General features: G+C 40.4%; 3 non-coding genes across 3 annotated transcripts; 2 read left to right on the top strand and 1 right to left on the bottom strand.

The window, feature by feature from the left end:
* Positions 1-4,444: 4,444 nt before the first annotated feature.
* On the top strand, positions 4,445-4,516 carry Trnag-ucc. Its single transcript has one exon. It is a non-coding gene; the product is annotated as a tRNA-Gly (tRNA).
* A 37,512-nt stretch (positions 4,517-42,028) lies between these two features.
* Trnas-gcu lies at positions 42,029-42,110 on the top strand. Its single transcript has one exon. It is a non-coding gene; the product is annotated as a tRNA-Ser (tRNA).
* Positions 42,111-55,653: 13,543 nt separating this feature from the next.
* On the bottom strand, positions 55,654-55,735 carry Trnas-gcu. Its single transcript has one exon. It is a non-coding gene; the product is annotated as a tRNA-Ser (tRNA).
* Between the last annotated feature and the right edge of the window lie 16,354 nt (positions 55,736-72,089).

Raw genomic sequence — 72,089 nt, 5'->3', positions numbered from 1 at the left:
TTGGATTCCGTAGAAATATTGGAACACGTCAGGCAATACTGACCTTACGACTTATCTTAGAAGAAAGATTAAGGAAAGGCACGTTTCTAGCATTTGTAGACTTAGGAAAAGCTTTTGACAATGTTAACTGGAATACTCTCTTTCAAATTCTGAAGGTGGCAGGTATAAAATACAGGGAGCGAAAGGCTATTTACAATTTGTACAGAAACTAGATGGCAGTTATATAAGAGTCGAGGGGCTTGAAAGGGAAGCAGTGGTTGGGAAGGGAGTGAGACAGGGTTATAGCCTCTCCCCGATGTTATTCAATCTGTATATTGAGCAAGCAGTAAAGGAAACAAAAGAAAAATTTGGAGTAGGTATTAAAATCCATGGAGAAGAAATAAAAACTTTGAGGTTCGCCGATGACATTGTAATTCTGTCAGAGACAGCAAAGGACTTGGAGGAGCAGTTGAACGGAATGGACAGTGTCTTGAAAGGAGGATATAAGATGAACATCAACAAAAGCAAAACCAGGATAATGGAATGTAGTCGAATTAAGTCGGGTGATGCTGAGGGAATTAGATTAGGAAATGAGACACTTAAAGTAGTAAAGGAGCATTGCTATTTGGGGAGCAAAACAACTGATGATGGTCGAAGTAGAGAGGATATAAAATGTAGACTGGCAATGGCAAGGAAAGCATTTCTGAAGAAGAGAAATTTGTTAACATCGAGTATAGGTTTAAGTGTCAGGAAGTCGTTTCTGGAAGTATTTGTATGGAGTGTAGCCATGTATGGAAGTGAAGCGTGGACGATATATAGTTTGGACAAGAAGAGAATAGAAGCTTTGGAAATGTGGTGCTACAGAAGAATGCTGAAGATTAGATGGGTAGATCACATAACTAATGAGGAGGTATTTAATAGGATTGGGGAGAAGAGAAGTTTGTGGCACAACTTGACTAGAAGAAGGGATCGGTTGGTAGTACATGTTCTGAGGCATCAAGGGATCACAAATTTAGCATTGGAGGGCAGCGTGGAGGGTAAAACTCGTAGAGGGAGACCAAGAGATGAATACACTAAGCAGATTCAGAAGGATGTGGGTTGCTGTAAGTACTGGGAGATGAAGAAGCTTGCACAGGATAGTGTAGCATGGAGAGCTGCATCAAACCAGTCTCAGGACTGAAGACAACAACAACAACAACAACATTGAGTTTCACGTTCAAATATATCCAAATGCATATAGATATCAACGTACGAAACAGTGGATGTCACTACTTGCCTTTACAGCAATATACGACTATATTGTTAAATATGTAAATCTTGGAGCGTAAGAAAGCAGTAACGTACGACTGACTGACATTTTTAGCTCTTGCAGTAAATAGTGGTGTATTGTCAGCATGGCAAAATATCGCCTAACCGAAATGAATTAGAAGAACTAAGTAATATGTCTGATAGAGGGAGGATATTTCAGAAAAAGAAAACCACAATGGTGAAGATAGCATTCACCTTGCGTCAGAATGGGAAGATTGCGCTGCAGACAATGAGATGAGTACCTATAATTTGCAACTGTTGCAGTAGTTCAGTCGAAAGATACGAACCTCAAATGGAGATTTGTTCCCTTTCCTCATCATGGAAGGGCATCTAGTGGAAACATAATGAAAGAAACGTCCAGATATGCTACGTCCAGAGTAAATTATACCAGATCTGTTTTTCTAGCAGTTATGAACAAAACGGTCTGCAGTATTATGTAGCAAATACTAATATTGAGGGCCGAAGAGCGTACGTGACAAATGGGAAGATTTAGAAGAAATTAAATTGGAAGCACATACCGGTGCGTTATTTCTTGCTGGTGTTTATATATTGTATGGTGCATCAACAAGCAGTTTATAGGATCCGAATCAGATGGATCAATTTGTCCTCTGTAGTGTTACTAAAGATTCTTTCACGTCTCTGTAGTATTACGTTATAATAAGTTTTATAGATGGATGCTAAGAGCAAACAACAAACTATCACCTATACGGATGTTACTGAAACAGTGGGAAATACTAGCTACATTGTATGATTCTGGATCAAATGTAATGTTGATGAGCAACTGGTGGGTCTTAGAGGTCGCAGTCCATTCGAACAATATATTCCAAGCAAACCCGCCAAGCATGTGATAAAGATAGGAACAGTGTGCGCCAGTGCCAGTTCGTATGCTCCGAATACAAGTGTGTACGGGAAAGCTAACTGGCGTTGTTTGCGGGCAGTCATGGATCTGACATATGAGCTAAGAAGACAGAATTTGATCATTTCTTTTACATCCGCTATGTTGGATAATGCACTTCTCAAAAGAAAAATTACAATCTTAGGTACAACTAGAAAAAACAAAACATAACTGCCTAAGTTATCATGCGAAGATGTCCACAGTTCAGAATTCTATTTCACGAAAAATACCACAGTAATATTCTACAATCCAAAGAAAAACTAGAACATGGTACTGATGAGCACAATGCATAACAATAAGGAAATGAGCAACAGAGATGATGAAAAGTCATTAATGATAGTAGACTACAGTTCCACGACTGATGCATTTGACACACTTTAACAGCTTATAGTCACATACACGTGCAAGAGACAGGCCAGTCGTTACCCTTTAACTGCATTTGCTTGACACTACTGCGTACAGTGCTTTTGGACTACGGAAAGAAATCAGTCCAGAGTGGAAAAGGAATGTTCCTAACAAAAGAATATCCCTCAAGGGACTAGGAAGACTTCTTGTTACTTCGTACATAGAAGCTAGGAAACAGTTGCCACTAAGTGCAACGTCAACTGTTATTGTGATAAGATACTAACACAGGACCAGTCCAGATCAGGCTCTGTACCAAGTTGTAGCAGGGCCAAGAAAATCTGTAAACGTTACAGATGTAAATTTTGTCCTAGTTGTGGCAATAAGACTCGTACTATGTGTTCAAAATGTGATAAAAATGTTTGTAAAGGTCACGTTCAATGTTGTTGCCCCGGCAGTAAGAAGTAACGTGTTATCAGGGTTCTGCACTCAGAAGTAATGTGTTATCAGTGTTGTGTGTCCAAACCTAACATGTCCACTATTATTTACTTGTATTTTGATGAATGATTTGCAGTGAACAAACATTTTGCTAGAGGTACAAAGACACATTATATGTAGTATGTTCTGAACAGTACTGTGTTCAAAATCGATCTATCCATTGTTATTTTCCTGTATTTTCTTGAATGTTTCGTGTTCCAACGAAGTTTGCCTATTGTTACTTTTTTGCATTTTGCTCAGTAAAATAAATATCAAAAGATCAAAAGAAATAAATATGTCGTCATTTAGTTAGAGTTTGATATTCTTTGTTAAAAATAAATTTATGCGTTATTAAAAATTTGTAAATTTGTGGTAAGGACTATGGGCCCAAACTACTGAGGTCATCGGTCCCTAGGCTTATGCACTACTTAATCTAACTTTAACTAACTTACGCAAAGGACAATACAAACACCCATGCCCGAAGGGGGACTCTAACCTCCGACGGGGGGAGCCGCGCGAACCTTGACAAGACGCCTCAGACCGCACAGCGACCCCGGGCGGCTATGCATTATTATTTTATTATATTTTGAACTATGCTATAAAGAAAAGAATACATTGACATTTGATTATATTTTTGCGAAATATTCTTTGTTTTAATAAGAGTGTCATCTATGGTTCTTTGCTTGAATTCTGATCAATATTACATTACATGTACTGGACTCAAACTAGAATTAAATTACATTGAATTTCATGCGATAATATTTCCTTAACGCAATCTCTTAGAGTTTTTAGAGTTACAGTTGCCAGAGATTATACTGTTTTTAAGGAGAGCAGTACGTTGAATCTGCGATGGTTTCCGTGAGACTTTATGATCTTCGGAAGGTTAAATTTCCTACTTGCAGTTAGTTCTAACAGCTCATTATATGCAACTATATTAGAGTGCCAACTTTCCAAGTCAGAGGTATTCAAAATTTAATTGCAGAGTAATTTGTAAATCATGTAAACTGCGCGTTGTGCACGGAATATTTGGTTGCGCTAGACGGTTAACACGGGTAAGAGGCACTGGTTAATTTGTGCATCGAATTTCACATCGTCTACAGCTAGCTGCCTCGACCTCAAAGTTCTTCACGAGGTAAACCTAACTGAACGCCGTCAAGTATCCTAAAGTTTGAGATAACGGCTGCTGAAATTGAAGGAAACCACAGAAGCACAGCTTCATCGGTCCTGGAAGCTGGGTAGTTGCTTCGTTGCAGGCATCAATCAACGTACTCAGCCGGCCGCGCGGTAACTGTACCTGCAGCTGTGAACACTTCTATCCAACGGCACGCTTCTGACGTCACTGTATGAGGGGGAGGGAGGACGCGGAGAAGGAGGGGGACCCCTCCGCGGCTCATCCTGCTATTTGTGGCGCATTCTTGCTTCTCTTCAGCCAAGTCCTGTCGTGCGATGGTGGTGTAATGGTCAGCATAGTTGCCTTCCAAGCAGTTGATCCGGGTTCGATTCCCGGCCATCGCATGTATTTTTAATTTTACCACAGTAATTGATGTTCCCAATATATTGTACACAGCATGAAACTAACACTTCCATCGAGTTATTGCTGCAGCTAACAATATACTAACTACATCTTCTTCTTGAGTACTGTTTCAGAGTTCCTAAAGTTAAAACGCTCGAGTAACGTTTTACTTTATATTTTCGACTTCATCTTCTAAATTTTCGCGATGCACTTCGGAGGCTAATCTCCATCGATAGATGAAAAGAGAGAAAAGCTGTGAAGCTATGTAATCAACATAGCGGCCATTTTCGTTGCAACTGGTGTTTTTCAGGTGAAAAGGGGATTCTGTGACATATTAAACAAACAATCAAATGAGGTAAACATTGGTGCCTTTCATTGGAGAATAATCTTATTCAATCTCGAGTTACGTCGCGTTCTGCACAGAACAAGACAAATGCTGGTAATAACATAACAAGGCTATAGCATGTACTAACTTATTATCCAGTACGTTGTAAGATGCTCTGAAAAATTATAGTATCTCTGTAGCAAATATATTTTTACAAAAAAAAGGGGGTAATTCCAGGGTTTAAACTTGCCAATAGGGTTGCAGGAGATAGGTATAAAAAAAAGTCTGGATAACTGACATCCAATGCAAGGATCTACATTTCTCCTTACCACCACTTAGAACACAGTTGATTTTAACTAACACTTCAAGTATTTTATTGAAAAAATAAGAACGTCCCCATCACCACTGCCCTGAATTTTCCCTTTGACTGATCCTCTTGTTCGTTAGCAGAATTGTGATCACTAGCTATTGCAAAATCGTAGCGTTTTTCGTCCATTTCTTGGTATACTTCACTGCCATTTTCTTGCACACACCGACTAGTAATTTCATCAAAACTAGGATCTTTAAAATTGATAGGTTCCTGCGAATAAAATTTGTATGCTGAAGAAAACAGATACGCAGTTCACGAAGTGCTTTCTAAGAAACCCCAACATGTTTCAACAACACGTGTCAGCAACAAAGATGGTAACTCAACCGACAGTAAAACGTTGTAGTTTTGTCGATTTAAGGAGGGTAGAGGTGATATGGAAGCATTCTACCAGAACTGAACTTTGAGAGCGGGTTCGAAAATTTTCACGAGGTCTCAAAGGCCGCACCTCGTAAGGATTAGTTTGAGTGACTGTGACGACATGAAACACATTCAGTAGCGAAACTAAAAGTGTGTTTAGAAAGTCATCAAAAAATATGCAGCTGGCACTGTATGACGGGATAAGTGCTAGAAATGAGAAAATCTTGTTGTCTTTTATATTTTAAATACTTCGTCTTGTTGTTCATTCATAAGAATTGTTTGATGCAGCTCTCCATTCTACCCTATCCTGAACAAGCCTTTTCATCTCTACATAAGTTTTGCAGCCTTACAGCCATTTGAACATGCTCATCGAATTCATGCCTGTCTCCATCTACATAATTTTACCCGTTACACTTCCCTTCCTATCCAAACTCACAATTTCTTTAAGCCTCCTGAATAGTCCTACCAACAGATCCCTACATTTAGTCAAGTTGTGCCGTAAATTTAATTTTTCATCAGTTCGCTTCTGTGCCTCCGCTTTAGTTATTCTATCTACCAATTAATCTTCAGCATTCTTATGTAGCACTATATTTCAAAACCTTGACTTCTTGTCTGAACTCTTTATGGTCTACATTTCAGTTCTGCACAAGGCTATGCTCTAGACAAATCCTTTTAGAAAAGATTTCCTAACCAATTTATATTCGACGTTTATAACTCTTTTTCATATTCTTCTTGATATCTGAGTATTCCGTCAATCTCAAGAAAGAGACGCTTCTGATAGTATCACGCTGTTGTATTTTCGTCGCCTGGAATACCGTTCATTTTAAATTCTTTATATTGTACGTAAACCTGCATATAATAATGAAGTGGCATCATAATTTTTCCGTGTGCGTAACACGATATTACGCCAAAATGATGCACCAGTCAGTTACCAAGGTAAGATTTGTGTGCTTCAGCAAACACTCAATTCTAATGGCGCTTCAGAATAGTGCATACATCTACGTAACACCTATATGCAGAGTAATGAAGTAGCATCCGAATTTTCCTTTCTGCGTAAAAAGACGTCTGTGCCAAGACGGAAGCGTCGGTCAATTAACAACGCAAGATTTGTTTTTGGAGTGCGTCTGCCATGAGCAATACACAATGTAATATTTTCCTTTTTATTCCACAGACATGTTTCTCTGAAGTTTCAGCATCATCAGTGGTTTTTTGTTATCTTCTATAAATTTGAGTTTTTAAAGACAGCATTTACATATTTGAAAAAAGCAGACTTATTGTAAATATATCTTGTTACCAAACGCTGTGGGTTTCCTGGATTTTACGTAATTTAATGCAGTTGTTTTGTTTCTCAGTTTGGCATCTGTAGCCGTATAGAACTTAATGTAGAACAGTTATTAACTTCGAAAATTTATGGCTGGGCAAGTTGCATATCATTAACTAAAACAACATGGAAGACTGCGTGTGTGTGTGTGTGTGTGTGTGTGTGTGTGTGTGTGTGTGTGTGTGTGTGTGTGTGTGGTAAGAAGGACAGTAAAAAATTGTGTTTTTCTTATGACGGACCCTCTGCAAAACAAATCTTGTAAGCAAACACGGACAGAAGAGCTTCAACGTCAAGATGGTTAAGACAAGATTCACAAGTTTCAGAAAACCCTGTATTCTAATGATCTACCTAGTGACAGTTTAAGGGGGAACGACAGGGTGATTGTCGAACAAACTTTTTTTTATCACGGAATTAGACTGTATATACATTGAAGAATTAATCCCCAAAATATTATGTGAGCGTTTGAATGGGAGTGTGCACGGCACGCGTTGGTCTTAGAGAACCGGTGCCGCACTCACGTACCCTTCGCCGGGTCCGTGAGATGTTTAGGGCTGATTGTGATGGTGCAAATGTTTACCAGTGTCTGGAACACACAGTAAACTTTCACTTTTCTAGTGTTGGCCCCCTGGCAGACGCTCAGTCAGCTGTTTCGAGGCTGAGCTAGCGTCAGTCGACGTCATTCAGAGTTATTGTTCCGTGCAAAGTGAAAAATCAATTTTGTTCGTTATTTTTTTATATTTAATGAACGTGGCAAATGCCCTTGAAATCAAAATCGGCGATGAAATGCGCCGATTCTGTGAAGACAGAGACGTCAGCGGCGGTGTGCTCAGTGACGAAAAGGGCTTTGAGGACGAAAATGAGGGCTAATCAGGTCAAAGTAGCAGACAGCGGACATCCACTAGCCGGATGCATAGTTATTATGGACCAAGCATCGATGACATCCCGTAATTTCAAGCTTTGTTCCTTTCTTATGTGATAAATACCATGTTCTGCGGCATGGCTGCGTCGCTCACGATTTTAAAGTTTTTTGGTCTCCCTCAAAGCAAATTGAGTTCTCTTCAGTTCAGCGTAGCCGATTTTTTTATTGATATTAAGTATCTTTCGACCAAAAAAAGCGGTCCAAAAAGCTACAATTTTGACAAAAAATTTTTGCAAATCCTTCGATGAACTAAAATTACATCTGTAAGGATCAGGGTGATATGTTAATCTCATATTTCAGATAACCACAACCGGAGTTACAGCGACAACCGTCGATCTATCTCTTTTCAGAGCTGCCTCGGGAAAATCCTAATTACGCAGTGAAGATATTAATATTTTTCAGTAAAAAACCAACAAAAACTTCAATGTATGCTTTATTCACTGCAGCAAAGCCCATTTGTCTACTACATACCAATATGGAGAAAAAAAAGATCCTGAATTTGAGCAATATTTTCTTCCGTCAGCATGTCTTTCCGCCTTAAGCGACAGCATTTCGTCCTCGTCGACCGCACAGCAAAAAATGTTACGGAACCGAGAACGCACGGTAACGTCGATAAGATAAACCCGCCAGCCCACACGCTCTTGTACGCCGTCCAGTCTAGCTGCGATTACGTTCAACTTATTGCAATCGAAATAACATTCTACGCTGCTGTCCATCATTGGCTCACGTGGAAAGAGATACAAAGCATTCCAGTCGCAAATTGAACTGTGAATTCATAACATGTCATACACAGATAGCCTCCGCTTGTCGGAAGCAAGGAATCTAAACTGTCTTGTCCTCTTCATAGCATCGTTTCCTTGGGTGTAAGGGGAAGTCCTTTGGCAACAGAAAGAGAGTAGTAATTTGGGTACTTTGAGCTTGGGGATATTAACAGCAACTTATTTATACAATGTAGCTGAAGCTGGCGACTGGGCAAGGTGGTGCAGTTGTTAGCACACTGGATTCGCATTCGGGAGGACGACGGTTCAAACCCGCGTTCGGCCATCCTGACATAAGCTATCCGTGATTCCCCTGAATCACTTCAGGCAAATGCCGGGATGGTTCCTTTGAAATGGCACGGCCGACTTCTTTCCCCATCCTTCCCTAACCCGATGGGGCCGATGACATCGCTGTTTAGTTTCCTCCCACCCAAATCAATCAAACAAGCTGACGGAATAGATTGCGGGCATGCTAATAATGATATCTTTCTGCAACTTGGCTGAATTACTCCTCGGGCATATCTGCAGTAAGTCATGGGCTAACTTTTTATTTTCATGTATTGATTAGTTACTGCAAAATATCCCAGAGATTCAGATTTTTCCGGTTAAGATTTATAGACTGCAGCACTTCAGTCACTGACACAGCTCATTTTAGAGAGAAAAAGTAAGTTCTTGGATGAGGAGTTAGTGATGACCGAATTTCCTTAAAAAATCAATCAAAAAATGTTGTCCAAGAATCAATAAACAACTTGCAAAAAAATTTGCGTTAATAGTTTCATTAGTTTCAAAGAATCGTAAAAATTATGTATATTATAGGGTGACTGAGGAGTGTGAACACTTAAGTACACGAATATGATCAGAAAGGAGGGCGAGGCGACGAATATCTGGGTAACATTAAGAAAAGGAATGGACAAGATGATGAGGCAAGTGTGAAACCTTCCCATCTCCTCTATATCTCTTTTGTTCCCTTCTACAATAAGCTATGAAACTTTTCCTTAGTATTTCTATCTCTTGCTTAATAATAACAAATGAAACCTTCCCTTTGAAATTAATTCTCTTTCTCAACCTTCGCATACAAATTTAAATGCTACTTATTAAAAGTTATTTTCTGATTATTTCGACGAAACATAGAATGTGTCGTCGTCGTGGCCCTCAGTCGTTGCCTGCAATAACCCAAAACTGTTCCTTACCTTTTTTTACTGTTACTGGATCGCCATCTGACCGCTACATCGAACTGCGACATGAATATACTTACTCTGGTTTACTATACTCTATTAACTGCTGGTGGGCTGTCATAATAAGTGGCTGTATTTATTACCAAAGCTGACATTCTTTAATAGCAAAGCTGACGTTATTCTTTAATTAATTTGACTGAAGTTACGTAATTCATAGTTACACTTTTTCTTAACAATAAAATTCTTGCAAAGTTTTACGTCGATGGCTTTTGGGATGGATTATAATCAGTAATGCAACATTGCTGGCAAAAATCAAATATATTCTGAAAACGTTTCTTCAAATATTTACTACTGGTAATGAAATGATTTTACAAACGTTCAAATGGAATTTAGTTTTTACAATAATCTTACAACTAGCATTGCGCGAACATACCTTCAGTAGTCTTGAGTTTCGCAAAGAAAATAATTCCATAATATTAGTTCCTCTTATGATAATAGTTAGCTGATGTCTCTGTACATCCGTTTATAATCTCTTGTAAATCATAGCTGGTGGCTGGCAGGCACACCGCTCCTCTCAACCTCTCGCTTCATTTCTCGCTTACTACTGACTTCCTACGAACGCAGAAGTGCGGTCTCTCCTGCCAACAATGCTTTCTGGTGCAGACAATCCCTGCTACCATTACAAAACGTATCAACGCGCGGTCCTTCCCGCTCTTTTCTTAAAATGTATCCATACGCTGTCTCTCCCGTCCTTTTTAAAATTGAATCAATGTGCGGTCTCTCTCGCCAACAATACTTTGGTGCAGACATTCCCTGCTACCACAATTATTTCCAACATGACAAATATTAATTATTCCTACTTAATCCTATTAAAAAATACAAACACCTTTCAGAAATTGTGGTTTGACAATAGACAATAGAAATATACACATCTTACAAATGAAAGATTGCAATTAAATAAAATCTTCAGGTACTATCTTAACGACTTTAAATGATAAGTATGATAGCAGAAGTACTTATGAGACAGCGGTATATTTCTCCAAAACACTTATTGGTGTCGATGGTCCAGCAATTAAATAAAATATAAGTTGAATAACAGGGAAACAGATTCCTACAGCACGTAATTAGTTATGAACAACAACACAGCTCTAAACACACTTCTATACGCACACTACGTCTTCACTGTAGAAGCGACGGAAATCTCATAAGTGTAGAAGTGGCCACTCCAAAGTATTTCTATCCGTCGCGACCACGCGCAAACCGCTCCACACTCTCCAAGTCACTCTGCCGCGACCGAGCGTCCGTCGCGCCGTCACGTCCAGCACTTCACGTGTCATGTCTCGTACTGCCCCGTGTTCTCTCTTGAAACGATGCTCCTCCGCCCTTCCATACAGTCTCACCAGTAGCGAGCGCTGTGATTGGCTAGACCACTCCCTCCGTGTCTCAAATCCAACGTACACTCACAAACGTTCAAATAACATCCGGGAATTCAGCCGGGTAACACTTTCAGCGACCGCCGATATTTCGGCGGGAGAACACGCCGCCATTTTCAAGGCAAACTGCAACGGACAGGCGGCGTACATGCAAATTTAAAACCTCGGTTCTCGGACTGAAGCAGGAAAGATAATACACACACTGAACACTAATGCCACCAAAGATGACCAAAGTCAGAGCTATCGATAGTGAGACTATGAATTCGCAGGTGAGGTAGCATTGACTCTGTCCCTCTGTTTTTTGACAAGGGAGAGAGCCGGATTCCAAACAGAGTTTAAACAGAAACCTCCATCCCTGTTAACGAGGTTGCTCGCTAATTTAATCTCAACTGCCTCTCTAATAATACTGTCCCAATAGCTGGACGTGCATTCCAATATCTCGGTGTTATTATATAACATGGGGTGACCAGTATCCAAGCAATGTTCGGCAATAGCAGATCTACTTGGCTGCTGTCATCGTGTGTGCCGCTTATGCTCAGTACATCGGTCCTCCACGGTCCTGTTAGTTTGACCAATATATGCCATGCCGCAGCTACAAGGAATACAATATACACCCGCCTTGATAAATAAACAGATACATAAACAAATTAAATAAACATATATCAAAGGAATAGAACAAAAGGTAGGCCAGTAGCCTAATGACTCTGTGCTTTCTAAAACACAGTAGATATTTAATCAGTTTCTTAATGATTAGTATATATCGGATATAAACAAAGACACAGGTGAATAAATATATTTATAAGCATGTTGCTACCGTTTTTTCTTGGAACTGTGGACTACTTATGGCCTGACGCGATCGATAGTAATCGACCACTTTGACCAATAACTCATGTACTATTCAAATTACTTGCCTGTAATTCATACCATTTTAGGTTTACACTAATAGCTTTCTAAAGACACGGCGATCGACAAAATCGGATGAAGCGTTTATATTTTGGAAATTCTTTGCCGTGTGTTACTTGTATAATTTGCCGTCAGAAACTAAACTTTAAACTAATAAAGGTATTGGAAATCTGATTACACCATCAGAGTAGTCGTGCAAATAATAGTAATGTACATCTTTCCTATTGAGGTATCATGATTCATCTGGCTACTATTAATATCCATACGAACTGTGAAATGTCTGCCATTAAGGTTTCACAAAGTCCGCCATCTTTGGCACTCCCGGCATAGACATCTCCTTCATCTACACAAAGCACCGTCCTCGTCGCAGCGGAATTCCCAGCCACGCGGCTGGACCATGCGCTGGGGCTACCCCCCCCCCCCCCCCCCCCGTCCCACGTGCTAACGTCCGGCACCACGTAGTCCCGCCAAGCGGCCAGTGCGGCCACTGCTTTCTCCAAAATATTTTCAGGGCGCGAAGACTCGCCCGTTACCTCACAGCCTCTCACGGGGAAGTTCCAATGTTTTTATTTCAACTGTTTATTCGTTATTTCTGTTCCGTATGTTCCTACAAATGTTTGCACAAAATTTCATTGTCCTACCATCACCCGTTTGTCATGGGAGCCCTCTCAGGCAGCGAAACTTTAATTGTAACCGACTTGTATTAACACTTGTAAGACGTATATATTTCTATTGTCAAACCACAATTTATGAAGATGTTTACATTTTATTAATAGGATCAAGTACGAATAATTAATATTTGTCATGTTGGAAATAATTGTGGTAGCAGGGAATGTCTGCACCAAAGTATTGAAAAGGGCGGGAGAGACTGCGTATGGATACATTTTAAGAAAAGAGCGGGAAAGACCGCGCATTGATACATTTTGTAATGGTAGCAGGGATTGTCTCCACCAGAAAGCGTTGTTGGTGGGAGAGACCGCACTTTAGCGTTCGTAGGAAGTCAGTAGTGAGCGAGATGTGAAGCGAGTCGGTAGCAGGTCTGAAGCGACAGGTTGAGAGGAGCGGTGTGCCTGCCAGCCACCAGCTATGATTTACAAGAGATTATAAACGGATGTACAGAGACATCAGCTAACTATTATCATAAGAGGAACTAATATTATTGAATTAATTTCTTGAGAAACTCAAGACTACTGAAGGTATGTTTGCGCATTGCTAGTTGTAAGATTATTGTAAAACGTAAGGCCCATTTGAACGTTTGTAAAATCATTTCATTCAGAACATAATTAATTTTTCCTAGCAATACTGCATTACTGATTATAATCCATCTCAAAAACCATCAACGTAAAACTCCAAAAAATTTTATTGTTGTCAAGAAATAGTTTAACTATGAATTACGTAACTTCAGTCAAATTAATTAAAGAATAACGTCAGCTTTGCTATTAAAGAATAACGTCAGCTTTGGTAATAAATACAGCCATTTATGACAGCCCACCAGCAGCTATAGTAAAACAGAGTAAGTATATTCATGTCGCAGTTTGACGTAGCAGTCGGATGGTGATCCAGTAACAGTAAAAAAGGTAAGGAACAGTTTTGGGGTATTGCAGGTAACGACTGAGGGCCTCGACGACGACACACTATGTTTCGTCGAAATAATCAGAAAGTAACATTTAATAAGCAGATTTAAATTTGTATGCGAAGATTGAGAAAAAGAATTAATTTGAAAGGGAAGATTTCATTTGTTATTATTAAGCAAGAGGTAGAAATCCTAAGGGGAGGTTACTGTAAAAGGGAAGGTTTCGTAACAAAAGAGATATAAGGGAGACGGGAAGGTTTCACATTTATTAATTTATATGATACTTTCATAATTCGCAACAGCCAAGTGATACAAACCTTCGATCATTCGATTCATGTGTGTATTCTTATCTTGTACTGTAGACTCAGCAGTATTTGGGCTGTAATGAGGCAACTACGTATCCCAGCCCTTAGACAACGAAACCAGCCAAAACTTTTAATATTACAACGTTGAATCGGAGGGTACGTAGTGGAGGGCCATTTCATTTCATTATCTTTTTCGAAAGCCCTCAAGGCTAACATTCGTTAATTGCGTACCATGTTTACGTTCCAGGCTACAAAAACATTGCTCCATGTGACGAAGATTTGCATCCACGACAGCCTGGAACTGCTTTAGACATTGATCTACTGCTGTCCGAAACAACGGAGGACCGTGGAATGTTCAGCTGTCGTGTCGCAGCTCGTGCACGGTTTGAAAACTGCACATTGCCTCCAGCATTCTCGGTCGTGGCAATAGTAATTTCTTCAATAATCTGTGGCGCAGATGGCCGTCGACCTCACCAAGGAGCATTTCCAAATCGCCAGTCAATTCGAACTTTCGAATAAAGTTCAATCCTCGTGCGGCTAGAGGACCTCTCTGTATTCCTTTAATGCGTCGGCCCTCGAGAAGAGCAGGGCACTGCTGCCGTTGTTTTGATAAAACAGTTTTTCGAGTAAAGCCCTGCTCACCTTATCCACACCCATGTTGAATGTCTGCAGCTGTAATGCACACTGACGCTTGTGCTTCAGCCACACGTCACCGTGCCGGTATCGGCGCCTAACGACAAGTCATGAGGCTGACACTACTAATAACGCAAATCCTAAAGCGCACAGGCTGAACATCATTGCTATAAAGTTGGGCACCCATACAGTAAACAGTTCTCCGTCTATATTGGCTCAAGTAGTGAAAATTTAATTACAAAAACCCTTTTTATCAAGGTATAATTTCAGAAGTTCTTAAACGAGCTGTAGAGGGTAGATACTGTAGGGGAAGGCAGAGACTGGAATACAAAATATAACTGAGGACGTTGGTACAAGTGCTACTCTGAAATGAAGAGATTGGCAGACGAGAGGAATATGTGCCGAGTCACATCAGTACCAGTCAAAAGACAGAAAACCAGAAGCTGATAGCCTTCTTACAACACATTACACAGTCGCAAAATTTTCAAATCTGTGTGAATCTGTAAGGGAGCAAACTGCTTAGGTCATCGGTCCCTAGATTTACACACTACTTAAACTAACTTATGCTAAGAACACCCCCACACACACACACACACACACACACACACACACACACACACACACACACACACACGCGCGCGCGCCAGAGGAGGATTCGAACTTCCGGCGGGATGTGCCGTGCAATCCGTGACATGACTCCTCAAACCGCGCAGTCACTCCACGCGGCACAAAGTCGCAGTAGGGGTATAAATTGAACAGTAATATCTACAAATGTAGTATTAACTTGGGACAAATTGATCGAATCTCAACCGCTGCAAAACTTAGAGGGGTCAGTAGGATCCATAAAGCTAAATGAATGAAAAGGGACAATAGCCAGTGAGAAGCTGAGTGCTGGACGCTGACATGCGACGATAAATTTCTGCGCTGCTTGTATGTCATTACTGCACTTCCAATAATGTCTTAGGTGCTTCATGAAAATTCCTGGCAGTGTGCATTTTGTACTTAGAACTTCTTCCATACATTCCATGATACGGGAATATTTGATAAAGTTTGTTATGCCGCGTTTTAGGAAAGTGAAATCGTAAAAAATATTGATATTTGAGGGTTATCTATGCAGATGAGTTTTAGACCACTACTCTGGAGAACTGCAAAAATTCATGTATTTAGGAAACGTAATGTATGGTAGGAAATAACAGGAAATGGATTGATACTTCTTGCATAATTGTCTAAAGAATAATTAGGGGATTATTCAATACTTTAATTCGGAGATTTTTCTTTTATTTGGCCTTCCAAAGCAACATTAACTTTTGCAGGACTGCTAAGATCTGGTAGGAAAATGGGGTGCATTCGTGTGAATGAAGTTCAGGTACTACCCTTCTCTTTAAAGGGAATGATGCGATGAAAGCTACTACCTCAGTGTGATCAGAGAACCACTGGCACTAACCAGTCCAAGACAGAAGCGATGACAATGAAACGTGACCGCTTCCAGTTTTAAGACGGATGTTGTAATCCCTTCTTACATATTTTTTTATCGATTTGCATAATAGTGTAACGCTAAAGTTCCTTACTGCAATTTGAGAGTTCTGTCAGTCTCTGCTAACACTAGAAAATATTTTGGCTTGACTCTCTTTTGTTGGTTTCATGGCCGACATGTAGTGGAGTTGAATCACGGACGCCGTTTTCTCGCCCTTGCCTCTGATCTGGTAACAGGAAGCTAGCTTGAAACTTCTTTCATCAGCGAGAGAGGGTCGTTTCCTGCTCTTTCATGTAGCAGTGCCAACCTGTTTTTCTTTCCTTTTGCTAACTCTTTACAGCCGTTAGGTAGCTTGCTCAAACACATCAACCCAGAAATTCGATGTCTGGTCCTCAAGTCTGTTGCGCACACTGGATTTTAGCTGCCTCTCCGCGTAGCGCGGGAGGAAGACGGTCTTACGTTTTAGGGAGACAGAGAAATGGCCATTTTTAAGACAGTGTTGTTTCAGTCGCAGGTGGGCGAGTGTTGTGTGCTGACAGTACCACTAACTTAGGTCATTCGCGATGCAGTCAGGGCTAGGAATCAGCCTATATTGATGATGTTAGGACCAGAACTATCTCTTATTTGCAGTGGATTGAGTGATGTTAATTTTGCGCTTGAAATTTCGATGAGAATTTCAAGAATGCAGTTTGTAAGTCTAAAGCTTGTTCGTTGGACCATGCTGCACCCGCAATCCTAAGTAAAGATATTATTGTCAACTCAGATGTAGCTTCTTCCTTGATTTCATTGCATCGGTTATGTTTATTTCATTTCTCGACCAAAAATTTTCGATTGATTCATTATACCAATTTATCACGAGGTGACAAAAGTCGTTATATACCTTCTAATATCGTGTCGGACCTTCATTTGTCTGGAGTAGTGCAGCAGCTCGACATGTCGTGGACTCAACAAGTTGTTGCAGAAATATTGAGCCATGCTGGCTCCATTACCGTCTGTAATTGCGAAAGTGTTGCCGGTGGAGGATTTTGTGAATGGATTAACATCTCGAGTACGTCCCATAAATGTTCTATGGGATTCATGTGTGGCGATCTGAATGACCAAATTATCTGCTCCAGCTGTCCCGAATGTTCTTTAAACGAATCGCGAACAGTTGCAGCCCCGTGACATAGCGCAATGTCATCTATAAAAATTCCATCGTTATTTGGGAACACGAAGTCCGCGAATGGCTGCAGTTGGTCTCCACGTAGCCGAACAAAACCATTTCCAGTCAATGATTGATTCACTTGCAGCAGAGGACGCTGTCCTTCACATGTAAACACAGTGCACACCATTATGGAGCCACCATCAGCTTCCACAGTGCCATGTTGACAACCTCGATCCATGGAGTGTGGGGTCTGCGCCACACTCGAACCGTACCATCAGCTCTTACCATCTAGTCGATCTGACCAGGCCACGATTTTCCAGTTGCGTTGGATGCAACCAATACGTTCACGAGCCCAGGAGAGGTACTGCAGGCGATGTTTTGTTTGCCAAGACACTTGCGTTTGTCATCTGCTGCCATTAACTCCAAAATTCGCCGCAGTGTCCTAACGGATACGTTCGCCGTACGTCCCACATTAATTTCCGCGTTTATTTCACGCGGTGCTGCTTGTCTGTTTTCACAGACTACTCTACACAAAGTCTGCTGCGCTCTCTCGTTAAGTGAAGGCCATCGGTCACTGTGTTGCCCGTGGTGAGAGTTGATGTCTGTAGTTTGGTATTCTTTGCACACTATTGTGATGTCGGAATGTTGAATTCCCTAATGATTTCCGAAATAGACTGCCCTATGCGCCTAGCTCCAACTACCATTTTGTTAAAGTCTTAATTTCAGTCTTTGGGCCATAACCACGTCGGAAACCTTCTCATGTGGAGCACCCAAGCACAAATGACAGTTCAGCCAATGAACTGCCATTTTACATCTTGTGTACGCACGATTCTTCTTCCATCTGTGTACGTGCATATCGCTATCCCATAACGTTTTTTATCTCTGTATATTACTGTTGTGTAAGCCAGTAACCCCACGTGCTTTCTGTTGTTGCTTCTCCATATTTCATTCCATTCATTCACGGTGAAGAGCAAGCGTGTGACGATATTTCGTAACATGTGTGCTGTACTTGCGTCAGAAGGCACTCCTGTCTCCTCACCTTGTCTCCCCCTTCTTCTCAGTTCTCCCTTTCATAGATGGTGTTCGGTACTTTCTTGCTCATCACGTGAACTATTTTCTCATCGTTAATGCATACGCAGAGGACAAGGCTCCGTCACGTTTTTATTTTCGCGGATTCAGTTCCCGCCGTTACATCCGCCTTATTACCCAATTCAGTACAGAATACCCATGCGTATTTTATACAATCGTGTGTAAAGAAGAACTCCATTCTTCAAACACTAAATTACGCAAAACATTATTTAACAACAAACACCCACTTCCTAATTATGAAGCCTACATCAGTGGTCCCCCCCATGGACCATGGACCTTGCCACTGGTGGGGAGGCTTGCGTGCCTCAGCGATACAGATGGCCGTACCGTAGGTGCAACCACAACGGAGGGGTATCTGTTGAGAGGCCAGACAAACATGTGGTTCCTGAAGAGGGGCAGCAGCCTTTTCAGTAGTTGCAGGGGCAACAGTCTGGATGATTGACTGATCTGGCCTTGTAACATTAACCAAAACAGCCTTGCTGTTGTGGTACTGCGAACGGCTGAAAGCAAGGGGAAACTACAGCCGTAATTTTTCCCGGGGGCATGCAGCTTTACTGTATGGTTAAATGATGATGGCGTCCTCTTGGGTAAAATATTCCTGAGGTAAAATAGTCCCCCATTCGGATCTCCGGGCGGGGACTACTCAAGAGGACGTCGTTATCAGGAGAAAGAAAACTGGCATTCTACGGATCGGAGCGTGGAATGTCAGATCCCTTAATCGGGCAGGCAGGTTAGAAAATTTAAAAAGGGAAATGGATAGGTTAAAGTTAGATATAGTGGGAATTAGTGAAGTTCGGTGGCAGGAGGAACAAGACTTTTGGTCAGGTGATTACAGGGTTATAAATACAAAATCAAATAGGGGTAACGCAGGAGTAGGTTTAATAATGAATAAAAAAATAGGAGTGCGGGTTAGCTACTACAAACAGCATAGTGAACGCATTATTGTGGCCAAGATAGACACAAAGCCCATGCCTACTACAGTAGTACAAGTTTATATGCCAACTACCTCTGCAGATGATGAAGAAATAGATGAAATGTATGACGAGATAAAAGAAATTATTCAGGTAGTGAAGGGAGACGAAAATTTAATAGTCATGGCTGACTGGAATTCGTCAGTAAGAAAAGGGAGAGAAGGAAACATAGTACGTGAATATGGGTTGGGGGGAAGAAATGAAAGAGGAAGCCGCCTTGTAGAATTTTGCACAGAGCATAACTTAATCATAGCTAACACTTGGTTCAAGAATCATAAAAGAAGGTTGTATACCTGGAAGAATCCTGGAGATACTAAAAGGTATCAGATAGATTATATAATGTTAAGACAGAGATTTAGGCACCAGGTTTTAAATTGTAAGACATTTCCAGGGGCAGATGTGGATTCTGACCACAATCTATTGGTTATGAACTGCAGATTGAAACTGAAGAAACTGCAAAAAGGTGGGAATCTAAGGAGGTGGGACCTGGATAAACTGAAAGAACCAGAGGTTGTAGAGTGTTTCAGGGAGAGCATAAGGGAACAATTGACAGGAATGGGGGAAAGAAATACAGTAGAAGAAGAATGGGTAGCTCTGAGAGATGAAGTAGTGAAGGCAGCAGACGATCAAGTAGGTAAAAAGGCGAGGGCTAATAGAAATCCTTGGGTAACAGAAGAAATATTGAATTTAATTGATGAAAGGAGAAAATATAAAAATGCAGTAAATGAAGCAGGCAAAAAGGAATACAAACGTCTCCAAAATGATATCGACAGGAAGTGCAAAATGGCTAAGCAGGGATGGCTAGAGGACAAATGTAAGGATGTAGAGGCTTGTCTCACTAGGGGTAAGATAGATACTGCCTACAGGAAAATTAAAGAGACCTTTGGAGAGAAGAGAACCACTTGTATGAATATCAAGAGCTCAGATGGCAACCCAGTTCTAAGCAAAGAAGGGAAGGCAGAAAGGTGGAAGGAGTATATAGAGGGTTTATACAAGGGCGATGTACTTGAGGACAATATTATGGAAATCGAAGAGGATGTAGATGAAGACGAAATGGGAGATAAGATACTGCGTGAAGAGTTTGACATAGCACTGAAAGACCTGAGTCGAAACAAGGCCCCGGGAGTAGACAACATTCCATTAGAACTACTGATGGCCTTGGGAGAGCCAGTCATGACAGAACTCTACCATCTGGTGAGCAAGATGTATGAGACAGGCGAAATACCCTCAGACTTCAAGAAGAATATAGTAATTCCAATCCCAAAGAAAGCAGGTGTTGACAGATGTGAAAATTACCAAACTATCAGTTTAATAAGTCACAGCTGCAAAATACTAACGCGAATTCTTTACAGACGAATGGAAAATCTGGTAGAAGCGGACCTCGGGGAAGAACAGTTTGGATTCCGTAGAAATGTTGGAACACGTCAGGCAATATTAACCTTACGACTTATCTTGGAAGAAAGATTAAGGAAAGGCAAACCTACGTTTCTAGCATTTGTAGACTTAGAGAAAGCTTTTGACAATGTTGATTGGAATACTCTCTTTCAAATTCCAAAGGTGGCAGGTGTAAAATACAGGGAGCGAAAGGCTATTTACAATTTGTACAGAAATCAGATGGCAGTTATAAGAGTCGAGGGGCATGAAAGGGAAGCAGTGGTTGGGAAAGGAGTGAGACAGGGTTGTAGCCTCTCCCCGATGTTATTCAATTTGTATATTGAGCAAGCAGTAAAGGAAACAAAAGAAAAATACGGAGCAGGTATTAAAATTCATGGAGAAGAAGTAAAAACTTTGAGGTTCGCCGATGACATTGTAATTCTGTCAGAGACAGCAAAGGACTTGGAAGAGCAGTTGAACGGAATGGACAGTGTCTTGAAAGGAGGATATAAGATGAACATCAACAAAAGCAAAACGAGGATAATGGAATGTAGTCAAATTAAATCGGGTGATGCTGCGGGAATTAGATTAGGAAATGAGACGCTTAAAGTAGTAAAGGAGTTTTGCTATTTAGGGAGTAAAATAACTGATGATGGTCGAAGGAGAGAGGATATAAAATGTAGACTGGCAATGGCAAGGAAATCGTTTCTGAAGAAGAGAAATTAGTTAACATCAATTATAGATTTAAGTGTCAGGAAGTCGTTTCTGAAAGTATTTGTATGGAGTGTAGCCATGTATGGAAGTGAAACATGGACGATAACTAGTTTGGACAAGAAGAGAATAGAAGTTTTCGAAATGTGGTGCTACAGAAGAATGCTGAAGATAAGGTGGGTAGATCACGTAACTAATGAGGAGGTATTGAATAGGATTGGGGAGAAGAGAAGTTTGTGGCACAACTTGACTAGAAGAAGGGATCGGTTGGTAGGACATGTTCTGAGGCATCAAGGGATCACCAATTTAGTATTGGAGGGCAGCGTGGAGGGTAAAAATCGTAGAGGGAGACCGAGAGATGAATACACTAAACAGATTCAGAAGGATGTAGGTGGCAGTAGGTACTGGGAGACGAAGAAGCTTGCACAGGATAGAGTAGCATGGAGAGCTGCATCAAACCAGTCTCAGGACTGAAGACAACAACAACAACAACAACAACAACAACAACAACAACAACAACAATCAGTGGTATGTGACGTCCCCATAAGACCAGTATATGACTATGGTCAACTCCGAGTACATACACTCAGAACACATCGCTAAATGTAAGTAGCGTAGCGATGTATGTTCTGGGCAGAAAAGTACAGACAGCAGCTTCAGCGCTTTCTGACCTGTGGTGCCGTGTCATGTTCTGATGATATCAGCATCAGCACTTCTTTATCTCCAAGACCATTCCAAGAACGATTGATGACATCCTACCACGAGCCAACGTGAGATAGGGAATGCAAATATTGCATGAACACCTCCCATTCTGAACGCCCCCGCTCTGCAGCCAAATGTGGTGAAGTATGTAAACTGCTGAAAAATTTGTCGACCATGTTTTCATTTCTGGCTTCCGAAAATTCGTTTAAGGACTGGCTCTCCAGTCACATTGGTAACTTTGATTTGGAGCTAGGCATCATTTACTGTGCAATATTGGAATGCGTTGACAGCATATTTCTGTATAAATAATTGAAAACAAACATTTGCTTATAAAATATACAGTGATAGGCCAGGACATTATGACCACTGCCCACCGCGACGTTGGATGCCACCTGGTTGCGTTGCAGGCTCGTAACGCAGTAACAAAACTATCAAAGTGGAGGAGACACGGACAAGTGTCACCGTAGCGAAGACATGGGCAGCAAATGAGGAAATGGTTCAAATGGCTCTGAGCACTATGGGACTCAACTGCTGTGGTCATAAGTCCCCTAGAACTTAGAACTACTTAAACCTAACTAACCTAAGGACAGCACACAACACCCAGCCATCACGAGGCAGAGAAAATCTCTGACCCCGCCGGGAATCGAACCCGGGAACCTGGGCGTGGGAAGCGAGAACGCTACCGCGCGACCACGAGATGCGGGCAAATGAGGAAATCCATTGAGACAAGCTACTTCGACAATGGGTAGCTTAGTATTACATGTTAACATGTGTGTAATTTACTAAGGGACCAAACTGCTTAGGTCATCGGTCCCTAGACTTACACACTACTTAAACTAACCTATGTTAAGACCAACACACACACACACACACACACACACACACACACACACACACACACACACACACACACACACACACCCGAGGGAGGGCTCGAACCTCCGGCGGGAGGGGCATGGCAGTCCGTGACATGACGCCTCAAACCGCGCGCCCACTCCGCGTGGTGATTATTATTACGCAGAGCCTGTGAACAATACCTCGAAAACGGCGAAGCTAGTCGAAAGTTCACGTGCTACTCTCGAGAGCGTCTATGGAAGAAGGTAGAAGGACAGTGTAGCTACCACAAGGCACTAAATGATGAGGCGTCCACGACTCTTCACAGAACGCGGGGTTTTTAGGCTTATCTGCTCTGTAAAGTAGGATAGATGGTAGTCAGTGGTATCTCTGCCCAAAGAGCACGATACTGATACACTCACAAATGCTTCGAAGCACGCCGTTCATCGTACATTATTGGACACGGAGCTCCGCAGAAGACCACCCCTACGTGTTCACACACTGACCCCCTCAATTACGATCGATTGCAGTAAGCACAGCGCCATCGGGATTCGATCGTCGATCAATGGAAACGTGTCGGTTCTTCGTGTGAATCACATTTTTGCCACATTAGATCGCTGGTCGTCTCCACAAATGCAGTCGCTCGATACGTCCAGCGCGTCACGGACGGCGGCTGGTGGGAGCAGTATTGTGCTATTGAGACATTCTCCTGCGCTTGGGTGAGACCTGTGGGCAGTAATCGAAGACACGCTGACAGCGGCAAACCACCTGCATCTCCTCATGCTTGATGTCTTCCACAACGGCAACGTCGTATTTCAGCAGTATAATTGTCCGTGTCTCCGAGACAGAACCGTGATACAGTAGTTTCAGGAGCATTATCATGAACTCACGTTGATGTCTCGGCGACCAAATGCGCATGACGTCAATCCTATGGAACCCATCTCGATCGCTATCGGGCGCTATCACGAGTACACAAATCAGCGGCCCGTTATTTATGCGAATTACAGGACCTGTGCGTGGACGTACCTCCACAAATCTACCAACAAACTGTCGGATCCCTGATACGCAGAATCAGTGATGTATTTACTACCGAAGACGGACATACAAAGTTTTAAGCAGGTGGTTATAATGTTTTAGTACATCGATGTAAATAAATTAGGAAGTCGTATTTGTTGAACATGAGCCTTACTTCAAATATTATCCTACAAACCCAGAAAGTACGAAATAAAGGCAAGTCTTGTTTCACATCTCAGTTCATCCTGTCATTCGGAGATAGCTGCAGTGAATAATCGAGTATAGTTCGATCTTTGTATGACACCAATAGACAGAGCCAGTGTTGACATCGTCCTTAGTTCGTTGGCTGTACCTTCAGGAACTAGTCCTCACTGTTCACAAGAAATGGGTCAATGGTAAGAAACACAGCAAAGTCGTAAATTAATTGTGTTCCACAGCTTAAATGTTGAAATACTCTAAAATGTCTTCTAAAATACGTCACTAGCGCAAAAAATGCATTGTTTACGAGTGCACGGTGCTGAACTGAGGTTAATACCAGAAAACTTACTGTAAGACTCAAATCAATTAATGTGACGTCACATTCTTCTCCAATGTAAAAAAAATAAATTATGAGTTGATTTCCATATATATATATATATATATATATATATATATATATATATATATATATATATATATCTCAGTGTCTAGTGACAACTGATAGTTTAGAAATTAGGCCTCGTTGTGTAACTGTCCTGACGAACTTTATAACTGCAGAAAAATACATGTAAAGTAAGCCGGCACATAGTGGGCAGAATGTAACAAATGAGGCCTACTCTTGATGTAAGTCACCACACACCATCCAGATATATTTTCCCACATTTTAATTGTTCTCACGCACAATTTTAGGAGGGACAAAGAAAATGCAACGTGTTATCCATAAGAAAAAAATATAAATGTTGCTGTTCGTTATCTATTATTGACAGTTACAAATGACGCAAGCCTCATGAAGGCTATGCACAATAACAGCAGTTTGCACTCATAAGGCTCCGCAAAAGTTTTATAGACTGTATTTCTCCTATAATATTGCTGAAAGTATGCCAAAAATACGTCAGCAGCACGAAAAGTGTGACGTTCATATAACGGCGGTATTCAAATACGTAAAATGTGTATTCAAAGTGAGCAGTTGCATTTCCAGAAATTATCGTTCAAGAAAATGAAAGCCTATAACCAACACACACGACAAAACTGTCTTATTAGGGAAGGAAGAAATAAGGATTTTTATCACCAGAATATCACTTGAACTGCTGAGGCTCATGGTGTTCTTGTAATGTAAATACATGAACAAAGACAATGACAGCGAGAGACGTAGCAATTCCGAAGACAAAGTTTCTGAAAATAGACAAAACTGATTACCCTATGCTGTGAAGCGCCTCAATAACTGCGAGCATAAATTAAACATTGCAGAGTCTAAACTCTGCCGTGTATCTCTCTTAAAATACACTTCATCGTTATGTAAGTAAAATAGCTGTGAAAATTCTGTCTCCTACGCCTTTCAAGGACAATGAACCATCAAAATACGCACAACACGAGGCACTGTATGACCTATCTGCATTGCTATAAATGCTGAAAAACGTCACATATTAAAGTAATGCTATTCTTTACAACGTACAGATCTGTAGGCGTGGAAATTGTGTTCAAAAATTTAGTGCGTCACAAACGGAAATGACGTAAAAGGATACAACAGAACAGGATGGATCATGCGCTTTGACCCTTTGCGGGGCTCCTTAAATGTATTAAACACTAACAGAATTTACGACGTGCTCCACTCTACTTTGAGCAAATTGCTTTTTATAAAGTATCCAGATATGTGACTGCAGGTAAAAAAATGGTTCAAATGGCTCTGAGCACTATGGGACTCAACTGCTGAGGTCATTAGTCCCCTAGAACTTAGAACTAGTTAAACCTAACTAACCTAAGGACATCACACACGTCCATGCCCGAGGCAGGATTCGAACCTGCCACCGTAGCGGTCTCGCGGTTCCAGACTGCAGCGCCAGAACCGCGCGGCCACTTCGGCCGGCGACTGCAGGTAACTTTTTACTTCTTCCTCAAGTAAACAACACAAATAACGCAAACACAACACTACATCCTACGATCGCCAGATGGAACTGCAGTAGCACAATTTACAATTTAGTTTTACGTAAGGCAAGTATAACGTAGTCATGTTCTCAAACTGTTCACTAACGCATTTCAGAGGACGATACGCAAATTACTTGATCAAGTAGTTATCCAACTACGCTGCTGCTACAGAGGCTATTATCACTTCACTGTTTTTCTGCTTTTGATGGTGTTTTCCTAGGCCTGACGGCTCACAAGTTGGATGGGGGAAGAAGTATGCCACTATAAAACTATTGCACTCTGAGCAAGTCATCGCCCGCAGATACCGAGGCTAGACTTGGCATTCCCACAGCTCACACTGCGGGGGAGGGGGGTTGTCTGACACGTATTTCTTTCTCGAAGGAAACATGAAATTTCTCGCCAGTCCCTTTCAACCAGATGCAGGGTCCCTAGGCGGTTGGGTCTTCTCTCAAGGAGTGTGACTGTTTGTTACTTTGCCTCTGAGTAACATCCAATTTAAACTTTCAGAATAACACTACCTCAACTGTTCAATCTGAATTTTTCGGCAGAGCCCACACTTTTGTGCTGTGCCGATCTGCAGTTTTCAGTGGTCAGTTTCAGAATCACGTCATGGAGTGGGAGTATTCTCCTGGCTCTAGTTGCCCGCCTCTGAGCGATTGGCTGAAATATGACAGAAAAGAGTAGGAGATTGTTTAACTCTGTTACAAATTTTCATTCTTTGGCTTTTGTAAATTACACTTCTCCGCCCCTTGTAAAGTATAAAAACCTCAGGCTATGACAGGAGAGATGATGGATGAAACGAGTCTTAATACTGCTGAGAGCATGTCTGTCCTTAGGCACTAAATACAAAAGGAGGTATGAAATCACATCTTCTAGGCGCTGCTCCCGCCAGCCTGTTTCTGTACGCACTGCACGGTTGGGAAGATGGCACGAATACACTTCGCTCCCTTCAGGAACCGAGTATTCGATCTTAAAATCACGAATCAAGCTCGTAGCTTTCAGTGTGCAATTTCGACGGTTTATTATAGTTCTCACCTATCTTCCTTTGTACTCTCTGAATCTAATTAACATCTTTGAATGTCACTGGCTGTGTCCGCGAAGTACTAACGTAACTGTATTTTATCATTTCTACTCAATCACGTCAAGGTTTCAGCTTGAGTTGCATTCCCTTCATTATTAATGACTAAGATGTCAGTGGTTAGCTTTCATGTTCAAAGTCAATAAATCTTTTTGTTTTAGTGTCCATTTATCTCCATTCATAGCTAGAAGATCTTTCCTCCCATTAATGCAGCTATGTGGGTGGTGTGGTAACTGTTTTATGCTTAGCTAGTTAACCATTCTTCATACTGTTAACATACATCGAAGTACGTGTATTGTACTGTATACTTTATTGTACTATTTACTCTTTATTCGTAGTATTGTGTAACATACATCGAAATACACGATCTTATTTGCAGGGTTTTGTGTGCAACTGAACCTGAGAGATAACAGTACTATTTACTCAATTCCATTCTAAGTACACTCTACTGTGTTGCTCGATGTCTGCGTTGATATTTTTCTTATGGCAGACGTTGGTAAAGGTATATTAACATCATTGGATTTTTTTTTTTTTTTGAAATTTGTGGTAAGTTCCTAGGGGACCAAACCGCTAAGGTCGTCGGTCCCTAGGGTTATACACTACTTAATCTAACTTTAACTTACGCGAAGGACAACACACACACACACACACACACACACACACACATTATTAACGCCATGGACATAGTGAAAATTATAATGAGTTAATAATATCGCCCATGTGAAATACCTTGTGGAATGCACATTAAATTACACCACATACAAAATTTGTTAGCCGAGTCTAGGAACTCATTTGTCATGATGCATCACTTTAGGTTTCTTATAATTGTTTTTGCCTAAACATCGAGTATAGGTTTTTCCAATAAATGAACCGCATAAATAAAGAAACTTTACATACAAATTAATCTTCATGACTTACTTCCTGTCTGTTCTGCTACTTTCTTCAGGAATTTCAGTAGCACTTTCTAGCAGATCTCCAGTAGCCATATTCCTCTTATTTGTTTGCATCCCCATTGTCCACCTTCTTTTGTACTGGCACTATGATCACATTCTTCCTTCTTTGTTCTCCTAATCTGGCAGATATCCTTGGTCGTGTTTTCCACCATTTCGCCACCTCCCCAGTTTACCATCTCAGCTGCTACTCCATTTTCTCCATTAACTGCAAGCCGCTTATGGACTGCGTGACCTCATCCCTAGCTGGTAGTCGTGGCTCTCTCTCTGTTTTATGTCTGGTCCCAATTACAACTCGTTTTCGGGCGTTCCACTGTTATGCACGTCGTCAAAGTACTCTGAATACGAGTAATCCTGGATTTCTTCCTCACACTAACTGCCTGTTTCAGTTCTTATCCCACACAGACAGTTCTCTGCACCTCTATCATGTCAGACTCTTTTTGAAATTCGTGAAAAAATGATTACTGATGTTTTTCTGAAAGTTATCATCTATCAAAACATGTTTCTGGGTCGTCCTCTATGTTCTGGTCTCTCTCATCATTTTGGCCCACAAAGAACCAATTAGTCTGAAGATTCTCTCTCCAGCTTAAGAACAATCCTAAGTGTCACCAAGTGCCACTGATTTCCCATTCCCTTACTATTGTTTCTTTCACAGTCGTTCTCTATGTCATGTACTTCACAGTGGTATGCAGAGTATGCACGTATATGGAGATGAAGATAATGTTTCGGATTAAAAAATCAGTCCATTGTGAGCGCGATGCATCCAACAGAGATTTTATTAGTATGTTTTTCTCTATGAATTCCTTTCTTTGCCATGCCAAATTATGCGTAGGAGCTACGTTTTGCGGATGAGCTTTTTAAAGTGGCAGAATATTCCTTCAATAATTACGATAGCACTTACACTCAATATGTGTATTAAGATTTCAATTCTTCGTTTGCTTTTTTTTTTCTTGGCGTCTTTAGGAACCTATCCGTATGTTCTACTGAACTACTAGCTCCTGTGCCGAGGAGTTGCTGCTTTTTTTTTTTTTTGGCTGAGATGAACGATTTTAATAACTGTCGTTTTTGTTTCTTTCTCAACACCTATTTCTCTTCAAGATGTTAATGCAACAAATATTGGCTCGCACTAACGCTCTAAGTGAATTACAGCATGGTAGTGTGGTTTGATCCTAAATGAGCTGATTTACTTGGTGGAACGTAAAGTGGAGCGTGAACTCTTTTTTCACATGCACTCGCCATTTGCAGCTTCATCAAGGCCCTTGACTGTGCACATTAAATTTCAACTATCTTCTAGCAACTGTTTTTGAAACGTATCTTCTCAATCAAAAGCCGCAGGTTAGCTTTTTCAAAGTGTTTTTTATATGCAGCTGTAAAGCTGAGCTTACAGAACTGTACAAGGTCACCAGCAATAAACCAAGCATTAATAACGGCGTCTAGATTTTACAAGTTAATCGAGCGAAATTATTTGTATGTTTTGACAAGGGAGGTTTGTGACTTTGAAAACTCAGATCGGCACGAATATATCCTGAGAATACAAATCGTTTATTCCAAAAGCATTGGTATGAGCCATTCACATTTAAGACTGCGCACCTTAAATCGAGAGACATTTTAATGATCGCCCATTAAAGCCGTAAGAAAGAAACTTTGGTAACGCGAAGAGAGAAAATGTGGATATAATTGGACCAAAACACACAGAAGACAACAAAATATTATCAACTTATTAATGTGTACTTTAGGTTATGGAAGCTCCAGATGGAAACTGCTTTCGTACGACTACGACGTGAAAACCACCACCGCCTCCACCATCACCACTCCGTGCTATATAATCAGCTTTCTGCAGTGGACTACAAGCCTATATGTCAATATGCTTGGCAAAAATCAAGTTATGACACTGGCATACCAGTATCATCATTTGAAAGTATAATTAGCATGGCGCTTGATACTAAACTGTTTGAATACAGAAGTGATTTTGAATGTGAAAAATTGGCTTTAGTCAGGTATGGATATTGTTCTGTTCCACTTCGCTTTGACCACTTTTTTAAATTCCCTCACCTACATTGAGAATAACTGTGCAAGACTATCAAGTCAATTGATCAGATATCAAAATTATTTTAGGCAGAGGGAAATATAGAAATTAGGACACAGAAAAAACACTTTTTGTCAGTGTTTTTTTTTTCTTCACGTTATGATCTAAGCACAAATTTGTGCAGTTCTGAGTGCTCGTGGTCACGCTTTCTCCCTTGGGAAATTATGCAGTTGATTAAAGTTGGAAGTTGAATATAAAAGTTAGTTGGAGATGCCGGGGATCGAACCTTTTTTTTTTTTTTTTTTTAACGTATTTAGACTTTTATTTACAAAATAACAATTTCGTTTTACAAAATACAGTTTACATTTTACTTGTAAAGACGAGACAATCCATTCTTTATTTTTATTTTTCTGTTACTGTACTGTCCAGGTAATGATTTCATTTTGTATCTTTTTTTTAATATTTTTCGAAAGTCTGTCAGTCTGAGGTTTTTTTAGTTGTTTCTTGCACCGTTTATTGTTGTAGTTTAGCAATTTAGCTTTTTTGAACCTTTGTACGCTACATTTATACGTATGGCAGAGTGAATATGGAGTAAGCATTGATTGTACGATCTAGTTATTTACAGAGAATAATTAGTATATAAGAAAACAAAGTTATTTTATGGAATTTTACTTATTACTAGTTATGGTATTATTATTGATATTATTTTTGTAGATGTTTTGATTTGAGGATGTGCTCTATTCATTTTAAAATAATGTGTTATTACTATCCTCTTTTTAAATCTTGTGTTAGAAACAAGGGGGAGGCATTTTACGTTGGGTCTTGAAAAACGAGACCTTAGTGGGACATGCACTAGGCATGAAATCAGTTTGATAGAAATATTAACGAGTGTATCAGTTGTCAGCTCTTGTTTGATGGGTAAAGTGGTATCCAAAGGGGAAACCCTCATGAAAAACTATCTTAACATATTAAACAATCCATGACAAAAGAAAAAGGACATTACTATTTTAGCGAATTTTTAAACCTATTTTTTTTTTTCGATTGAGGAAGGAGCAATTCACTAGGAAGCATTATATAGTGCAATTTTAGAGCTAGTTTACTATCGGTGGTGCGAGAGAGTGAGGAAGACTGAAAGGAGGAAACTATTCGTGGTGGCAAGACAGACATATATAAGCATGTAGATCACTAGTTTGTTGTACTGATAGGCCTGTAATAGTTTTGTGGTACTCACAGTTTCGCACACCTCTCGATTGCACACGATGGAAGGCAGAAAAAAAAGCACAAAAACACAAAAGACAAAAGGAAACTGGGAGCTACGGTTATATTGACACTATATTGTAAACTTTTACGCGTTCGATCACTTTTCACTGTCACTTTTTTTTTTTTTTTTTTAATAAAAAGCACTGTAGCACTTTAACACACGCATCACTGTTGGTGCTTTTGGGATGTGGGAGGACATCTGCGACTGCGGCAAGGGCGTGGGGGGGGGGGGGGGGGTTGTGGCGGTGGACGGCGGCGATGGCAGCGGCGGCGGCGGCGGCAACGGCGGTGGCGGTGGCGGACACGTCACGTGGCGGCAGACAGGGCGTCCCTGAAGGCGGCGGTCAGCGGGATCTCCAGGAAGTTGTGGAAAGTCTGACGATATGTAGCGCGTTGTTTTGCCCTCTTGTGCTCTTCCCACAAGTCCGTGAGGAACTGCACGCTGTCTGACTGCTTTTTGGCAATGACTGCGTGTGCAGTCATGGCGAGTATCCACATCGTGGCCGTTCGTTTTGGCCTAGGGAACGGTTTCGCGTCAGGGACAGTGAGAGCCGTGACTTGGATGTTTCTTGGGTCGCTTCTGTTCATGTGGGCTATTATCTTCTTGCTTGTCTCCCATATGTTGCTGGTTGCCCTGCATAGGAAACGGTGCTCTACAGTGTCCTTTTCGTTGCACGTTTCACAATTGGGCGATTCTTTTATCCGGATTCGCGCCAGTCTCTCGTTGGTCGGTACGGTGTTGTGCACTGCTTTGTACCACGTAGATCTGGCGTGCTCCGGTATTGCTTTCTCTGAGATATTTCTCCAGACGACTGGCCAGTCGTGGTCTGGAGATTTTATCTCGATTCTTGTTCTGTGGGTTTGCCCTCTTAGTGCGCCGTAGATGTTTTTCGCCGTCCTTAGCTGCGGGTTTGTTACGGTGGGCAGTGCGTAACTTTTATCGAGGATCAGTTGCCTGATGTGTCGCATCTTAAACGGTATGTGACTGGTGTCTACCGGCGCTTCTTCTGATCGTGGCCTGTAGATGTTTATTAGGCAGGCCGTGATGCTGTCTTTGTTTTTGCCCTCCATTTGGATTGCTCTGTGGAGCAGCAGCGCAGCACACTTTGTCCTGACGTCCACCAGCCCCAGCCCTCCTACCTCCTTCTTCAGTGAGCACGTCGCCTGCGATACTTTGAATATTTCCCGTCTCCACAGCAGGTAGTAGACGGCTCCTTGTATCGCTCGGGCGATTTCTGTTGGTGCACTCAATATCTGTGCCACGTACCAGGCTTTCGACAGGATCGTTGTGTTGATCAATTCTGCTTTTTGTCCTAATGTTAGATGTCTACTCGAGTGAGTCCTGGCGAGCCCTCGTATTGTATGTAGGGTTGTTCGCCAGTTCTGTGTCGCCATCTTTAGTGGGCATTTTTGGATGAGTATCCCTAGTGTTTTGTGGGTCTCGGTTACTCGATACCACTCCCTGTTGATGGTCAGACTTCCGTTGCCAATGGGGAGCAGCACGGTTTTTCTGGGATTGACCCTTGCTCCCGATGCGTTTTGAAATGTTTTGATTATCGGTTCTATTTCGTCTATCTCCTGCTCGTTGTTGACAAAGATTCCCACATCGTCGGCGTAGGCCATGCATGTGACCTTCTGCTGCCCGATTTGGTAACCGTGCAGGCTTGCAGCCAGTTTACGTAGCAGTGGATCAAGCGCTGCCGCGAAGAGGGCCATGGACAACGGGCAGCCTTGCCTTACTGACTTGCCTAGTTTTAACCTTTTTGTTGTCCATCCATTTACAGTTATTATCGATGAGGCGTTCTTTAGAAAGTTTCTTATAATGTCGGTGAATTTTTGTCCGAATCCGAGTTTGGTTAACGTTTGCAGGAGATATCGGTGGCTGATCCTGTCGAAAGCCTTGTGGAAGTCAACAGAAATTATTGCTGCGGTCGTTCTGCTGGTGGCGGCGTGCGCAATTACGTCTCTGTATGCGCAGGCGGCGTCGAATATGCTCCTGCCGAGCACTGCACACGTTTGCCACGGGCTGATCGCCTTCATTAACGCAGTCTTGATGTTATTTGCGAGGCATTTCGCGGCAATCTTGTAATCTGCATTCAGCAAAGTTATGGGCCTGAACTCTTCGATGTGTTTCGCTGCCTTTGTTTTTGGGAGAAGGATTACCGTCCCTTCCAGAAAGGAGGCCGGTACTGCTGTCCCGTTTAGGATTTCGTTCACCCGGGGCCTTTCACATGCAAAGCGAACGCTCTACCACTGAGCTACATCCCCAGTTGCTCAGTGCGAAGTGTAATTTATGAACAGACGCGACAACGTACAACGCCCCGCCGTTATCTGAGGACTATTGCGACACGTGACGCAACTGAGCAAACGGAGGGACACGTCATCCCAGGAATGTGTAGGCTACCTCTCAGATGTCTCCAGTGCTCTGTCAGGCACGAACAGGTTTAGCTGCTCCGAACTTTTGGACTGCGGTGTGCTGGAAACTCTGTAGGTTACTGGATATAGAAGAATAGAGATATTTATGTTAAACGTTGTGCATGTACAGTCGTGTGATATCGGAACATTCGAAGAAGTGCGTATCTAATCAAAATAAGAGTCTTGAAGGAACTATATCACCTTCAAATACGATGCATGTATAAATTCACAGTAAAAAATTGAATACTCAAAAAATAACTTTTTACTTGTGCATCCATTTGGACTATCGTTTCCGGGTGAATGATGTATAAATGCTAGAAATTCCTTTAGATACTTTTTGATGGAGCACTAAAGACTTTGTGCTTTCAATATGCATCCTGTGTTTTAATGTGAGCTCGCTGAAGGAAACCATTTTTGGTGTAAGCACTAGGTATGGTAATCTTCGAACATTTCCAAGTGGAGATTCCCATACAGCATGGATTTCATGCTTTGCATTCTCTCCTGAACACACTTTCATGGCTACTGAGGCATCACAAAGATGATTTATCTGCAGTCTAATATAGCAGCTATCTCATCTGTGTGGCTGGGGCTCTCTGCTAGAGTGTTTGTTGTGTCTGCTGGAATATTGCACATATATTTCATTTATCTACAGTTGTTATATCTGAGTGTTTATATAGTGAGACCAAGCAAATTATATACTTGCACATACAATGACATATTGCACTACATGAGTAGTTCAGTAATAATAATAATAATAATAATAATAATAATAATAATAAAAGAGATTGAAACTAAAAAAGAATCGTGTAGAAAATATGTAGAAGCACCTGCCTGTGATGTTGAACAAAATAATGGTAATTTTATAGCAGTAGCTGTCTAAAGGTTCCTGTTGAGAAATTTTCAACTATATCTGAAAAATTTTGATTCTTTGTTGCGCTACCTGTCAGACAGAGGAAAGCATATTTTTTTTTTTTTTTTTTTTTTTTTGCAGGCATTACAGTGTAGATTTTCTGAAAGAGTTTGATGGAAAGAATGACCCTAAAGTCTTGCTTGGTTCTTTCAATTTGACATCAGTTACTAATTTTCCTACTATGGAAGTATAGGAAAACAGCACACTGATGTTTTTATAGACAAAGATAAATATAAACAAATAAAATCTTTTACTGGTAAGAATGGTCTTCCTGAGCATGATGCACAGCTAGTTACAGTATACGTCGTATCTCTATACAGTAATGCAAAACAGACCGCCAAAATAATGTGTTCAGTTAATGATATAACAACAGCACACTCTGGGGAATCTTGCAACAGACTGATATGAGGTTTACAGGACAACTGGTGCTAATTTAAAATTTAATTTATTTCATAATATCTTTGTGACTTTATTTGAAAATAGTTTCCCTTAGAAAACAGTACACATATTTGTAAAAAACCATCTAAAAAGCTGTCGCTTACTGAAGGGATAAATAATCTTATAAAAATAAAAATGTGTCTCATAGCTAGAAAGAGTGATGATCTAGAAACAAACATCGTAAAAACAAATACTGCATTAAGAAAATTCTAGAAGTATGTGCATTATGTCTGAGATTAGCACATCTAATATTAAATTAAAGCAACTTTGAATATTGGTAAAAGGGAAACAGGGCAACTGACTACACAGGAAGACTGTATTTCTATCAAACTCAATGAAAAGTTTAACAAAAAATCAGAGATAGAAAATATTTTTCATTTTCCTTCCTTAAGTGATGTAAAGAAAATAGGAGCCAGCTGTTCATTAGAAAATTACAGGTTGTGTATGGAAGAATTAACACCTATACAATTTGATAAAACTGAAATCCAACCCACCTCTACTACTGAAATTAATAAAACAATAAAATCACTCAAAAGTAAGCTCATATATAATTGATGGCATTTCCAATGGAGTACTAAAAGCTTCTATCCAACAGGTAAGTAGGATTCTCAACCACATTTGTAGTAGCTTAATGGAACAGGTAGACTGAAAATGCAGTTGTTGAGACATTGCATAAAACATGGGATAGGCCGGATGCTAAAAACTACCATCCAGTCTCACCTCTTACAGCTTTATACAAAATTCTTGAAAAGCTTCATATATTTTAAAAATCAAGTACCAACAAAATGTCAATTTGTTTTCAGAAAGTCTTTTCAACATTATATATTAAATATTCTGAACAAACAAACATCAGTCATAGGGATTTTTTGTGATGTCTCAATGGTTTTTGACTGTGTGAATCATAAATTGTTCTAGATAAGCCTGAATACTGTGGTATGGGTGGGACAGTGCACAAACGGTTTAGCTCCCATTTAACTGGAAGAAAGTAGAAAATTGAATTAACAATACAGATAGTTTCCAAAAATCAGTGGAGTCCTCTAACTGCATAGGTATCAACAATGTTGTCCCACAGGGTTCAGTATTGGCCCCTTATTGTTGGTTATATTTAATTACTTGCCACTCTTTTCATGAAGATGCAAAGGTAGTTCTTTTTGCTGATTAGCCAAGTGTAGTAATCACACCCAGCAAACAAGAATGAGCTGAGGAAATTGTAAATAATGCCTTTCTGAAAATTAAGTGGTTCTCTGTAAATGGGCTCTCACTAACTTTTGAGAAAACACAGTATATACAGTTCTGCACAGTATGTGGTATAACTATTGATACATAAAATTTGAACACTTCTGTTGCTAGGGTAGAATATTCAAAATTTCTAGGTGTATGCTGCTTCTACTCAATAGTTGAATAGATGGATTTCTAGATATGAAGTAATTATAAAAAAAATATCGTGTAAAGAAGCATTATGTTAAACTGAAGTGGTCCACATTATTACTAAATATCGTATTTATGTTCTATGGAACAAGAATTAACATAACGTCAGTGTGCCTTTGACCCATATTGTTTTGTATTGTTTCTCCAAATAAGTCAATGTTCTCTGTAGGGGACTGTATATTTCGTTTTTAATTTGTCCTATCAAGGGGACCGCTTCCACTGGTCATCATTAATTTTGTCCCCATTTATGGTTCAAATGGCTCTGAGCACTATGGGACTTAACTACTATGGTCATCAGTCCCCTAGAACTTAGAACTACTTAAACCTAACTAACCTAAGGACATCACACACATCCATGCCCGAGGCAGGATTCGAACCTGCGACCGTAGCAGTCGCGCGGTTCCGGACTGCGCGCCTAGAACCGCTAGACCACCGCGGCCGGCTGTCCCCATTTATGGTGAAGAGCTTTGGTAGAAGTGTAACTCAAGGAAGTGGGAGCTCCAGCTGGCCGAGCATTTATGAAAAATAACTTTTTTGGTGTGGGACGGAGGAGACATGAGCCACTTACGTTAGTGTAGTATCTAGGCAACAGTTGGCGCAGCGAAAAGAGAATAGACTGGTAACCCGAGGATCGTTGGGTCGGGATCATGTGCGGAAAATTTGTTTTTAATTTCGATTATAATGTTACTTACACTGCAGCTAAATTCAAATAATGAGAAATGTGTTGTATTCATTTCTAAAGGAAAAGCCTACGAATGTCAGGGACTTCAAATTAATTTGCAGGAAGGGATTGTAAGGTGTATATAAAATTTGATACTGCTATCGTTTTACAGTTGATTTACTTGTGCTGTTGTCATATTCGTCATAAGAAGAGGGGAATTTTCTCAGCATCAACACATATTATAAACACCGCCTTTTTACAATTACGCGGTGGTTTCCAGGTTTCTATAGGAAAACAAGCTTGATTTACATTCGTAAAAGGTTCTCTCTCATCGCACAGTGTGAAACCAAATCACGCGTAACGCATTATTTCGACAAATATTGGCACTGGAATGCATTTTGAAGCCGTTTCCTTGGGATGTGATTCTTTTCCTTTCGCGGTGAGATAAAATTCCTTGACTGATGATAACAATAGATATCGCAGGTTACATCAGAGAATGTAACGTAGGGAAAGGAGAGAATCACTTCAATACGGCATGAAGGTAATCTTTCTCGAAAAATCTCGTTGTATAATTTTGAATTTGTTCGTCATCCCCACAAGTCAATTAACAAAAGAAATATGTTGTCCTTCACCTAAGGCTTCGTCACATGTGTTGCAAATTTTCTGCTGAAAAAAACTCTTTATACATGTGTGGAGTGTAGGTGTACGAAACTACCTATAAAAAAAGTAAATAGTTAAACCTGTATAGCGCATTCAAGTGAACAATTGTGTGTTGCCAGACATCACAGTTGACCGTTTTCAAAATCTGAAATATCTACCAAAATAAAGGCAATAGAAGTTGTGCATCAAATGAACTAAATTTAGTCTGAATAATTGCTTTATTGAAAAGTCCATTGCTGATTTACGTAACTAAATTCCAAAACAAAAACTCAGAATACGAAAAATGTTTCACACACGTATGTATTGCTTTGATCACCGGAATGTGCTTTGTACAAGAGAATAGTTTCTGATCTTATAAATTATGTGTGTCCGTTGCAAGTCAGATCTGGAAGCTGGAGAGATCTGGAGAGATTGAAAAACAGTTCCTAACCGTCCTTTCCACCAACCTGTCTTCTTCAAAAGTTGTGTCCCCAGTACAAAAGACAGCTCGTCGGTCGTGGGATCTTCTTCGGCGGAGACTGGTAAGCTGTCAACTTGAACCCGTGATTGTCCATTTTAAGGGATGCCACTTGCCCAGGTTAGTCTCCGTATCTACAGAGGGCAAGATTTGTAGTATTGACAATTATGGTAGGCGACAGTTCTCATTACTGTATCCTGTTTTGTTATATTTTAAATAATCACACATTTTATATTGTCTTTTACAACGATCGGCATAGCTTTCTTAAGTGTATGATAACTTTTCTGACTGCTGCCGATATAGGGTACAACACGACCGCGCGAAACAGTTACGTGTCATGCCCTCCGGAACGCCCGAAACAGAGTTGACTAGCGCAGCCAAAGCACTTGGTCTCCCAGGCGCGCCAAAGCTACCTGAAGCACTTCGGTTGCAATATCGTTACTCTCATGTTTCTCAAAACTAGTGAAATTTAATAAACAAGAACGACAGACTCGTAGGGTAACCATGAGAGATTGTCATACTGAAAACTGGGTTAAATACAATGAAAAGTTTATAAATAGTTAATAAGAGAAGTTAGCCGTTTTGACGCCTAACACACGAATGTGCCGACCAATCAGAAGCAAGTTCAGTACAATTGGCGGACTCTCCCACGGGAGTGGTACATGCTGTACCATCTGCCGCTGGTACCTCACTCCACTTTTGCACCATATGCTACTTCATATGTATCAAGCTGCATCAAGGCGAGCTTCTAGCAAAATAAAATACTGCCGGCCACAGCCAGGAATATCACAACCTAATCACTAATTAACAGTGTAATGATATTGTTCTACATGTATACTGCCACTATACGACTATGGCCCTGAACTATTGTTGCATTCACCTCACTCAGTACAGTCAAATTTCTCTCGAACGTGGAGCACAGCAAGCAGTGCTGCATCAAAGCTTAATTGAAATTGTAAACTGAAAATTATATTCACGCATGTTACTGCCATGTGCAGTGTGGACACAAGCAACATATTTCTTGTATAAGAGTAATTTTCGGTGATAAAGTGCTGCAAACGATTTTTCTAAACTTATTTTATAGTAAAGAACTACTTCATAGCTTCACTTTCAATATCATGAACAAATCTGACCTTATACAAAAATGATTGTGTTTTAACAGGTTGATAATTGAAAAAAATTACTTTACACAAAGATTAACCTACCCAAAAGTATCTCTATTCTTTCACAAAAAGTGTGAATGTGGGGGGGGGGGGGGGGGGAGAACTAAAAACAGTAGCTGTGAGCAATCTATGAGTTAAGTTTCAACAAAATTTCAATATGATTAATTAATTAATTAATTAATTAAGTTTTCAGAGTACTAACTATGTGCAAGTATGCAAAGCTGCAAGTTTACCTTAAATCATTTCTTCGAATAACTCTTTCTAAAAATCTATAAATACTCTCATCTTATTCAGTCATTTCCAGAAAAATATTTAATTTTTAGCAGCTCAATTCCAGGTAAAAGTTTGTAACCATTCAGTTCCACGTTCGTTTTCCAACAGATCTCAACTAATACTCTCTCTGTGAGCACCCTCAGGCAGAGACGGTGTAACAACACAACCAAATATCGCGGATCAACATGGCTTGCTCTCAGAGGTATGCATATCGATTTATGAAAGTAAGAAGTTAACAATTCTGTGATGACCAAAGAGACAGAATACCGTAGAGAGGCAACACCGCGATTGGAGTGAAGCAAACTGAACTATCTGTCCGCCTTATTTTTGTAAGTCAAAATTAAGAGGCATAGTACATGATAGGACGTAAGGAAATTAGAAAAACTCGCCTAAAATAATAAGGTCACATACTCGGGTAAGCCAAACACTTGAAAGATCTGTGCTGGTGTATAACACAAATGAACAATACCACCAACAGATAAAATTTTTAAACAGGACGCACATGAAATGAGATATCTTCGTAGGTTTACTACTTTTGTGCGTGTAGTTACACAGTGCTCAAACTTTAGATATGATTTCGAAAAGAAAGTTCGCACATGTACTATCTCGATTTTAAAACAACCACAGAATTACGAGTGACTAAAATGAGGAAACTACAACCGTTTTCGACTGGCGTTCGTCTGAAATCGGTCACGTGACGTCCCACGATCGTTAATTTTGAGAAGATTCATCTTTTTTCGTTGTCTCCTTATTACGACTTGCGTGTTGTGACAGTACGCTATATCATGGCATCTGCGCATCCAAGATTTATCACAAACACGTCACTCTAGGAACGATTTATTGTAATTAAATGTGTCTTAACGACCCATTACTTATAAAAATCCTTGTCACTGTGGTCATGCGGTTAGAGAAGTGCAATAGGAGAATCGAAGGAAGTATGTTCCCATCCCGGTACATCCACTTTTTCCATCTTAGAACACATAAAGGGATTTTCTCATTCATGTAACAGAATTATATTATGTAACGTTCGATATTAACTGAAGGTAGGAGCATGCTTTGTGAGGAATGAGCTTTAGACTTTGTGACATTCTTAATACTAAAAACCGAAAACTGACGCTGCTGCGATTGAAACAACCAGCAGTGATTTTCATATTCTGTCTTGTCACAAATATTTGACCGGTTTTTGTTCCAGAATGTTTCATGATTTCAAAGGTTGTGATTAGGCAAGCATCTAATCTAATTGCTGCGAGTGAAACAAGCACAATGACATTTATATTGTTGCAGGTCACAAATACTTGGCTGTTTACTTGCAAATACGTTGCGATTTCCGGGGGTGTGAATGGTATGGCACCTAACAGAACAGCCTGAGCTTCTGCTAATAAAACGAGCAGAAAAGTTTATTTATAATGTTGTTTGTCACAAATGTTTAGCTGCCATCGAGGGCTTAACAACGCTTTCGTAAATATGCCGTTCAAGACAAATATTGCACCATACATCAAGCAATGGACGCCACGTGACCGATTTCTTAAAGCCAGTTGCATACAGCAGTACTTTCCCATTTTAGTCACTCGTACATAGTAACTTCCGAAAGTATGGAGGATAATAGTACTGTGCGGCACCGTAAGGAGCGATGAACAACCTGTGACACTCTCTCTACATACCCTCTAGCTCCAGATTGCTGTACACCTCACACAGTCTAAAATCTTTTTTATAAGGTGGTTGGAAGTTTCCCAGAGTCTCTTGAGGTAATCACGAAATTTCTAAATTTTGTCACGTTTACATCCGCCACCATTTCCTTTGCCTTTCCTTTTCTTGTCTTTTATGAAATTGTTAGTAAATAATATACATGTAGCATTATTTCAGTTTGTTTGCAGTGCAAGTGAAGTAAAAACTGAAAATAATAAATAATTTATAAAGTTTCCACATAATATCTCTATTCTCACTCACAGCAAGAATAGTATTTTTTCTGAACGCCTGACCATCTAAAGCTCTCACTAACGTCAGCTACATTTTGCGACTAGCTCTGCATATATCGTAAATTTGGACAAAATCGGTGACGCCAAGTAGACGCGGTCCCCTAGTAAGTGCGGAATACAAGGAGTTCAATCGTCCTCATTGCCAATCAACAGTCTGCTTGACTGAATTAAATAATATTCGAAAGTATCATTGCTAATAGGATGGTAACACAGAATTAAAAAAAAAACATGTGGCGATCACTTGTGCAAAAGAATCTGTCGTAACGATGCATACATGTAGAAATTACGTACACCAAACCAAGAAACGCTGCAAGACGAGGTGGCCGAGTAGTTAAGGCGTTGGACTGCTAATCCAATGTGCTCTGCACGCGTGGGTTCGAATCCCATCCTCGTCGAATGTTTTAATTCTTTGCGTGGTGACAACTTCAATTAGTCGCAGTTGGATGACTTCGTTCAAAGACTGATCGTATCACAAATAAGCTGTATAACTGACTGGTCCAGTTTACATTTCGTAAGGACATCTGCGCCGGCTTTAAATTCTATCCATCACTTTATTTATATACGTCCGTGGATGCATTTTCATTATACCATCTTAGTCTTTTTTTTTAACATTTCATGATAATTTAGTTCAGACAGCTTTTAATTTGGTTTCACCTTTTATTGAACGTGAAAACTTTTCGCCTGATTCTTTACCAAAGATTCGAAATGTATCGATGACTCGTGTTAACTAAATAATGACTCTACTTTTATGTTTTGGAAATTAACGTAAGTGAAATAGCCAAACACTACAGAAAAGCCGAAATCAACAAGACAGCAACTTACGCTCATAATAACATAAAAACCCTCAAATACAGATCAAACTTAAAAATTCTAGTATAATGAGTTAAGCAAAAAATGTAATTATACCTCGTTGCTACTTGCAAATAAAGTTTTTCCTGAAACTTCCTGGCAGATTAAAACTGTGTGCCCGACCGAGTTCGAGTCTCGGTCGGGCACACAGTTTTAATCTGCCAGGAAGTTTCATATCAGCGCACACTTCGCTGCAAAGTGAAAATCTCATTCTGAAAGTTTTTCCTGTTACCTAAAAGTGCGTATGAATAAGTTTTATATTCACTCTAACAAATTCCTGTAATACCGCAATTCTTCATGCAATGTTTGATTTTGAGCAATATATATATATATATATATATATATATATATATATAGTACGTATCAACAGGACATACAACGATATAGGCGAAATGAGTGCAAGCTGGAGCTTAGGTAAATAATTTGAATTTTCCTTCTTACTACCTGTGTATCACAAATTATACACGTAATTTATGCCTGGGATACTGAGTAATGATAACCCATTGGTAAAGGCAGTCAAAATAATTCTGAAGGTAAAGGGACCAGGTAGCTTGATGAAAGTCATTAAATGGGATTTTAATGTGTGTATCTGACTGTAATATACCGTAAACTAGGAGCACACTACTTAATATTGTGCTCCACATTTCTCACCAAACGGCAATATTTGTAAAATAAAAAAAAAGATTTAAATACATAAGCATCGGTATTTATGTTGATAATGGGCACTTGCTCTGTTTTTAGTGAAAATATATTACTATACCATTTAATATTTTCATTCTTTGGCATATGGTTATAATTTTGAAGACCGTTATGTTGATTTTTATCCTGGGTAATTTAGTGTAGTATTAGCAAAATTCTGCTGTACTTGAAATTTGATGTGGATAAATAAGTGGCTGTGACCAAAGTAGACTCTAGAAAAGCAGATTCACCGAATTTATTGAGATTCTCCTTTTAAAATAGTTTACTGTAGAAAAATACAAGATGATACAGATAAAATTTCAAATTTGTGATGTATGGCATCTGGCTCTAAATGTAGAAAAATGCAACTTAATGCAGATGAGTAGGAAAAACAAACCCATATATCCGAATACAGTATTAATAACGTGCTAGTTGACTGTCACGTCGACTAAATATCTAGGCGTAGCTTTGCAAAAAAATATGAAATGGAATGAGCATGTGAGGACAGCAATACGGAAAGTAAATGGTCGATTTATGTTTACAGGGAAAATTTAATGAAAGTTTGCATCTGTAAAGAAAACCGAATATAGGACTCTAGTACTAGCAATTGTCGATTACAGGTCCGCATCATTCTCATTAAAGCGAGACTTTGAAGCAATTCAGAGGCCGGCTGCTAGATTTATTATCGGTAGGTTCGAACAATATGCAAATAATATGAAATGTTTCAGGAACTCAAAAGGGAATCACTGGAGGGAAGGGGACATTGATTTAGAGGAGCACTATTGGGAAATTTCAGAGAACTGGCAACTGAAATGACTGCATAACGATTCTACTGTCGCCAACGTGAATTTCGCATATGGACTTTGAAGATAAGACTAGAGAGATTAAGGCCCATATGGAGCCATGTACAAGGTATTTTGCAATTCATATTACACACCTGTAGAGGAGAATTAGTAAATCAAGTTTTACATAGGAACACATGTCAGGGATCAACGACAATACAGAGCGTCAGAGTGATAGGCGCCGGCATCTGTAAATGTAAGTATGTGTGTGTGTACGTATAGGGTGACTCCATGATGTTACATACTTTCTAGGATCATGGTGAAGGAAAAATCTAGCAGTTTGAGGTAGGGAGCCCTGTAGCGGAGACGAACAAATCTAAAGTTATAAGCGAAAACCGAATAGTTCATGGTACGGGGACCCTTACTCAAATTGAAACATTTATCCCTCTCCACCGTCCTAGAAAGTTTGCAGCAATATCTTGGAATCACCTTGTGTAGACTTACGTTTACAGTCGCCAGTGCCTATAACTAACTCTCCCTATTGTCGTTGGATGACGTTTCTGAGCATGGGTTCCTGCGTAAAGCTTGATCTATTAAGTCCCATCTACAACATCTAGAAGTGTAAAATGAATTGTGAAACACCCTGTAGACAGTAGTGTCTCCCTCGCTTTGCTTGCGAGTGGAAGAGAAAAGGAAATAATTAGTAGCGGTGCAGGGTGCACAACGCCACGCACCATATTGTGGCTTGCGGACTGTGTACGTAGATGTACTGTTGTCCACCGTATTCTTAGCATCAGAAACTCAAGTCACACTGACTGAGCCATCTGTATCTGAGTACAGCCGACTGGGCGTGCGAAGAGTCAGAGCTAGTGCACAGTATACCCTCCTTTTCCAGCAATGCAGGCTACAATTATCCCATGTAGAGGATAGTATAGGCAACGGATGTCTTCTTATGGAACGTCTTGTTTTGCAGCATCTACATGGGGCCTCAATTGGGTCAGATTTCCTTTAGGTCTTGCACATCGCTCAAGATGCTGTTTCATCCAGTCCCAAATACGCTCCATGGGGGACAGATCTGGGGACTGTGCTGGCCAGGGTAGTTCACGAACTCCTTCGAGAGCACGTTGGGTATCACAGCATACATGTGGACGTGAAGTGTCATGTCGGAAAAGCACATCTCCTTGTTGGTGCACGAGTGGTAGTGTGGCGGGTTCAATGATGTTTTGGATGTACAACACTCTTTTCAAAGTTTCCTCTGAAATTACCACAGTAGAAAGACCATTGTAAGATATGATAATTAAATCAAAACCCTAAGCTGTCGACAGGCGTCGATATTCATCAACGGGGACAGTTGAAAATGTGCGCCTCGACTGGGACTCGAACCCGGGATCTCCTGCTTACATGTGAGTCACCGAGGGCACAGAGGATAGTGCCACCGCAGGGATTTATCCCTTGCATGCTCCCGCAAGAACCTCTTTCCCAACTTAATGTCCACACACTACATTCGTAGTGCCCCTGCCCATTACACTTATTACTCGCGGCAGACAATGTTACCGAGTCCCGTAAGAGCACAAAAGAAGGTCAATGGGCGGTTAGCCTTAACTATATGAAGATGGTATCTGTTCATTCGTACATGTTCGAACGCTGGAAGAAATATATGGCAGAACTGCACAAAAGAAACTTGAAGACAATATTGTGGATAGGGAAGAAGTGGGCGAAGATGAGATGGGTCACATCATACTGCCAGAAAAGTTTGACAGAATTCCGAAAGATGTAAAGTCGAAATAAGGGAACTTTATGGTTTCCCACTGACATCGTAATTTTATCACGTACAGAGAAAGATTTGGCAGATCTGTTAAAAGAATGGACAATGTCTTGATAAAAAAAGTTATGAGATGAACGTCAACAAAAGCAGAGCAAAAATGATGGTATATTATCGAGTTAAATGAAACCGTTCTGGGAGATTTAGATCATGAAGACACTAAAACTAGAATATGAGGTACGGTATTTGGCCAAAAAATAACTAGCGATGGACACAACAGAATATAAAATACAGACCGGAAAGAGTAGGAAAACATTTCTGAAAACGAGAACCAGGCGTATTGCCTTTGGATTTTGTCTCGATATCTGGACCGGCGTTTGTTTTATAACTTTTCTGATCTTCTGTCAGAACGAGAACAGTTTGGTGATCTCGGCGTAATGACTGTTTACGAGGGGCTTTCCGAAAGTAACTTTAGTCATTGTTTTCGAAAGAGAAGGTGTTACACCAGGTGATACAAACAAACGCCATATGAATCCACATCCAATGCTGATTCAATGACGGAAGATCTGTCAGCAGAGTACACACCACGATGGCAGACGGACGTGGGGTGACGAAGTGATCACCAACGGAAGAGCGTAGTGAATGCCTGCAGACTGTGTGTGTGGTGAAGAGGTCAGGTTTCGCCAAATGTTTGGTCGCTGTTGTTGCATATACAGAGAAGGAAGGCCGAGAATGGAGGATGAAAGTCGAAGTGGTCGGTCCTTCACATCCACGAATGAAAACCTGTACTGAGTTGGAACACGCCGTGCGACAGTTCTCTGCATCGCAGGTACTGCGTTTTTCTAGTCTGGTTCCTTCAGACTGATTGCACACTACATCAAATGTCTGTCGATGGTCACTATGTCGAAATATGGTGCAAGGTGTGTAATTCATAATGGCATGGTATATTTGTTTCGGCAATAAAGTTTCGTGCGCAAAACAGTGACGCAAATCACTTTCGGAACGACGTTCATACAAACCGACCAAAAAGGTCAAACAGTATCTAGGATTGGCAAACGATGAAAGGCACTCACTCGGAATGTCTGCACACCACCCACATGTGGAAATGTCTCTGTTGAATTAAGATGATCACTAGGATAACAAACAGTATTGTAGTTTGAGGCAGATAGAAAATCGGCCGTGGCGGAGCACGCACTGTGTGAGAAAGACCTCATAATCAAATTCGACAACATGCAGTATCTTGCTCTAATAGTTACCACGCCTGTCATGTTCTGGAAACCCACAGAAATCACAAAGATGACAACACCCTTAACAAGAAAGAAGAAAGCCTCAAATTGAAAAGATACTGGGTTCTTGTGCTGCTGGAAACGACCGTTGCAGGTAGAAAGAGGGCAGCAGTAATGATCAGGAAAAAGCTCTCAGACGGTGTGAACGCACATACTGTGTAATACTCACGGCCACGAGATCGCCAAGTTGTGATAGTATTGTGAGCTTTCCGACGATGGGACTTGCGACCTGTGACGTCAACGTGATGTTTACGGTCACAGAAATTTTGGTACTCTGTTTTCCGACCGTCAAAAGAAGCCACAACAGTGACGGAGGCCTTTCGAACCGTTTGGTAACTCCTTCACAATTTATCCTGTCTGTGGATTTGCTACACACATAGTACATACCTGTAGGCATATTTAAATGTTTTCTATTTATTATTTCCTTTTTATTTCTTATTATTTTAATTTTACCTTTTTTGTTTCTGGAGATTTGAAACCCCGAAAATCCTCTGATTGGTTACATATTCTAATAATGTCTTTTAGCTGATGTCAGTATCGATGTATCTTTTTCTTCTGTTGCGAAGAGGCACCCAATTGAATCTTTTTTTATTTCACATATAGCATTTACTGCTTTCTATTTCAGCTTACTGAACAGAAAGCATTCGTTCAGTTGTTTTCGATCTAGTGAGACATTCAGTTTTCCATGCCAAACTTTGACAGCATTTGTGGATCTGTGCCACTAATCAAAACATTAAACATTTCAATGGAAATGCTATAATGTTCCAGCCATTGCCTGACCTTATAGTCTGCGAATATCATGAGATTTTCTCCATTGGGCGCTTCTTCCATTATTACTATCCACACTTCATTAATACTATTTGGTAGAAGATGTGGCACTGCATCACACGTGCGGAAAATCAGTCTTACTTTTTCTCTGTTCCTGTGTTCCTTCGTTAGTTTCAGGTCTTTAATTTTCAGCCGCAGATTTTGATAGAAGTGAAAATTCCAACTGGAATGGTATGTTTCGGGGAACACCGTTTTCATAACTTCAATTGTAGTCATTTCAATGTCTAGCGCTATTTTTCAATCGAGAAAATTGTATTGTGTATTTTACTTTTGCCTACAAGCAATTTAAATAAAACAGGAAATATTTCGTCTCTCTTTCTGTGCTTCGGGTGTCAACTTGAATTATGTACAGTTGTTTTGGACGACTGTCAAATGTCCCGTTCATAAGAAAAGTACCATTTTCACAAAGGATTTTCTCCCATTCTTCCCAGCTGAAGTGCACGATTCTTTTATCATGAAGAGACCCATCGTCAGTTTTCAAGAAACAATTACCTTCAGTAAATTTCAAAATGTCTCCAGTCAGATGAATGACCGAACTAGTGTCAGGATAATGGGTTACCACAGTGGATTCCCTTCATGCTTTAATTAGTGAGGTCTCTGAGTTGTCATAATTTGGCATATTTGCAACGAATTCCAGAGCTTTATCTTGATCTTGTAAGTTCCTCCGTAAAAATGTGGAAAACAGGCACTGCCGTTTCTTCGTGGAACCTTTTCCTGCAGTTGTGCATTCGCTTCTTAATTTGCACATGTGCTTCGCAGGTGGGCGAGAATGTTGCTGTTCATCCATGTTTCTCTCACCTGCAATTTTTAATTGGCCTTAGCACTTACTCTATACGGAATTGACGCACAACAAACTCTTATACTCGTATTTTCTGTAAATCTGGTAGCGATGACCATAATTGAGAAGAGACAGCTTCCCTTTCGTCGTTGCAGTTATTTCAATTACTCACGATGTTTAGAACCCAAGTATCTTACGGCTACGGAACTATACGGAAACCAAGGCTGTCGGCGAGGGCGCTGTTACAACACATCCGTAGCTGGAGAGACTCTGGAAACGGGCAGTGGCAGAAGGGCTGATCGGAACCACGTGTGGCACCTACAAAAAGGTCGGGGCACCACTTTTGGAAAGCCCACGTAGCCAACTTCACTCCTTCGCCAGCGGTGGAAGGTGATTCTTCGACAATGTTAGCCACTGCTGTTTGTGGAACATCAGGAAAATCACTACACGAACGTCGGCCGAAGATACCAAGATACAGGCAGTATGTCAGCTGGTGGGCAAGAAAACCTCAACAGTTTTACACTGAGGCTCTGTTAGGGGGATATTTCAGGACTGTACTTGATGAACGACGGCAGAAAAAGCCCATTATATCTCTCTCTCTCTCTCTCTCTCTCTCTCTCTCTCTCTCTCTCTCTCTCTCTCTCTCTCTTTCTCACACCTTTCTGTCGTTGTTTCACGTTAAAGGGACCTGACCAAAATTCCTGAAACTTAAGCACCTATTCACCATCATCCAGTCTCATCGTATTTATGACAAGATAGATTGAGCTTTCCTTCGCGGGGGAATTCCAGCTACATGGATAGACTAGGCAACAACTGACAAGCACCTGTTAGACACAAACTCCCTGGCAGGTTAAAACTGTGAGTAAGACGGAGACTTGGACCGGGGACCACTAACAAGCAGTCACTCCGCTGCGGAACGAAAATTCATCCTAGAAACTGTGAGATATTTTCTATCAACTGAAGAGACATGCATCGAGACGACAGAAGAAAACATCTGAAAGATGTGGACGGCCTATCGACCGGTTGTTTCCCGACACTTGAGTGACCATTGAACTCTGAGGAAATGTCCATCGAAAAAGAGGGGGTTTTCTCCCATTATTCCCAGAACTTTAGTTACAGAGGATATCATTGCTAACAATGAAGCACTCATGTGGAGCCTACCTTGTGAAAGACTTGAGGAAATACACACTGAATGCGTGACGATGATGCGTCGAGTGAAAATACCGGCTTGCAAGCTGAAAAGATAAGAGCAACAAGCTGACGAGAGTCTTAATGTCGACTACAGGTCCTAACGACCTCAGTGACGTGTTGGTACCATCACATATTTTCTCATAACAATAAAGACATCTACACACAGGTATTCGAAAGGTCTGATGACTGTTGAAACCTCACAAATACAGGTAAATGCATAATCGATGTACAAGTAGTCACTTTATTACGATTTAGAGTTAGTGACCCAAATGTATCCATTGAGTGCATCACCACAATTTTTTTTACCCAAAAAAACACGTATGGAGTGCGTCCGTCCCTGGGGATGATAAACTTCTACCGACGTTTACTACACCGAGCTACTGAGGTTCAGGCACCAGTCCATGTGGTCTTCACCAGCCACAAAGCTTGTGGTTACACCCCTGGCACTTGGACTGGTGGACTACCAGCTGCGTCTGAGGCTTGCCAGACAAGTCTCGTGCAGGCCATCCTCCGTGTGTCCACATTTGCTTTGGTCTCAGACAAAAATACACATAAAAGGAAACTTCAGTGCTACGAAATGGCTGCGATTAGAGCTATGAATACGGTGTTCCCCGAAACATCCTATTTATTCTGGTTGTAATTTTGTCTTCAACCAATGACTGAAGAAGAAAATACAAGACATGGAACTAATGAAGGAATAAAGGGACAAAGTACGACCGTTTTACAACATGTGTCTGCAGTGCCACATCTTCAACCGAATATTGTTGATGAAGTGAGGATAGCAATAATGGGGATTGTGTTCACTGGAGAAAAGGTCATGGAATTCGCAAACTATATGGTCAATCAATGTTGGAAAGTCGTAGTATACAAAGTGAAATGTGTAATGCTTTAACCAGCGCCACAGGACCACGAATACTGTCAAAGCTTGGCATGGGAAATAAAAAGTCTGAACAAATCAAAAACATTTGAATGAATACCTTCTAATCATTAAGCTGAAACGGGAAGCAGTAGACACTATATGTGAAATTAAAAGAGCTTCTACCGGCCTCCCTCTTTGAAACAGAGGAAAAAGATACATAGATCTTGATGTAAGATTAAAAGAGATTATTAGAATAGGTAACGGCTCGTAGAACTTAACGATGATTAAAACCTGTGGCTTTCTTACAAACAACTGAGTGAGAAGTTTAAAACTCACGAAATAACACGGTAAGTTTAAAAATTTGCTGCAGTAATGTTGTAGAAACATAAAAGGTGAAAGAAAAAATAAAAAGGAAATAAAAAATAGAAAACTTTTAAATATGCCGACAGATATGTACTATGTGTGAAGCCAGCCAGAGAGCTGCCCCCACTTGCGTCTTCCTTTGACGGGCAAAAACCCCCACTGCTAAAATACGCTGAGGCGCCAAAGAAACTGGTATAGGCATGCGTATTCAAATATAAAGGTACGTAAATATACAAAATACGGCGCTGTGGTCGGCAACGCCTATGTAAAACAAGAGTCTGGCGCAATTGTTAGATTGGTTAGTGATGCTACATTGTCATGTTATCAAGATTTAAACAAGTCTGAACGTCGTGTTACAATCGGCGCACGAGCGATAGGACACAGCATCTCCGAGATAGCGACCACTTGGGGATTTTCCCGCAAAACCATTTTACGATTGTATATCATGAATCCGGTAAATCAACAAATTTTCGACATCGCTGCGACCAGAAAAAGATCCTGCAAGAACGGGACCACCCGACAACTAAAGACCATCATTCAAAGTGACAGAAGTGCAACCCGTCCGCAAATTACTGCGGATTTCAATGCTGGGCCATCAACAAGTGTCAGCATGCGAACCATTGAACGAAACACCATCGCCGGCCGGTGTGGCCGTGCGGTTAAAGGCGCTTCAGTCTGGAACCACGTGACCGCTACGGTCGCAGGTTCGAATCCTGCCTCGGGCATGGATGTGTGTGATGTCCTTAGGTTAGTTAGGTTTAATTAGTTCTAAGTTCTAGGCGACTGATGACCTCAGAAGTTCAGTCGCATAGTGCTCAGAGCCATTTGAACCATTTGAAACACCATCGATATGGGCTTTCCGAGCCGAAGGCCCACTCGCGTACGCTTGATGACTGCACGACAGAAACCTTTGCGCCTGGTCTGTGCCCGTCGACACCGACATTGGACTGTTGATGACTGGAAATAAATTGCCTGGTCGGATGAGTCTAGTTTCAAATTGGATCGAGCGGATGGACGTGTAGGCGTATGGAGACAACCTCATGAATCGATGGATCCTGCATATCAGCAGGGGACTGATCTTGCTGTAACGGTGTGGCGCGCGTGCAGGTGGGGTGACATGTGACCCCAGACATGTCTAAATACGACGTACGTAATTATCCTGTCTGATCACCTGCAGCCATTCATGTTCATTGTCCATTCAGAAGGACTTAGGCAATTGCAGCAGGCCAATGCAACGCCCCACTCGTCCAGAATTGATATAGAGTGGCTCCAGGATCACTCTTCTGAGTTTAAACACTTCTGATGGCCACCAAACTCCCTAGAAATAAACATTATTGAGCATTTCTGGGATGTCTTGCAACGTGCTGTTCAGAATAGACCTCCACCCCCTCGGTCTCTTACGAATTTCTCGACAGCCCCGTGGGATTCATGGTGTGTATTCCCTCGAATACTACTTCAGACAGTAGTCCTACATGATATTAGGCAAGTGTACCAGTCTCTTTAGCTCTTCAGTGTGTATGTAGTCGGTGACACCACGCTGACATCACATGTCGCAAAGCACATGGTCGGAAAGCCCAAAACACTCTGGAGTCGATCACGCGGCCGTGGATAATATGTATCTTCACACCAACGTTTGAGGACTTTTCCATTGTCATTAGTGCTGTAATTCTCCTCCGACCGCCTGCAACACTCGTGTAAGCGGCACGAGAAACCGGACTCCGTTTACCGTGAGGCTTTCTTCTTTCTTGTTTAAAATATTGTCTTGCTTGTGAATTTCCATGACTTTCCTGAACAGAACTGGTGTTGAAGCTCTCCTATAGGGCGAGAAACTGCATGTTGCAGAATTTTATTAAGTGGGCAGTCTCAAGATCCTCTTTGATCTTCTTGGTCGATTTGTTTGAGCGATGTTCCGAAAGTGATTTTGGTCACTGTTTTCCACACAAAACTTTATTGCTGAAGACAAAAATACACCATGGCATTATGAATTTCATACCCTTGACTATTTTTCATCAGTCACCATCAACACAGACATTTGTCGTAGTGTGCAATCAATTGAAAGAATCACTGTGGAAAGACCCAACACACATGGTCCGCAGACGTTCGCGGATGGTGGACACACTGGTTCCTCCTCTGCTGTCACCTCTTCCGTCAATGAACCAGCAAAGAATGTGGAGTAGATTCTTATGTCGTTTGTGTCACCTGGTGTAGCACCTTCTCTTTCAAAAACAACGACGAAAGTTACTTTCGGAAAGCCCCTCGTATAGAGTCTACGCCAAGGTCACCGAGCATCAATTGTTCTTGTGCTGGCAAAAGGTAAAAAACTACTAAACAAATGTCTGTCCAGATATAGAGACAAAACCCACAGACAAGATGTCTATTTCCTCTTTTATATATATTTTCTTGCTGTAGCTGGTCTGTAGTTTTTAGTCTGTTTTGTCCATCACAATTGTTTTTTTGCCAAATACCGTATCTCACACTCTCATTTTAGTGTATTTTCATTATCTAAATCCCCCAGCACCGCTTCATTTAACTCAGCAACACAGCATTACACTTTTCTGCTTCTGTTGCCGTTCATCTCACAACATTCTTTCGAGACACTGTCCATTCGTTCAGCTGACGGAATTACGATGTCAGTGGAAATCCGTAAAATGGTTCCAATGGCTCTGAGCACTATGGGACTTAACTTCTGAAGTCATCAGTCCCCTAGAACTTAGAACTAATTAAACCTAACTTACCTAAGGACATCACACACATCCACGCCCGAGGCAGGATTCGAGACTGCGACCGTATTGGTCTCGCGGTTCCAGACTGTAGCGCCTAGAACCGCTCGGCCACCCCAGCTGGCGGCAATCGGTAAGATCAAAATCTTCTTGGTCGGTTTGTAAATAGTCTTTGCGCCAGGACCACCGAGCATAAACCGCAATCGCGCTGACGAAAGGTCAGAAAAATCGTTAAACGCCGGTCCAGAAAAGACAAAAGCCACAGGCAATACGACGAATTTCTTTCTCAGAAACGTTTTGCATGCTGGTGCCAGTCCGTATTTTGTGATCTCTTCATTTTATCCGTCGCTAGCCATTTTTATGGCCAAAACCTGTACATCCTACTTTGTCATTCGGTAATCCAGATCCTGCGATGAAGACTTCATGGTGTTCTTTTTTCATTTTCTAATAGTGTATTAAAGAAAATGAGAGTACCAACCTTGGAGAGCTCCTAGAATTAACGAATCTCTTGTATAATCTTCCCAGTCTGTGCCACAGAACCACACCCTCTGAAACTAATGCTACGAGTATGAATGGACTAAATTAAACTATTTTAAAAGCAGAGTACCCTTAAGTTCGGTGAAATTTGTTTCTTTTGCTAGCATCCACATATTCATGAGCAGCAGATTTCAAGGGCAGCTCAGTTTTGCAAATACATTAGATTATGCAGGACAAAAACCAAAATAACTTTTTAAAAAAATATAATCATATTGCAGAGAATTAAAGTATTAAATGGAAGAGCGTGTTTCCATTAACAATTGAACAAATGCCCGTTATCGACATAAATACTGCTGCTAACATATGTAGACCTGTTTGAGGTTGCCAACATTGCTGACTGGTGACAAATGATGAGCACATTATTAAGAAGACCGCTCGGTTAGTTACAGTATGTTACACGTGGAGACAAATTAAAATTGTGTTCAATTGGTTTTTATCCTGTTATTCAGTCGTATTTACTCACAGAATTACTTTATTTCATAGCTTATTTTCAGTGGTCTATCATTCAGTATGCAAGGCTTAATTTACGTTTATTATCATTTGCGATATATAAGTAGTTATGAGGAAAATTCAGATTATGTAATTAAATTGCATTCTGCACTCATTTTCGCCTGTATGCTTATATGTCCTGCTGATGCGTTTACACAAATAACGTACGTAGTACTGAAAGAAAAAAATATACCCTGCATAAAATCTTGTTACATCGAGAATTGCGGCATTACGAGGATTTATTTAAGTGATTATAAAACATTTTCGTACACATTTTTCTCTAACAAAAACACTTTGTTAAATAGCAACGTGATAAAATTACTTTTTTTCATTAGCTACTTATATATGAACATTTAATTTCGATCTGTATTTATGAGCTTTTATGTTGATTACTCTACCCAAAGTTAGTGGCTTGTAAATCTCGGCTTTTCTGTAGTGTTTGAGTCCTTCACTTATATTAATTTTCAAAGCATATAACGCCACGTGACATTCGCTGACTAACCTGATAGTGAAGAAAAAAATTAGACGAGAAATAAGCAAAATGTTGGGCGGACCAAATTAAAGGTATCTGAAGTGAACTTTGATGTGTAAAACAAAACATAGCGGACTAAGACTATATGTTAATATGTAATGAAGCATTTGCAAATAAAAAAAGGGAGAAGTAACTTACAGTTGCCACAGATGGCTCCATACGAAATCTGAAGTGGACCAGTTAATAGCGCAGTTGATTTGTGGTACGATGAGTCTTCAGGAGAAACTGTTTACGAAGTCGTCCAAAACGCACCATTTACAAAGCTGTCCCCACTTAAAAACATTCGACGAGGATGGGATTCGAACCCACGCGTGCAGAGCACATTGGATTAGCAGTCCAACGCCTTAACCACTCGGCCACCTCGTCTTGCGCCGCACGGGCGTCCAACTACGTATTTTCTACACAAAGTAAATTTCGTGACGGCAGAACTGATTTGTACAAGTGATCGCCACCGTATTTTTTTAACTCTGTGTTATCATCCCATCATTAATAACATGTTCGTAGCCGATGTAACTCAAACGAGTAGAGACTGTGACTGGCAGTGAGGTCAACACACTTTATTTTGTTTCGCACTTACAAGAGCGCCTAATTGTCATCACCGATTTTGTCGATATCTGAGGTATATCCACGCTTGGCGCCAAATGAAGCACACAGTAATAGGAGTTCCAGATGCTGAAGTGTTTAGAGAAATGAGCATTCTTGGCGAAGTGGGTGCGACATGACACTTTCGTGTTAGCGAAAATTCCACTGAGCGGTTGGCGCAGCGGAAATAAGCCTAAATAAGGCTTACTATAATGCATTTATTAATAATTTTATGTAAGATATGAAAAGGAAAGACATAAAAGATATGATGATCGAATACGTGGGGGCAAAATATAGGAATTTCATTATTTCACCAGAATGTGAGAAATTAACAAAAAAATTATACAAACAATATTTGAGTGATTTAATGAAGTGCGGGAGGACAAATAAATCAAAGTATTCGACGAGATTTTTCCAAGATGAAGGATCGCCATCCTGTAGTATTGAAGTGACTCTCTTTCGCCCCCTCTCAACGCACCAGCTACTGTAATCCTGCGGTGTCTATATCGAAAGGCAAAGAATTTGAGCTCGTCTAGAGATAAAAGAAAATCACATCCCGAGAAGAATTTATCAAAATACATTCCAGTGGAGATATTTGGTGAATCAATACGTTACACGTTGTTTGCTGCTACACTGTTCGAGGAGAGACAATCTTTAATGAATATAATCCAAGTTTTTTTTCTGAAGAAACTTTAAAAAGTCGGCGTTTATAATGCTTGCAAAGCGCAGAGAAAATTTCTGCTTTCGCTACTTTTTTGGATGAGTATTACACTGGCACATGTAAGTCATCAACTGTAAAACAATAGAAGTTTGTATGTAACTAATTTGCTGGTCACGAGTAATCCTTACAGCTCCTACCTTGAAACTTATTTGCAATCGCACATTTTCTTTGATCTTTCCTTTTGACGCCCTTTATGAAAGTAGTAATAAGTACAATATATTTCGCATTATTGCAGTTTATTTGCAGCGTAAATAACACAAAAATTTGAAATAAAAAGTTTACGCGTATAAATTCGACCACACGGTCCTCTGATTACTATTCTGTACCCGTTTCGATGTGCCAACCAGTGCCTGGATATTACTCTAGTATAAATGGCTCATGTCTCTCGGCTATGCAGGGTGTTGGGAAAGCTCCGTTACAGACTTACAGAAAGGAGTAAGTATATAATACGCTGAATTGGAACAGACGTCCAGAAACGTCATTCGACGACGTTGTACAGCGTCCTAGTAACATGTGTCGGCGCCTCTAAACGTATGTATGTATGTACAGTGTCATTCCGTCATGTTACAAACGTTCATGGTGATGGAGGAGGATAAATGTTGCAAGTAACCTGTTCATATGTTTGTATGTTGCACTCAGCATCATTCAGTAAGGTTCAATTTTTCAGGAGTTTAAGTATAAACGTTTAAGTTTCAATGTGTATTTGAGGTAGGAGACCATGGTCCGAAAACAACTGCGTCGAAAGTTACTAGCGAAAATCGTTCTGACGCCTTTGACAGTGGAATACACGTACCGGTACTGTTGCTAAGAACGTCATGTATGCAACGTTGAGAGGTAGTAGTATGGACCAAAAACAAAAACTAGTAAACATGTGCTCTAAAATGCACACCTTAAGAGCTATCAGCACTTTCATCTTCACTAGTGTGAAACATCTCAACTGCGCAAGTAATCGTAGCTCAAAATGTAAGCGTTTTAGACCCCAAGTTTACTGGACTTTGTTCATTTTGTTCCATTCTACCATCTCTGAACGTTGCATACCTTACATTTTTAACAAAAACGCTACCGGTACATATACTTTGATACTCTGTAGCGTCCTTGGAATACGTTTCCGGACATAGGTTCCTATTCAAAATATGTACTCTTACTTACTCCCCTCTACTACTTCCAGAAATTTGTAACGGGAATTTTCGAACATCCTGTGTAGAGCTACCACTTCTGTCACTTTCATTTCTGGAAAAGCTCTGGACGTACCAGAAATTTTGACGAAATCACTGATAACGAGTAGGCGCGATCCCCATGTTAGGAGAAATTAAGAACAAAACGTTAACACATTCCCCGACAGAGACCATTATCGAGTTAGAGGAAAAATACAAAGCTACATGGTAAATTGAACTTTATTAAAATAGTAAATAGTTGATGAATGATTATATTACAACCGGCTTCGCTGCGTTGAAGTAAAATCTTCGGGTGGTTCTACATGTTAAGGTAAACATACTTTCAATATATACATTTAAAAAAATTAAGTACCAGCAATAAAAGCAAACGTAAATAAAAGCACAGTAGAGTCACATTGATCACCTTCCCCCTCCCCCACCCCTCACCCCACAAATCGTTTACAGTCACAGAATACAAACTTATGAAGAGTGGAAGCCGTCACCAAATAACAGGCAAATGAATGGAACGAATAGTGCAAGCGATGGGGCACTACGGCAAAAAGAACTGTGGTTAATGTAATAAATGTGGTTAAAGGAGTACAAATAAGGAGTATCAAATAACATACCATCAGTGGAGCATCTGTTTGACAAACACAGCCCATTAACCAATACCGTTACTACAAAGATAAAAGCTCCCAAGAGGATAAAATTGTGCAACATTAAAATCGGGAAGGGAGAAGTTAATTAAGCTGTTGGGTCCACAAGTACATCGACGACGAAATTGAAATGCAGATGAAGGACAAACTTATTAAAAACGTTATGAGGTTGTAAACTTTATTTAAGACACCAGAAACCACTAAAAACCAAGGATAAGAAGCATATAATAGGGGACCCCATTTGTAAAGGCAAACCTAGGAACGAGAAGGACAGAGCACTTAACCGCCTAAGATAACTTGAATGTCCAAACCTATGAATATGCGAAAGTCACATACCGTGAAGTTGATTGCCTAGAAGATACAGTACTGCAGGCAGCCAGCGGTATACTGAACTGGCGGGGATCGCCATTAGACTGGAGGCGCTAGTGTGCGGTGGAAGACAATTCGTGATAGGCGCGGCGGGATTTTGAACTACAAATGAGCGCCGTAACAGTGGGACATCGTATCTAGGTTGCTTGGTTGATTTTGGACGAAGTACCAAACAGCGAGATCATCGTCCCATCGGATCAGGCAAGGATAGGGAAGGAAGCCGGCCGTGCCCTTTCAAAGGAACCATCCCGGCATTTGCCTGAAGCGATTTAGGGAAATCACGCAAAACATCATCAGGTTGGCCGGACGCGGGTTTGAACCGTGGTCCTCCCGAATGCGAGTGCAGTGTGCTAACGACTGCGCCACCTCGCTGGGCATATCTAGGTACTAAAGAACATACTAAAAACGAAGACGTCACTATCATCAGCGTAGCTTATTGTACTAGTTGGAATGCTAGAAATATAAATTGTGACGGAATAGGGTACCAAAAGTGAATACAAAAGTCGTGGGATCCTAGAAATTACGTTTCACTTTTCGAACAATCAAAATTGCTTAGAATATCGCAGAGTCTTAGCTCGATTTGATTATTTAAAGAATACAATGGGAGTGAGTTTTTACTGCGAACAGTTTCAAGCTCCTCAAGGATGTTGAGAATCAAGCCTTTCTCCTGACGAGGACTGTTACTTCACACAAAAAGATGGGCTGGCAATGGGATTTCCCTTGGCCTTTCGTTTAGCTAACGTTTTCATTGTTAATGAAAACGTGGCGTCATGGAAAATTTTCCCCACCCTACCGAAAAAATAGTGCTGTGGTGCAGATACGTCGGTGACGTTTTGCTACCCCACGACAGCAATAGTGTCAATAGTGATCGGTTTTTGGATAAATTAAATAGCATCCACCGGAATATTCAGTTTACCACGCTACACAGTGTGTCGGGTTCACTTCCTTACTTACTTAGATCTCATGATCACATTGCTGGATTCCATTATCTCCTTTGGCATTTGTGGAAAACCTACATCCACGGGCTCAGAAATCCACAGTACAGTGGTTTATCGTCTCAATCATAAAATGGCCGCTTTTAGAGTAATGCTAAACAGGATGCATGAAGTGCCCTAATCTGGTGAGACATTCGAAAAGGAGTAGTAGGTCTAAGTCATTCAAGTCATGCTTTGCGTAATGGTTACAGTGCCGATTTCGTTATAATATTAATAAGGACATTTTAATGAAAAGAGGTTCTAATCCGAGATCTGTTCGTATTTATGGCATTACTTTCCAGCCTATAGTTAACACCTCTGAATGCCATGGTTACCATAGGTTTCAGTACTATGGTAAGATTTCGGGGAAGATTGGTGCCAGTCTCGTAGCAAAATAAAGCTCCCCTGCGTATTTTATACCTCAGACCACTGGTTATCAGTACAGACACATAGAAAGTTCTACAACTTGTAAATTTTATGCGCCCGGTGTTTGCGGTAACCAATGTGGTCATTGTCAAATGAGGTACATCTGTCTGACTGGTAGTCTTTTAATACATTGGAGCTCAAACTCCCGCGGCGCCTGTCACGTGTTGGGGTCCTCCACCGCACACTAGCGCCTCCGGTGTTCTCGCGATCCCCGTCAGTCCAGTACACCGCTGACCGCCTCCCCGTACCTTACCCTCTCGGCAATCAACTTCACTGTATGTCAGTTACGTGTATTGATAGGTTTGGACATTGGAGCTATGTTAGAGGCGGTTCAGTAAGCTGTCCTTCACGTTCCTACATTTGCCTTTCTAAATGTAGTTCACCATAATCTGATGTTCATTCTCGTTTTTTTAAAATTATTATCATCATTTATTTTATGGCCTTCATTGGACCACTCTAGTCAAAAGTACAAAGTTGTAAACAAGTTGTTACACAGGGATACAATTTGGCTCAACAATAACTTAATATGATATTTAGGTAATATAATTATTAGAGTCTATTCTTATATGAAAGGTGTTTTGTTCTTCTGTCTGCCCAATATTTCTTCATTCTTTCAGATATTTTCTTTCTTTCTTCATCTGAGCCCACTCTTCCTGTACTCCTTTTATTCATTTTCATTTTTAGTCTGGTTTGCGGGTCTTGCAGTATTCTGGTTTTCTCTGTCTTGTTTTTTAGGTCATCTACTGTAATTTGGAGTTCTTTCATATCTTCCTTAATTTCTGTGATCCATTTAATGTCGCTCTTGCTATTCCACAATTTTTGTATTATTTATTTACTAATTCTGTTTTCTGGATTTCTCATCAGACGTCCAAAGAATGAGATGCTTTTCTTCCTGATCGTGCTCATGACTGGCTCTATTTTCTTATGTACTGTTTCATTTGATGCTATTCTCCAACGTCCATTTCTTTTATACTGTTTGTTTATACATGTCCTAATTCTTCTTCTTTCTATTTTTAGTATTCTGTCAATTTCTGCTGTATTAGTTGTTTTGAAGATAGTTTCAGCTGCATACGTTATTTCTGGTTGTGTAACTGTTTCATAGTGTTTTAATTTTGCATCTATAGATAGGCTTTTTTTGTTGTATGTAGGTTTGGTAATGTAATTTGCGTAGTTCAGTTTTTTTATTCTATTCTGTCATGATGGCTTCTCATTTAGATTGTACGTTATTATTTCGCCTAAATATTTAAATTTATCAACAATTTTGATTTCCTGTTCTCCTATTGTAATTTTGTTTGCAAGTGGTGGATCAGTTAGCATAATCTCCGTTTTTTCAAATGATATTCTAAGGCCTACTTTCTCTGCTATTTCTTGTAGTGATTTCACTTCTTGCCCGGCTTCTTGAACGGTGTGGGCTAGGAGAGCAAGATCATCAGCGAATCCCAAGCAGTTTAAGCTAATATCATCTTTTGCACTTCCAGTTCTTATCATTTTTGGATTGTGCTTGTACCATTCTCTCATTATGTATTCCAGTGCACAGTTGAACAGTAATGGTGATAGGCAGTCACCTTGTCTTAAGCCTGTTTTTATGAGGAATGGTTCCGAAATTTCTCCTCTAAACTTCACTTTTGATTTGGTGTTGGTTAGAGTGAGTTGTATTACTTTAATTAGTTTTGGATGGAGTCCTAGATTTCTTAAAATTTTTAATACTGAAGGTCTGTGGAGACAGTCATATGCCTTCTTAAAATCTACAAATGTTATTGCCAGAGGTTTGTTCCGTTTCTTGTAGTATGCCATAATCAATTTTAAACTAATTATCTGCTCTGCACAGCTTCTCCATGGTCTGAAACCCCCCTGATATTCCCCTAACTACTGTTCTAATTGCTCCTTGATTCTTTCCTATAGGATCTTGGATAGAATTTTGTATGTGCAATCTAAGAGGGAGATTCCTCTGTAGTTCTCTGGGTTGTTCTTATTTCCCTTTTTGTGTAGTGGGTGGACGATAGCTGTGGTCTAATGTTCGGGGAATCGTCGGGGAATCGTTGTTACCCAAATTTTTGTTAGAGCCATGTGTAAGGAGGTCTTGACTGTGTCACTTGTATATTTCCACATTTCAACAAAAACCTGATCTTCTCCACATGCCTCTCGGTTTTTACTAGTTTTTGATGTCTTAAATTAAGTTTATATATATATATATATATATATATATATATATATATATATATATATATATAACTCCGCCTAAGCCGGTCCCAAGCCCGGTTGTAAAAGGAGGAGGGGGAGGAGTAACACCTCGTAAAAAAACCTTGGTTCACCTGGCCCGGGTGATAGTACCTTGTGAGGGTCCCTTGCCAGGGATACGGCGAAGACCTCAACGGTAGTGAAGACGGAGATGAAGATCATCGGTACGGCGGAACTGGCGGAAGAGGCAAGCATTATCAACAAGATAAAGCATATTGAAAAGCCCAGACACGTCTGTGTGGCAACCACCGGTACTCTGGCCAGCGTCTGTTCACCATGTGAGGTGCGGCTGAACACCAAGCTCCAGGAACTAACAATCCCTGGTTCTAACTACCCAGCATTAGCTGGAACTTAATTACAAGCAGTATGATTCGTACAAGTAAAATTAATATTACCCCAGGTGGCCAATCCACTCGCCCTGTGGCGACAACCAAGCTATCGGATTCTGGGGAGCTTGGGCTCGTACGACAGAGAAAGTCGGAGTTCTCTAGTAAACGTCCACGAAAGTCCCATACATTTATTGGCACTTTTAACATTCAGACACTAATTCAGACAGGCAAACTTCATAATCTTACAACAGAACTCAACAAACAGAAAATTCAAATCCTTGCTCTCCAAGAGACCAGATTCACTGATTCAGAAACAATAGACTACAACAATTACCGTATCTTTAAAAGTAAAACAGACAAGAAAATTGGCAAAGGAGCTGCAATATTTGGCATGGCTTTTATTGTAAATAAGGACACCCTTGACTCTGTTATAGACATGAATCAAATCAGTAACAGACTAATGACCATGCGAATCAAGCACACCAACAAAATATATACATTTATTAATGTTCATGCACCTACCAACATTGCCAACAAAAAAGAACCGGAGAAGACAGAAAAATTTTGGGAAAAACTCGAAACTGAAATGTCCAAAATTCCAAAGGAGGATGTAAAAATTCTTCTAGGGGATTTCAACGCGCAAATTGGCAAAGAGAGGAAATATAAAAAAACAGTCGGTAATTACCCTGCACACAAATTCACAAACAAGAACGGCATGAGACTCATCGAGTTATGTCAGCAAAACAACCTAAAAATCGTGACAACATCACTTGGAAAAGACCCCAAGAAACAAAAAACATGGAGATCACCAAACCTTCAGCTTGGTGAATTTCAAATAGACCATGTTGCGATCTCCTATGACTTCCAGAAAGAAATACACGACGTTCAAGTCCGCAGAGGGGCAAATATAGATTCTGACCACTACCTTACCAGAGTTAAAATTAAATTCACTCCAAAAAGGAAACGCCAAAGGAAATCACCACTAATTCCCAAATTTGACTTGAAAAATATCAAGGAATCAGAAATTACAGAAGCATGGGATAAACAACCAACAAACAACTGGAAAGATTTCCGAACGAAAATTATACAGAAAGCAAGAGATTTGATTCCGTTAAAGAAAATATCCAAGCATCCATGGTGGAATTCGAATTGTGATAAGGCATTAGAAGAGAGACAACAAGCCTTTTTAAATTACAATTGTGACAAATCAGAAACCACACAACAAACATTTTTCAAAGTGAGAAAACAAACAGCTAAAATACTTAGACAAACTAAAAGAAAATACCTTAATGAACAGCTAAACACAATTGAAGAAAACTTTAAGAACCACAACACTCAAGATTTTATAAAATATTCGCAAATCAAATCAAAGGATACACTCCACAAAATCTCTGCTTCCGGAAACAGAATGGAAAATTGGCACTAACTAACAAAGAAAATTGCCAAGAACTAGCTAAATATTTCTCACAACTCCTAAATTGCCCACAACCAAGTACAAGATTCCCCAGATTACAACCAGAACACACGAATGAGACTTCACTACCACCATCTCAAGAAGAAATTTATAGTCACATTAGAAAACTCAAAAATAATAAATCATCGGGAGAAGATGGAATTGTAGCTGAACTACTGAAAAACCTTGGTCCAAATTCGTTAAAAGAGATCACTAGCATCATCAAAGAAATTTGGCAGACAGAAAATATCCCAGAGGAGTGGAAGTGTGCACTAATTCACCCATTGCACAAAAAGGGAGAGAGATCAGACGTAAACAACTACAGAGGCATTTCACTTTTACCAGTTACCCACAAAATTCTATCTGCATGTCTCCTAAAGAGGGCACAAGAACAACTAGAACATACAATTTCAGACTACCAAGCAGGCTTTCGTCCTAATAGATCATGCCCGGAACAGATATTCAACCTTAAAACTATTTTAAAGATTAAAGCAATCAGGTCAAAACCAATAATCTGCACATTCGTTGATTTCAAAAAGGCATACGATTCCATAGACAGACAGTCTCTATGTCACATTCTCGAAGAACGAGGCCTAGACACTAAAACCCGAAAACTAATTGAACAAACACTAACAGAAACCAAATCAAAAATTAAATTCAGAGGGGAAATTTCGGAACCATTCTCAATTAAAACAGGAGTAAGACAAGGAGATGGGATCTCACCACTATTATTCAATATAGTTTTGGACAAAGTTATGAAAGAGTGGGAAGTAACACTAAGGAAACAAAGCTTTTGGAAGCCAATTGAAATAGGAAGAGGTAAAGGAAAATTGAACATCCCTTATTTAGCGTTTGCAGATGACTTGGCAATTATAACTGACAGTGAAGAAACAGCAGTAAAACAAATTGAGACACTTAAAGAATGTGCTGAGAAGGTTGGCCTGCAAATCTCCTTTGAGAAGACAGAATTCATCTGCTCAAAATTAGATATTTCGAAACTAAAAACAAAGTATGGTGAAATAACTAGAGTCAAGCACTTTAAGTATCTCGGTGAAGTTATTGAACCAACAGGACTTGAGAAAATAGCACAAAAAAACCGATTACAGAAAATCAAGAAAGTATTCGGACTTATTCAAAATATATATAACAAGAAATGTCTATCAAAAGGCACTAAAATCAGACACTACAACACAGTCATCAAACCAACAGTCACATATGCAAGTGAAACACTCTCCCTGAATAGAAAATTAGATTTACACGAAATTAAGAAAGTAGAGAGAAAAATTATTAGAAAAATCCTAGGACCACGATACACACAAGATGGATACAGGCTGCAGACTACCGAGACAACCGAAAAAATATCAAACATCGAGGCAGATATCAGGAAGAGGCGGATGAAGTTTTATGGACATATAGACAGATTACCTGGAAACAGGTTAACTAAACGTCTATTGGACTATATGACATCACTTAAGGCAACAATACCCTGGGTAACTGAAGTTAAGAAGGATTTGAAAAAGGCAAAAATTGACATAACAAACACATCAGACCGGGATACATTCAGAAGAAAAATCGACAAGTGGAAGTTTACTCCAGAGACGGAATCTAAACCTTTCCGACCAAAGTGGACCGAAGAAAGGAAGAAGGCCTTTGGGGAGGCAATGAAGAAATACTGGAGAAATAAGAAGAACATTAAGAAATGTTAATCACCTGCTTATCGTTCTCCCATGGGGACATTCGCTAATAATTATATATATATATATATATATATATATATATATATATATATATATATATATATATATATATATATATATATATATTTTGTCATCAGCCTTCTGACTGGTTTGACACGGCTCGCCAAGAATTCCTCTCCAGTGCTAACCTCTTCACCTCGGAGTAGCACTTACGACCTCAATTATTTGCAGGATGTATTCCAATATCTGTCTTCATCTACAGTTTTTGCCCTTTACAGCTCCTTCTGGTACCACGGAAGTCATTCCCTCATATCTTAACAGATGTCCTATCATCCAGTCTCTTCTCCTTATCAGTGTTTTCCACGTGTTCCTTTCCTCTCTGATTCTACGCAGAACCTCCTGGTTCCTTACCTTATCAGCCCACCTAATTTTCAACATTAGTCTGTAGGACCTCATCCCAAATGCTTCGATTCTCGTCTGTTCCGGTTTGCCCACAGTCCATGTTTCACTACCATACAAAGCTGTACTCCAGACGTACATTCTCAGAAATTTATTCCTCAAATTAAGGCCGATATTTGATGTAAGTAGACTTCTCTTGCCCAGGAATGCTCTTTTTGCCATTGCTAGTATGCTTTTGATGTCCTTGGTCCGTCCTTCATTGCTTATTTTACTGCCTAGGTAGCAGAATTTCTTAACTTCATCTATTTCGTGACCATCAATCCTGATGTTAAGTTTTTCTCTGTTCTCATTTCTACTACTTCTTATTACCTTCGTCTTTCTTCGATTTACTCTCAGTCTATACTCTGTACTCATTACTGTTCATTCCGTCCAGCAGACCATATAATTCTTCTTCACTTTCACTGAAGACAGCGATGTCATCAGCGAATCGTATCATTGATATCCTTTCACCTTGAATTTTAATTCCACTCCTGAACATTGATAGCCTTATAGAGGGTTTCAAAGTATTCTTTCCACATATTCGTTCTCTCCTCTGCATTTAACAGTGCAATTCCCGTTGCACTGGCGGCCGCGGTGGCCATGCAGTTCTAGGCGCTGCAGTCCGGAATCGCGGGACTGCTACGGTCGCAGGTTCGAATCCTGTCTCGGGCATGGATGTGTGTGATGTCCTTAGGTTAGTTAGGTTTAAGTAGTTCTAAGTTCTAGGGGACTGATGACCTAAGATTTTAAGTCCCATAGTGCTCAGAGCCATTGAAACCCGTTGTACTCTTAATGTTATTACCTTTGCTTTTAATGGCATCGAAAGTTGTTTTGACTTTTCTGTATGTTGAGTCTGTCCTTCCGACAATCATTTCTTATTCGACGTCTTCACATTTTTCCTGCAGCCATTTCGTCTTAGCTTCCCTGCACTTCCTATTTATTTCATTCCTTAGCGACTTGTATTTCTGTATTCCTGATTTTCCCGGAACATGTTTGTACTTCCTCCTTTCATCAATCAACTGAAGTATTTCTTCTGTTACCCATGGTTTCTTCGCAGCTACCTTCTTTGTACCCATGTTTTCCTTCCCAACTTCTGTGATGGCCCTTTTTAGAGATGTCTATTCCTCTTCAACTGTACTGCCTACTAAGCTATTCCTTATTGCTGAATCTATAGCCTTAGAGAACTTCGACCGTATCTCGTCATTCCTTAGTACTGCCTTATCCCACTTCTTTGCGTATTGATTCTTCCTGACTAATGTCTTGAACTTCAGCCTACTCTTCATCACTACCATATTGTGATCTGAGTCTATATCTGCTCCTGGGTACACCTTACAATCCAGTTACGATTCTCAGACAGACGCTCCACTGGTGGTATCTTATCTGATACTTCTCGTTTTAAGTAGAACCGTACATTAAGTATTAAATTTTAACCATACATTAACAACGGTTCAAGTGGTTCAAATGGCTCTGAGCACTATGGGACTGAACTGCTGAGGTCATTAGTCCCCTAGAACTTAGAACTAGTTAAACCTAACTAACCTAAGGACATCACAAACAGCCATGCCCGAGGCAGGATTCGAACCTGCGACCGTAGCGGTCTTGCGGTTCCAGACTGCAGCGCCTTTAACCGCACGGCCACTTCGGCCGGCTAACAACGGTTCTTTTGGTCGTAGTATCGCTTGCACCATTCGCGCCACTGCTCTGCCGGTTATTGTGTGTTGACGTTTTCCCCTCTTCATAGGGTTGGCCTCTGTGGCATCGAACGATGGAGACGTCTCCGTGTACTAATCTATATAACAGTACTCGAAGTGCTTTTATTTCGGTTTACTTTTATTGGCTGTCCTTGGTTAATTTTTTAATGTATAGAATACGAGGATTCTTTCATATATGAACACAGTATAGGTTAAAGTCGTATCAAGGAATTACACACAGGTAGCGCGAGGTGTCCTTGTACGTCTTTGTAAGTACGTACTTTGCTTGGTCACGCTATATAGACGTTCAGCTATGACAGCTGTAGATAAATGAAATAAATGTGCGATATTCACGGAAATACAGCAAACATTCCTGCAAACAGAGTGCCGTAGATGATACAGCTGCTATCTGAGGCTGCAGGTTCATCACCATCATGGTACCATAATAGAATTACGGAAGAACGTCCAGGAGAAACCGCAAAGACGCGTTCCTTCGTACATTTCTCCTAAAAATACGAGATGCACTAAATGTCTACAGTTCTCTATCAAACACTCATAAAGGAAGAAACTACAAATGGATGCACAAGTAAATAATTGTGGTTTTTGATTATTTGCATTTATTACTCCGAATTTATACACACGCCGTATCCCTACAAAAGAATGGCCCTGACGAACAATAACCTATACCTTACATGAATCACTTACCTCCAACTTCGTTTTTCTGGCGGACACACGTCCAGATCACCCGCTCTCAAAATTCTGCCATCTCTCTCCCCACCACTGCTGGCGGCTCACCTCCAACTGCGCAACGCTACGCGCTGTTCACAGCCAACTGCCCAACACTACAATAGCAAATATTCCAAAAATGCAAACCAGCTACAGACTGCACACAGCACAGACAGTGATTTTGATATAGAGCGCTACGTGGCGTTACCAACATAAAAACCTAAACAGCCTACTTACAGTATTCTGTGATTCGTGCTCAGGGCAGAATAAGAGCTATGCTCTCTTCATATACCGTCACTACTTCGTTCACACCATTAAGAAATTAGTGTGAAACTAGTATTTGGAATGAGAGGACACTCCTACATGTAAAGTGATAAAAACTTTGGTTTGATAAAAAAAAAGAAAGTTATTGAAGAATTGCCGAAAGAGCGGGGGTTTCACGCTTCTGAAACCGCAAGAGTGAATCAAAGACCTTACAAAGTCGTTCTTGCTCAGCTAAAAAGTATGAGATTGAACCACCTTTGCAAAAGCATGTTACAAACCGAAGTGTTCTTTTAAGACACAACCGCTCAGAGAAGCTCTGGCTGTGAAGGAAGCTAAGCTCTTCAAATACATGTTTACGTATAATGTAGCCTGGACACCAGTACGTTTGGAACATTCTAGTGGTCTACACGTATACGTCGATACTGAGTGTCAACAGCAGGGACCTAACAAATTCTTACGGCCTCATCGAGCATATAATGGTAAGTGTTTTGTAATATGAAACCTTTTGAAAGGTAGAATCACGATTGTTTTGAAGATAACTAATTCTGGGGTTATATTTTTAGAGCTCCTCCGAATACTTTATGAAAAATTTGCAAACATTGAAGAACTTAAACAGTGTTGTTGTCAAGGCGAAAGAAATTTCTGTTCTAGTACACCACTTAACGAACCAATATCCATTACCAACAAAAAGAAACTTCCAGTGCTAAACAACACAAAGAAGGGACGAAAGCTTACCATGTTCTTTTTGTGGTAGAAATGTACTTCCTCCCCATTTGTCTTTTTTGTCATATAATTTCAACTGTAATTTATTCTAATGTATATTCTCTATACTTATTAAATTTGGCATCACAATTATATTAGTTACACTCGATTGGAGTGCTTTATGCAGTTTTCGTAATCTTGAAAGCTGAAGTCTCCTCTCCTTAGAAATGTACAAAATGTGACTAACCGAGTTTTTTCTATGGGCTCTTCATGTGTGTACAATGATTAACTGAAATATCTGTATACTGTATGGGAGAACCATTGTCTACTGATCTACAGCGTTTCCAACATACAGCAGTTCATAACTGTGTGAATTCTTGGCAGAAATAGTGCTCTCGACGTGTGAGAGGCAGCGCGCACATTCATGGGATGCGGTGGCGCTCCATTTGCTTAGCTGGTCTGTCGCAATCATTCTCAGATAACGGCAGTGTGTTACAAGCCGACGCGGGAGGCGTGGAAGTTACACGATAAGCCCAAGGTATTGATATGTGGGGATGTAGCTCAGTGGTTGAACGTTCGCTGTGTATGTGAAAGGCCCCGCATCCGATACCCTGAATCCCCAACCATCTTTCATAATGAACTTCCAACGTTAGTCAGTAGCATTAAAATATTGATCACACAAGGGCAGTGCGTGGATTCGAAAGCTCGGAACTTATAGCGTCCCCAGTGCTATATTACGAAAAGACTTAAAAAACAGTATTTATAAAGAAGAGACATTTAAAAATTGAATAATATATTTTTATCATGTAGCCGTAAAACAATAATTTCTCTGTCGAGAAATGCAAGGAAATGCAATGCAAAGAAATAATTTATGACAAAATGATCTAAAGAGACAACAAGATACGCTCTTTTGTTAATTTTTTTAGTCGTCTTCACTTCTTCACTTGTCTTGATGATGTACAGACGGACATCTTGCGAGTGCTGGCAAATGTAAGCATATTTGTATGAGTTAAGCGTATAATATACTGATTTAATATCATTGTGCAATTTTGATTTGTAAGAGGTGATCCCGATATCATGTCCGCCTTCCTTGAATTAACCTGCATTCAAGTAATTTACAGTTCAACAATCGCAGCGGCCGATGCAGCCAACGACGCCATTACGTGGCGATATTAACTTACGAAAATTAGCGGAAGCGAAATACTCGCCAGCTATTAACATAATATTAATTTTTCTCCACAGCCGCCCGACGTTGCAGAAAATACTTAGCTCTAAGATTCTTATTTTCAGTACCATAACCGAGAGCCAGAGCCAGGACTCCGACTACAATACAATGGTTAACGGAGGTAAGAAAAATACTCTCGCGCGTGTGTGGGCCGCAATTTTAATTAATAACTAAAGATCTTTTGCTTTAAAGTGAACTGACTAGCCGAGGAAATTAATACGAAAGGTTTATTCCAATGTTCAACTTATATGCTCATGTTTTAAGATTCTGCGAGTCTTACATTCATTAACGTAACAAATAATTTGAGATTAATATTGTTAAAAAGGAGAAATTCAGGAAAGCATTTAATCGTAAAATCAAAATTAAATAAAATATCATTTTTATTAAGGCCCACCACGTAAGTCGGCAACAATCAAAAAATAATAATAACAATAATAATATAATAAATTACGACGGCCGACGGACGCGAGATTCCAACGTTAGTCAGTAGCATTAAAATATTGATCACACAAGGGCAGTGCGTGGATTCGAAAGCTCGGAACTACACGAACACGTGCTTACAATGTAAACCACTCGTACCAAAAACAGGTTGAAAACTGCGCGTCTTAGCACGACAGACATTTTAATAATAAACTATTCAAGATGTAGGGGAGCAGTGTTGGTAGCGCGAAGAAAGAAAATATGTATTTCAAGCCACCAAAAGCACATACACATCAGTGTCCCAACATATTGCTCTATTTCCATCTTCTTAAAATAACTGCGCTATCTGAACAACTTACCAAATAGCGTTTCATAGATATTCAAAGTACAGGAGTGGGGATTTCAAAAAAGTGGTCAAAACAAAGTGGAACAGAACAATGCGCATATCTGACTGATGCCGTTTTTTTCACATTCAACATCACTTCTGTATTCAGGTAGCCCAGCATCGAACGCCATACTAATTATATTAACAGTGATATCGGTATCCCAGTATCATAACCTCCCGTCTGCCAAGGATACTATAGTATATGCTTGTACTTCAGTGCAGAGAGTTGATTATATAGCACAGAGTGAAATCAGATGATGAAATAAAGAT

This window comes from Schistocerca americana, chromosome 6 (genome assembly GCF_021461395.2).
Source record: "Schistocerca americana isolate TAMUIC-IGC-003095 chromosome 6, iqSchAmer2.1, whole genome shotgun sequence".
Classification (NCBI taxonomy): Eukaryota; Metazoa; Arthropoda; class Insecta; order Orthoptera; family Acrididae; genus Schistocerca; species Schistocerca americana.
This window is presented reverse-complemented; position numbering and strand designations above follow the sequence as displayed.